Here is a 68681-nt window from a genome sequence, read left to right on the forward strand (position 1 = left end):
GTTTAGGGCTCTCTGTGGCAATTCTGTTTTCTCTCCTTCAGGGAAGAGAAAGTGTTGAGGTAGGGGAGACTGAGGCTGGCTGTCAGAACTTTCCAGCTGTGGATAAAACCCTGGCACAGAAAATCCTAAGTGCTTGTGAGAAAACTGAGGCTCCCAGAGGTTGTGGCTTATCTAAGGTCACAGGTTAGTTAAGTGCTGAACCCTGGACTCAGACCTCAGCTTTGAGCCTTCCAACCGGCAAACTGTATTCAGAGGCCAGCAGCCCACAGGGTCAGGTAGGATGGAAGCCAATAGGAGATTCCAAGTTTGTTTAGCATTCCTAATCCCCAGGAAAGCTTTCCAGAGATGTGCTGGAAAGAGCATGAGTTAATGCAATGAATATACCCCCATTAAGACAAGAAAGCTAACGCTGGGTGCTGTGGTTCACGCCTGTAATCCCAGCACTCTGGGTGGCTGAGGTGGGCAGATCACTTGAGGTCAGGAGTTCAAGGCTAGTCTGGCCAACATGGCAAAACCCCATCTCTACTAAAAATACAAAAATTAGCCAGGCGTGGTAGCACACACCTGTAGTCCCAGCTACTTGGGACCCTGAAACACAAGAATTGCTCGAACCTGGAAGGTGGAGGTTGCAGTGAGCTGAGATCGTGCCACTGCACTCCAGCCTGGGCAACAGAGTGAGTGAGACTCCATCTCAAAAATAAAAGAAAAGAAAAGAAAAAAAGAAAAAAGACATAAGAAAGCACAGTGAGGGCCGGGCGTGGTGGCTCACGCCTGTAATCCCAGCACTTTGGGAGGCCAAGGTGGGTGGATCACGAGGTCAGGAATTCGAGACCAGCCTGGCCAACTTGGTGAAACCCCATTTCTACTAAAGATACAAAAAATTAGCCGAGCGTGGTGGCGTGAGCCTGTAATCCCAGCTACTCGGGAGGCCAAGGCAGGAGAATAGCTTGAACCCAGGAGACGGAGGTTGCAGTGAGCCGAGATTGCACCATTGCACTCCAGCCTGGGCAACAGGGTGAGACTCTGTCTCAAAAAAAAAAGCACAGTGTGAGGTTGAGTGATTTACTCAAAGTCATACAAAGTCATATAAGTAGTAACTGGCAGGGCCAGGATTTAAACCCAGGCATTGTGGCCCGAGCCTGCATTCTCCACCTGTGCTGCCTCTGCAAGTGTTGTAGTCAGGTTTTGAATCTGATCTGGCTGACTCCGGAGCCAGAATGCATCATGATGTTTGGTACCACCTCTTCCACCCTCAGAGGACCAAGCATTGAATGACACGATGCAGGCAGAGCATTTAGCACACGGGAAGTACATCAACACGGTTGTCTTCCTGATGTCTGGCTGGCCCCAGTTCTGCCTTTCCATTCTTTGTTTTGTGCCTGGGTTTATATCCTTGGCCTTCAGCAGCCTGGAAGCAAGGCCCCATCTCAGTATCTGGCTTCAGTTGATTGCTTGGCCATCTCTGTCCCACCCACTGGCCCAGCGCTGGGTTTCTGGAGCACATCCTCTGGTGCTTCTTGGAAAACTGGGTTGATAGAGCTGGAGGGGCTCTTGGGGAGTGGCTCCGACCTCACGCTGTGTAGAGGAGAATGCCGAGGCCCAAAGAGAGCAAGAGTCTTGACTAGGCCCATTCCCACAGTCTACTAATAATACTGAGTACCTGCTGTTCCCAGGCACTGTTCTAGGTATGATACCAAAGTGAGAAGGTCACTGCACCTACAGAGTCCACCTTATCATAGTGAGGGAGAAAGACGATCAACAAAAAAATAGGTCAACAAAAGACATAAACTAGAAAAATATCAGAGTGATAAAGGCCATACTGAGAACATGAAAGAGAAGGATCAGGTGGCTACTTCAGGCTAGGTGACTTCTCTGGACAGGAGACACTTAACCTGAGATGTAAAGGATGAAAAGGTGCCAATGCGGGCAGTCAGGGGGAAGGGCATTGTTGGTAGAGGGAACAGCCAGTGAAAAGGCCCTGAGTATAAGCTTGGTGTGTGAGCACAGTGGATGGTGAAATCAATGTAGTGAGTCCTGACAAGCATTCAAAAAATGAAGTAGCCAGGCACAGTGGCTCACACCTGTAATCCCAGCACTTTGGGAGGCCGAGGCGGGCAGATCACAAGGTCAGGAGATCGAGACCATCCTAGCCAACATGGTGAAACCCCGTCTCTACTAAAAATAAAAAATTTAGCTGGGCGTGGTGGCGCACTCCTATAGTCCCAGCTACTTGGGAGGCTGAGGCAGGAGAATCACTTGAACCCGGGAGGCGGAGGTTGCAGTGAGCCACTGCACTCCAGCCTGGTGACAGAATGAGACTCCGTCTTAAAAAAAAAAAAAAAGAAAAAGAAAAAGAAGTAGAAAAGAAAATATCAGAATGCATTGTAAAGGTAAATGTTTGAGGAAACTTTAGGAGACATATACATATATGCATGCAGAGATATATATAGTGTGATATATATTGATATATCTATATCTCTAAATATAGCATGAGTGTATGTTTTGGACTGTGATATAACATGTATTTCTGACTGTGACTTGTGAACAGAAAAGTTTTAAAGCCATTATTGGAGGAATTTTAAAAAGTTCAATATGGCTGGAGAGAGGAGAACTGCAGGAGATGAGGTCAGCCAGGGGGCAAGCATAAGTCATGTATGGCTCTAGGAACCAGGATAAGAAGTTGGATTTTATTCAAAATGGACTTGATGGCTGGGCTCGGTGGCTCACGCTTGTAATCCCAGCACTTTTGGTGGCTGAGGTGGGCAGATTGCTTGAGCCCAGGAGTTCAAGATCAGTCTGGGCAACATAGGGAGACCCCTGTCTCTACAAAAAATACATTAAAAAATTAGCCAGTCATGGTGGCTCATGCCTTTAGTCCCAGCTACTCAGAAGGCTGAGATAGGCAGATTGATTGAACCCAGGAGGTTGAGGCTTCAGTGAGCCATGATCGTACCACTGCACTCAAGCCTGGATGGCAGAGTGAGACCCTGACTCAATTGAAAAAAAAAAAAAAAAAGCCAGGCAAAGTGGTTTAGGCCTGTAATCCCAGCACTTTGGGAGGCCAAGGTGGGAGATCCCTTGAGCCCAGGAGTTTGAGACTAGCCTAGGAAACATAGCAAAACCCCATCTGTACAAAAAATACAAAAATTAGCCAGGTGTGCTGGTGCATGCCTGTGGTCCCAGCTGCTTGGGAAGCTGAGGTGGGAGGATTGTTTGAGCTCGGGAGGTGGAGGCTGCACCTCCCGAGGTGCAGGTGGAGGTGAGCCGTAATCAAGCCACTGCACTCCAGCCTAGGTGACAGAGTGAGACTGTCTCAAAAAAAAAGTGGACTTGATGCCACAGGAAGACTTTAAGCAGAGGATGAACATCTATGTAGTTTCTTGTGCTTTGTTTGTTTGTTTGTTTGAGACAGAGTCTTGCGCTGACGCCCCAGGTACAAGTGATTCTCCTGCCTCAGCCTCCGGAGTAGCTGGGATAACAGGCACGTGCCACCATGCCCAGCTAATTTTTTATTTTTAGTAGGGGTTTAGCTGGGATTACAGGCATGAGCCACCGCGCCCAGCCTCTTGTGTTTGTTTTTAACCTAGCCATTTAGAAATAGAGAAACTAAATCTCCTTATAGCCATTTTCCTACCATAGCTGGTTTACCTCGCTTTTGCAGGCGAGAAATCCAGGGATGGGCAGGGGAGGGTTAGACTTATGTCCACCTTTGCCAGATCAAGAAAGACCTCCCAGAGGGGCCCAGGAGAGTAGATGCAAGAGCATCCCCAGGGAGGCTGTCACAGGGAGTGAGAAGGAGGAGGATCAAAAGAGGGTAAAACAGGCCGAGCACCGTGGCTCACGCTTGTAATCCCAGCACTTTGGGAGGCCAAGGCAGGCAGATCACCTGAGGTCAGGAGTTCAAAACCAGTCTGGCCAACGTGGTGAAAACCCATCTCTACTAAAAATACAAAAATTAGCTGGGTGTGGTGGCACCTGCCTGTAATCCCAGCTACTGGGGAGGCTGAGACAGGAGAATCGCTTGAACCCAGGAGGTGGAGGTTGCAGTGAGCCAAGATTGTGCCATTGCACTCCAGCCTGGGCGACACAACGAGACTGTCTGAAGGAAAAAAAAAAAAAAAAGAGGGTAAAACAGGCTGAGGGAATTGCTGCTACCTGGGAGGATGAGGAGGTGGGAACTGAAGAGGAAGTAGGCCTGGCTCAGGGTCCACATCATTTCCCAACTCACTCCTGTGCTCCTGAGGTCCTTTCCTGCCTCGGAATTACTCTCTCCCACTCACCCAGCAAGTGTTCACCTTAGTCTTGGCCAAGCCCTGGGGTAGTGGCAAGAGAAGGCAGGAAGGCCTGCATGTGTGGTCTCCAGTCTCCTGACTCCAAGTGTGGCTACTCTGAGCTCCCTTCAGCTGCCCTCTGCTCCTCTCTGTGCTTCCATTCCCTACCCCCAACTCAGCCAGAACCAGATGGAACACAGGCTTCTTCACCACCACTATCTTCACTGCCTTCTTCTGTTTTTGTTTTTGTTGTTGTTGTTGTTGTTGTTGTTTAATTTAATTTTATTTTTTGAGACAGGGTCTTGCTCTGTCACCCAGGTTGGAGTGCAGTGGCTCCATCACAGCTCACTGCAGCCTTGACCTCCTGGGCCCAAGTGATCCTCCCACCTCAGCCTCCTGAGTAGCTGGGACTACAGGTGCGTGCACCACTGTGCCCGGCTAGTTTTTCATTTTTTAATTTTGTAGAGATGGGTCTTACCAGGTTGATCAGGCTGGTTTCCAACTCCTGGGCTCAAGCAATCCTCCTGCCTTGGCCTCCAAAAGTGTTGGGATTACAGGCGTGAGACACTGTACCTGGCCCCTTCCTCTATTTTCACTCTGGCCCCATCCTCGGCCACCTCCATACCTTCCTCCTAATTTTTTTTTAGTTTGAGAAGGCTCCAGTCTTCCCTCCTCATTCTTCTTCTTTTCTTCTTCTTTTCTTCTTCTTCTTCTTCTTCTTTTTTTTTTTTGGGACAGAGTCTCACTCTGTCGCCCAGTCTGGAGTGCAGTGGTGCAATCTCAGCTCACTGCAAACTCTGCCTCCTGGATTCAAGGGATTCTCCTGCCTCAGCCTCCCGAGCAGCTGGGATTACAGGCACACACACCATGCCCGGCTAATTTTTGTATTTTTAGTAGAGACAGGGTTTTTCCATGTTGGCCAGGCTGGTCTTAAACTCCTGACCTCAGGTGATCCGCCCACCTCAGCCTCGCAAAGTGCTGGGAATACAGGCGTGAGCCACCACGCCCAGCCTCCCTCCTCATTCTTAGTCCAGCTCAGGTGGCTTGTTTTGTTTTGTTTTTTCTCCTCCTATTCACACATGCATACACACACATGCACTGGTCCTCTTCCATGGGCCTCCTTCTCCTGCTTCCAAGCCATCCCATTCTCCTAGAACATTCCCTCTGGCCCACCTCTCAGCATCCTATTCTTGCTTTGCCTCATAGCTCGGTGCTACTTTTTCCAGAAAGTTTTACTGGAAAATTCTCCTTCTTTTTGTTTTTCCTTTAGCTCTCTCACCACTTATGTAACAATGCTCAGCTCCCAGGAAGAGGAGCAGAAGAGGAGCTGAGAAGGAGAAAGCAGCTCCCAGCAGCCAGGAACTTGCCTGGCAGTCAGCAATGCTTTGGTTTTCTCGTAAGCATTTCACAGAATACCAACATTAGGCAAGGCAATGCTGTGACCGACCTCGAGAGATCCAGACAGAAACAAGATCTCTCAGTAATCATATCTGAACAAAGACAGAAACAACATTGTCCAAACCACAAGAATAACCAACCATCCATGCATCCAAGCTAACATGAGCCAATGCTGCTTCTTTACCAATCACACTTAGCCTTGCTTCATTCCTCCCACCTTGCACAGGACAGAAGATTTATTGATACTCCACTTTCTTTTTCTTTTCTTTTCTTTTCTTTCTTTTTTTTTTTTTTTTTTTGAGATGGAGTCTCGCTCTGTTACCCAGGCTACAGTGCAGTGGCACGATCTCAGCTTATTGCAGCCTCTGCCTCCTGGATACCTCACTTTCTGACCAGCATCCAATCCTGAGAAAAGCCTCACTTCCTTGACCTCTTCCCCAAATCACCAAATGTAAGCTCAGATCCTAAGTCCTTTCTAACACTCATTTATTGGATGTGCCACAGTTCCACCATGGCATGTGTTCTTTTTGAAATTAGTCTGCCAGGCACAATGGCTCCCACCTCTAATCACAGCACTTTGGGAGGCTGAGGCGGGAGGATCACTTGAGCCCCAGGGTTCAAGGCTGTAGTAAGCTATGATCTCGCCACTGCATCACTCTAGGCTGGGCGACGAATTGAGACCCAGTTTTTGTTTTGTTTTTTGTTTTTTTTAAGATGGAGTCTCGCTCTGTCACCCAGGCTAGAGTGCAATGGCATGATTTTGGCTCACTGCAACCTCTGCCTCCCAGGTTCAAGTGATTCTCCTGCCTCAGCCTCCCGAGTAGCTGGGATTACAGGCAATTGTCACCACGCCTGGCTAATTTTTTGTTTTTAGTGGAGACGGGGTTTCACCATGTTGATCAGGCTGGTCTCCAACTCCCGACCTCAGGTGATCTGCCTGCCTCGGCCTCCCAAAGTGCTGGGATTACAGATGTGAGCCACCGCGCCCAGGCTTTGAAGTGCTTTTACAGATATTTTAGCCGGTCATGGTGGCTCATGCCTGTAATCCCAGTACTTTGGGAGGCCAAGGCGGGCGGATCACCTGAGGTCGGGAGTTTGAGACCAGCCTGACCAACAAGGAGAAACCCCGTCTCTACTAAAAATACAAAATTAGCTGGGTGTGGTGGCACATGCCTGTAATCCCAGCTACTCAGGAGGCTGAGGCAGGAGAATCACTTGAACCCGGGAGGCGAAGGTTGCAGTGAGCTAAGATCATGCCATTGCACTCCAGCCTGGGCAACAAAAGTGAAACTCCGTCTCAAAAAAAAAAATTAGCAGATTTTTCTTTCTTTCTTTTTTCTTTTTTTTTTTTGAGAGGGAGTCTCACTCTATTGCCCAGGCTGGAGTGCAGTGGCATTATCTTGGCTCACTGCAACCTCTGCCTCTTGGCTTCAAGTGATTCTCCTGCTTCAGCCTTCCAGTAGCTGAGACTACAGGCATGCGCCACCACGCCCGGCTAATTTTTGTATTTTAGTAGAGACAGGGGTTTCACCATGTTGGCCAGGCTGGTCTTGAACTCCTAACCTCAAGTGATCCACCTGCCTCTGCCTCCCAAAGTGCTGGGATTATAGGCGTGAGCCACTGCTCCTGGCCGGCTTCTTTCTTATCTCCCTGCTTAGCTGTAAACTCCCCCAAGGCAGGACTGTGTCTTAGAGTGCTCAGTCAAAAGATCAGCAGTCAAAAGGTCAGGTGTTCCCAGGTGCCAGGGACCAGAGACCCCTGAGATCCCAAGTTATTGCTTAGGACTGAGGAGTGGAGCACCTGTGTCATATGAAGGGAAGGGGATAATGGGCCTTGTTCTGGGAGATGCAGGTGGCAGCGTGCCTGGGGGTTCTTTGCAAAGAATCCCTAGGGCAGAGAAAATATGGGGCTTGTGTACTGTCTAGTACAAGTCAGCATGAATTTTAATTTGTTACAACCCTGAACATCTTTGTATATTATGCCACTGTCCCAGATAGGGAACTTATCAGAGTAATCAGAACCAAAAAAGATAGGGCAGCCCTGAACTTTGAGCATGTGGTATACACACACATATTTGTGCTAGAGGGTATTATCCAGACCAGTAGTTTTATTTTATTTTATTTTATTTTACTTTTAAAATTTTATTTTGAGACAGGGTCTCACTCAGTTGCCCAGGCTGGAGTGAGGTGACATGATCACAGCTCACTGCAGCCTCAACCTCCCCAGGCTCAAGCAATCCTCCCTCCTTAGCCTTCGGAGTAGCTGGGACCACCGGCACAGGCCAACACGCCCAGCTAATTTTTGTATTTTTTGTAGATACAGAGTTTCACCATGTTTCCCAGGCTGGTCTTGAACTTCTGAGCTCCAGCGATCTGCCTGCCTTGGCCTCCCAAAGTGTTGGATTACAGGCATGAACCACTGTGCCTACCCTAAATTCACCAGTTTGAACTATACAATTCGATGGTTTTCAGTCACTCCCCATTTCCTCCTCAACCCCACAGACCCAGGCAACTATTAGCCTACTTTCTGTCTTTTCGGATTTGCCTATTCTGGACATTTCATATAAATGGACATAGTCTATATGGTCTTTTGTGGTTGGCTTCTTCCACCTTGGCATAATGTTTTCAACTATAACCTTGTTTTAAATTTTTCTGATCTTGATAGGGAAGAGCCACCTTTCCTTTTTTCGTTTGTTTGCTTGTTTGTTTGTTTTTTTTTTTGAGACAGCATCTCCCTCGGTCGCCCAGGCTGGAGTGCAGTGGCGCAATTTTAGCTCACTGCAACCTCTGCCTCCCGAGGTTCAAGCTATTTTCCTGCCTCACCCTCCTGAGTAGCTGGGATTACAGGCACCCACCACCAGCCTGGCTAATTTTTGTATTTTTAGTAGAGATGAGGTTTCACCATGTTGGCCAGGCTGGTCTCGAACTCCTGACCTCAAATGATCCACCCACCTTGGCCTCCCAAAGTGCTGGGATTACAGGTGTGAGCCACTGCGCCTGGCCCGGAAGAGCCACTTTAATGTATTAATCTGGCTACAGACTTTTATTTGATTTTAAAATTTTTTTTGTAGAGATGGGGTCTCACTCTATTGCCCAAGCTGGTTTTGAACTCCTGGGCTCAAGTGATCCTCCCACCTCAGCCTCCCCAAATCCTGGGATTATAGGCGTGAGCCACAACACCTGGTCTTGGCTATGGAGTTTGAAATAAAGTTATTTAAAAGAGGTTTAAACAAATTTGGAGGAGAGACTCTAAGTGCTAAAATAATAATAATAATAATAACATCTAGGCCAACCGCGCTGGCTCATGCCTGTTATCCCAGCATTTTGGGAGGCCAAGGTGGGTGGATCACCTGAGGTCACGAGTTCCAGACCAGCCTGACCAACATGGAGGAACCCCGTCTCTACTACAAATACAAAAATTAGCTGGGTGTGATGGCGCATGCCTGTAATCCCAGCTACTCGGGAGGCTGAGACAGGAGAATCACTTGAACCCGGGAGGGCGAGGTTGCGGTGAGCCAAGATCGTGCCATTGCACTCCAGCCTGGGCAACAAAAGCAAAACTCTATCTCAAATAAATAAATAAATAAACTAAATAACATCTAAAAACTTCTTCTCTAGTTAAATCCCTCACATTGCATTTAAGGAAATAGGCACCCAGAGAGGGAAGTAACTTACCCAAAGGCACACAGCTTGTTAAAGGCAGAGCGAGGTCCAAGGCCTAGACCTGCTGAACTTCAGTTCCATCCTTTTCCTGTTACCTCCCTGCCCACTGATCTAACACACACGCTTTCACACACATAACACCCTTTCCACCAAAACTCATAAACATATGACCCACAAAATATCTTTGGAGACACATCTTGGGCCTCAGCCATGGTGGAGGCTGCTCTGTATAATGGCTCGGGCCTTTTGCTACTTGACCCTGAAATGCAGCCACCCAGGGAAGAATCAGTGTTGGCACCAGCTCTCAGAATTTCTGTCTTGGAGGAGCTCAGGAATGGCAATCTTAGAAGCCAGAAGAAGCTGTTTGCTTAGCAGGAACAATTTTTACTTATTCTGAAAGTTTATTTGGAGTGGTGGATGAATGGTGTGTGTAGGGGGAGGCTGGTAGAGAACATGGAGAGAAGGCTAACACCTGTGGGGTTGTGATTGGAGGGAACTCAGTTAAGGGTTAGGAGGATGTATGGGGGACTGGGTACGGTGGCTCATGCCTGTAATCCCAGCACTTTGGGAGGCCGAGGCAGGCAGATCACAAGGTCAAGAATTTGAGACCAGCCTGGCCAACATGGGGAAACGCCGTCTCTGCTAAGAATACAAAAATTAGCTGGGCGTTGTGGCACGTGCCTGTAATCCCAGCTACTCGGGAGGCTGAGGCAGGAGAATCGCTTGAACCCAGGAGATGGAGGTTGCAGTCAGCGGAGATTGTGCCACTGCACTCCAGCCTGAGCAACAGAGCAAGACTCTGTCTCGGAAAAAAAAAAAAAAAAAAAGGAGGATGCATAGGAACTCTACTGATGCTTCCAGAACTAAGCCCAGATGAGACTGAAGGTAGGGGACAGGAGGATACAAAAGGAGAAGGTCAGGCTGAGGGAAAGGACTCCAGATTGAGGCAGTCTATGATCTTACAGCTGTTCCTGGAACTCTCCCAAACCCCACTTATAGACAGCTCACAGAGGCTGTCAGGCTGCTGCAAAAGGGCAAGAAGAGGACAAATTCTATCCACAGAACATTATTTGAGGGTGGAGGATGAGGGGAGATAAAGGGCAGAAACCTTCAGAAAGCCTGGGAGAGATGGCAGCCAGCTAATGGTAACACCTGGCCTTTCCACCCTGAAGTTTCCCTCAGGCCATTCCCCATCCCTGGAAGTGAATGGAGCTTAGGACATGGGTGGAGAGCAGGTATAGGCCTTGGCCCCAGAGCCACGAGGTTTGACTGGAGGAACACTGGTTAGGCTGTATTCTCAAAACAACATCCACTCTCCTACTGCCTGTGGTGGGCACTAGAAATCTCACTCTTAGAGATCTGTCCCTTTGGGTCTGTGAAAGGCTTTCAAGCATCCTTTATCACAGGGAAACTATCCCTGGGTGGGGCAGCAACAACTGTGAATTAAGAGTAAAGCTCAGGTTGGGGCACAGTGGCTCACGCCTGTAACCCCAGCACTTTGGGAGGCCGAGGCAGGTGGATCACCTAAGGTTAGGAGTTTACGACCAGCCTGGCCAACATGGCGAAACCCCATCTCTACTCAAAATACAAAAATTAGCTGGGAGTGGTGGCAGGCACCTGTAATCCCAGCTACTCGGGAGGCTGAGGTAGGAGAATCGATTGAATCCGGGGGGGCAGAGTTTGCAGTGAGCTGAGATTGCGCCACTGCATTCCAGCCTGGGTGAAAGAGCAAGACTCTGTATATATAAAAAAAAAAAAGTAAAGCTCAGATGAAACAAGGCCCAGGAGACACTGGGCTTGACAAGGGAAAGGGACTACTCTCAATTTTGCCCAAAGTTGGTCTTCCTTCAATCACAAATCTCCAGGAGCCCTTATTTGTACGGTCTTGATTCCTGGACAATCAGTGGTTTATTTAAGCTGTGGACAGCCCATAGTTCTGTCTAGCAGAGGCTCCCCAAAATACAGGGGCCCCATCAGTCAGGGCTGTTAAGAAGTTATGAAGCTCGGCTGGGCGCGGTGGCTCACGCCTGTAATCCCAGCACTTTGGGAGGCCGATGTGGGTGGATCACTTAAGGTCAGGAGTTCGAGACCAGCCTGACCAATATGGTGAAACCCTGTCTCTACTGAAAATACAAAAATTAGCCAGGCATGGTGACGTGCGCCTGTAGTCTCAGCTACTCGGGAGGCTGAGACAGGAGAATTGCTTGAACCCGGGAGGCAGAGGTTGCAGTGAACTGAGATCAAGCCACTGCACTCCAGCCCGGGTAACAGAGTGAGACTCCATCTCAAAAAAAAAAAAAAATTTATGTAGTTCATCTCAACCTTAGATTGTCCTCCAGCTTCTAATCCCAAAATCCTGGGCCCAGTCTGGACTTTAACCAGGTGACACACGTTAGTGCGTCAGTTTCAGTGGGCGTTAACATGGAACTGGACCTGTGCCTGATTCATCCAGGAAGCTGAGCCTAGGCCGCAGAACAAACACCCCTAAGCAGCTTCTGCTAGGCATGGGTGAGAGGCTGTCTGGCCAAACAGTGACTGTGTTTGCTTTGTCTTCTTCCTCTCTCCCACCCCCACTTGCCAGAGTCCCTCATTTCTCTCTGCCCATCACTGGGTCAGGTGCTGTGTGTTTTTTTTATGGATGACTCTAGAAAGTTTTCTCTTTCTCTCTTTCTCTCTCTCTGTCTTTGGTGGTGAAGGTGATTCTTGAAGAAGAGAAGGCTTTAAAAGGGGCACAGGCCGGGCATGGTGGCTGACGCCTATAATCCCAGCACTTTGGGAGGCCAAGGCGGGCGGATCGCCTGAGGTCGGGAGTTCGAGACCAGCCTGACCAACATGGAGAAACCCCGTCTCTACTACAAATACAACATTAGCTGGGCATGGTGGTGCATGCCTGTAATCCCAGCTACTCGGGAGGCTGAGGCAGGAGAATCGCTTGAATCCGGGAGATGGAGGTTGCAGTGAGCTGAGATCATGCCATTGCACTCCAGCCTGGGCAACAAGAGCGAAACTCTGTCTCAAAATAAATAAATAAATAAATAAATAAATAAATAAATAAATAAATAAATAAATGAGTTACAGCAGGAGCTGATATTGGGAGGGGAAATAAAGGGAAGTAAGAACTGGTTTGGATGGGAATTAGAAAAAACAAAAAAGTCAGACATCAGGCCAGGCGCTGTGGCTCATGTCTGTAGTCCCAGCACTTTGGGAGGCTGAGACAGGCGGATTGCTTGAGCCCAGAAGTTCAAGACCAGCCTGGATAACATGGTGAGACCCCTGTCTCTATTTAAAACAAAAGATGTAAGGAAAAAAAAAGAAAAAAAATGTCAGAGAAGTTCTGGGCCACCTCCCCCATCCCCTACTCCTCCAAAACACACACACACACACACACACACACCTGTCTATAGTCTAAGCAGGTCCTGCTCTTGTAACCCACCCAGGACAGTCCCTGCAACTCCAGCCTGACCTCACTTCCTGCTTCCATAGCTAGTTTGTTTTTCTGACACTTATTGGTAGACACTCCAGATCATTTCATTTTGCTTCCAGTACCCTTTCCACTTCCTAATACAAATGCAAAACAACCTGGGAATCCCCTTTCAGGGGGAAACAACGGTGCAGCTTTAAGAGAAAGAGAAGGGAGGAAGGGGGCGCTGACTCAGATCCTCAGATCCATTGGCTGCTGGAGGGAATCCCACCTCAGGGATTGGGCGTAACAGAGTCCGCCTCCTCTTGTGATTGGCTCAGCCAGAAAAATAAAAGGCGGCTGTGCCGGCCTCCTCCTCAGTTGGAGGGAGGCAGGGAATCTGGCTGGATTGGTGTGCTGAGACGCACCTGGCGCAACCCTCCCTTCTGAATCGAAGTTCAAGTCCCGCGGACACTGCAACCATGAAGGAGAGACGGGCCCCCCAGCCAGTCGTGGCCAGATGTAAGCTCGTTCTGGTCGGGGACGTGCAGTGTGGGAAGACCGCGATGTTGCAAGTGTTAGCGAAGGATTGCTATCCGGAGGTGAGCTGCCCGCCCGCCCGCTGGCCGGCTTTTCTCCCTGCCTGCCCGCCTTGGGGTAGATTTCCACCTGCCCAGGAGACGTGGCTCCCCCAGCCCCAGCCCATCCTCAGCCGCTTTCTGAGGCTTTACCATCCTAAGCTGCTTTTTGGCTGGAGGACTGCCCTGCCTTAGCTTCCCCTGAGACCTGTTCCACTTCTGCCGCCCCGCTGGCTCCTCCTCACCTCTTCACCCAGAGGCCCCATCAGATCCCCTCCACCTTCCTGCGTCCCTGGAGTCTGCTCTCAGGTGAGGGCACTGGAGGCATTTGAGAGTCTGGGGTTTCTTCTTGACGTAATCCCTGCCTATCCGCTCACCTGCTCCTCAAAGGCTCTATGCCTGTGCCTCCAGGCAGGCTTCTGCAGCCCCTCTGTTCACCTGGCCGGGAGGGGTTTGAGAGGAGATGAGCTAGGATTGGCTTTGGCCTGTGGCTCTCTCAAATTGGGAAACACAAATCTGGGGATGGGAGGAATCTGTGTGTGTGTGTGTGTGTGTCCCTGATCGCCTAGGATATGGGGGGCTTACCCCTGGTGTGGGGGTGTGGGGGGGTGTCATTCACATTTCTCACTGCTGCAGAGCAAAGTGCCTGGTCCTCCACAGTCCCTTCCCTCCTGCCCCAGGCATCTCCTCTGGTTTCTTGTCTCCTGTGACTTTACTGTCTCTCTGGTGAGTGCGTGTGTAGCCAGCACTAACCAGGGGATCTGAGGGTAGGGGTGCCTGGGGTGAATGTTTCCTCTCTTTTCACAGACCTATGTGCCCACCGTGTTCGAAAATTACACAGCCTGTTTGGAGACAGAGGAACAGAGGGTGGAGCTTAGTCTCTGGGATACCTCAGGTAAGAATTAGGCTCCAAATACCCCTTTCCCACCCCCACTGGTCTGCTGTGTAGCTGCTGTCTTTTAGAAATTGTTTTCCCCTTTGGTGGGGAGAAGTGAAAAAAGAGGATCTGAAGACTCATTAGTTGTGGGGAGGGCTGACAGTTGGTGGACTCAGTTGCATGGTCCAAGGGTGCAGAGTGGGTGAACCCCAGGAGCCACTCTCTTCCCTGGGTCTGGTTCCACCCTTTAGAGGGCTGGGATGGTGAGGTGAAGGGACCCATGAATAGTCCTGGGGGTGGGCAGTAAAACAGGACTTCTCCATTTCCATTCCCTACCACCCAACATGCGCGCATACACACATGCACACACACGCGCGCGCACACACACACACACACCTTTTACTTCCCCAGAGCAAAGCCAAATAAGAGGCAAGAGGCAGTGCTGCTGGAGGCAGCGTGGTTGGGGCGGGGAGACAAGTCTGCTTTGGGGAAAGGTTGCTCAGACTCAGTTTTGTCTCCTGCATTCCATCTTGGGCCACTGCTGTCCTCCTGCCGCAGCTCAGCCCCGCTCGTCACACCGCTGCAGCTCGGGGATGAAGCAATGCATCATCGATGTTTTGGAAGTTGGGGGAGATGGCTTAATATAGGGCATAGTCAGTTGTGAATAGTGGCCGGCAGGGCAGAGGGGAGGTTGGCTCTGACTGTTTTCCCTCTACTGGGGTGAGGTAGAATATGCCCTGTCTCTCTAGAATGTAGAAACAATGTTTTTCCAGCCTCTCAGCCCCAAGCCCTTAGTGCTAGGCTATCCTTTGCCTTGATTCTGACCCCTTCCCATTATCTCTTTACCCCAGACCTTTTTCAATAGACTGGCTCAGAGTCATAATTAAGGAGTAAAAGCCGGGAATAAGAGAAAGAAAATAAAATCCACCCCTCCCCAAAAATGCATATTCAGGCTGAGTTTAAAAAGGGACCGTAAATCACTAGGTGTTTCCTGCTACATATAATAAATATGCTGTCCTGCTCCTTCAACAGCCGTTGTTCCCATGCTCTAATTCTGAGGTCTGAAAAGATTGGGGCTAGGGAATGGTTAGACAGACAATGAGCCTTTCCTCCCCAAACAAAAATTCCCCAATCTGGTATGCTTTTCCCTGTTGCAGTTTCAGGGCTTGGGAGGCAGGGTTCTGGTTCTCCTGGGCTGTGCTATGCTGGCAAGATTGGGCTAGAATGCAGCTTGATGGCATGATGTATAATTTTTGGTTTTTCATCTGCTGTACCCTCCCACCTTCCAATCTTCCCAGAATCTTATTGCAGCTCATCTTTTTTCACTACCACCGCCCAAACGCCCTCCCCCCACCTCCTCCCTCCTTTGACAGTCAGAATGCAGCCCTCAAATCCCAAACCAGATCATGGAAAATCAGCAAGTGTGGTCTCTGTTCCCTGTGTCACACCCCCACCCCCAATTTCCGAAAGGATAAAGGCTGTCAGTTATTCTCAAACTCCCTCTTTCAGATTAGGTTCCCATAAGGAAGGAGGAAGTGGCCATGCTGTGTGGGATAGGGTTTCCCAATGTTGGGGTCAGGGTTGACCCTGTTCCCATTATTTACTTGCTAGTCTTAGGGGAGGGGGATTGCTTGGAGCCAAAATGGAGGCCTCCTCCCCTCCCCCTTCCCCAGTGCTGCAGTGCTTCCGCTCCTCAGTGCTGCAGTGGTAAGACCCCACCTCAGAAAGGGATGGAGGAGGCTTGCTAAAGGAGCAGGCAGCTATCCCAACTCCCCTGTATTCCTTTTTTTAATGACCAACATCCCCCCACCAGCTTGGATTCCCCCCAGTTTCCATGGCGATTGCGGTGCAGGGAGAGGGGCTGCTTGCTATTCTGAGCACGGATTGTCTGGGTTCCAAATCCGCTACTGCTCCTTCCCCAGGGTGGAGGGGGCAGGCTCAGCTCCTAGCATTCTCCCATATGGGACCACCTGGGTCTGCATTGCCTATTTCCCTCCCAACGAAGGACTCTTGCTCTAGCCTCTAAATCCCCAGCCATCGGTGCTGCTGTCTTTGAGACTGCCTTCCTGAGATGTGGGGGGATCAGGAGGTACAGCTTTCCTTTTGCCCTTTTCAGTGTAAGCCAATCTGGGTGGGTGGAGAAGTGGGGCACTGAACCCTTGATTCTCTCCCTCCCCTGCTAGCCTCCTAAAGTTCTGACCCCATGGAAAAGCAGCAGGCAGGTTATGTAACAAGGAGGTTTTTCTCTTCACTGGGGAGACCCTGGAGCAGAAGGGAGTGAAGTTGGGCAGCAGGCAGGCTCTAGAAGAGAGAAGCCCTGAAATAAGTGCTGTCTCTCTGCAGGGCTGGAAGCATCTTCTGGGACTCAGAAAACTAGTAGATCTCCAATTAAGCCTGCTGTAGGAGACCCAAACAGGGCCATATTATACTCCACCCACTTTATTTTGTCTTCTTTCCCTTTTTCTGGACTAAGGGGGATGATATTCTTTCATGACCTTCTGGCAGACAGTCAGGTCCCAAGCTTCCTGCCGCAGTACATTCCCCCTGGGAGATGGGTGGATCCTCAGGGATCGAGGATGGTATTCCCAGGGCTTTAGGGCTTAGGCCTACTGGGGAAGGAAAACACCATGGCTCACCATCAGCTCTTTCTGGCCTACACCAGGATCTCCCTACTATGATAATGTCCGTCCACTCTGCTACAGCGACTCGGATGCAGTATTACTATGTTTTGACATCAGCCGTCCAGAGACAGTGGACAGCGCACTCAAGAAGGTAAGACTAGATCAACTCTCTAATCTCTAACTCAGCATGAGGACCAAGAAGGAATCGGGACCTTGTCATGAATGCCCTCTCGTATAACATCAAGAAACGGAAGCCAGGGAAGGAAGAGATTTGCCCAAGGCCACACCATTAGCTACAGCTCTGGGACTGGAACTTGGGTCTCCTTACCCCGCTGCCTCCCGCCCTTTTTGTTATCCCATGTTGCCTTGCCAGAGGCCCCGCAAGGGAGGGTGGTATTGAAGACTCAGGAAGCAGAGGACGGAGAGTCAGAGAACCTTTAGGTGATACGGTATGAGGGTCAGGCATGGGACCTTTTGGAGGCAGCTTCTATAGACCCTGATCCCAGTCCCACTGAGAATGGGCAAGCCAGGCAGGTCTGAGCTGAGCTGCTGGTATGAAATGCTTAGGTCTGGGCAGATCCACCAATGCTGAGGAGTCCTAGGAAACCTTGTGTATCTAGCATAGTATAGAAGATGCTGGGATCATGTTCTTCCCTTGAGAAGAGACTGGTTGGCTTCCCCCTGGCATTCTGGACTTGTGAGGCCCTTTGGGGTGAGGGGGCAGATCCATGCCTGTATGGTTGGCAGAGAGTGGGAGGAGAATTGCCCTTGTGCCCTCTCTGGTGACTGAGCCATAGACTGGGGGAACAGGCTCCTGGGTCAGCACTCTGGGGGCCCCAAAGGCCTCATGGGCAGGAAAATGATGTAATTAGTGCAACGGTGATGCTGTGACTCAGAGGGAGGACTGGGCTGGTGATGAGTGAGGTGATGTGTGTGACGTTGCCAGCCAAGCTTCTCCTGGTATCTGTCTGCCACTAACTCTCCTTCCTTCCTCCTTCTCCTACCCTTCTTCCTGCTCCACCCCTCAGTGGAGGACAGAAATCCTAGATTATTGTCCCAGCACCCGCGTTTTGCTCATTGGCTGCAAGACAGACCTGCGAACAGACCTGAGTACTCTGATGGAGCTGTCCCACCAGAAGCAGGCGCCCATCTCCTATGAGCAGGTGTGTGCGCGTGCAAGTGCATGTCGTGGGGTGGAGTGAGGAAGGCTAGAGGCAGACAGCTTGAAATATGGCCCTGGCTCAAATTCTTCCACTATGGCAAGAGAGAATTGCTGTTATAATTAGCAAATGAGTCACCTGGAGAGAGGTGGTGGGCACCTGCTTACCCAGATGTATGCTGTCAGTTAGCAGGTGAGTTATTCCTGTGTGTGCCCACATTTCTAAGATTGTATTCTGACCACCTGCGTTAGAATCATTAGAGGTGTTTGTTAGAATTTCACACACACAAAAAAAGAGGCCAGGTGCAAGGTGGCTCATGCCTGTAATTCCAGAACTTTGGGAGGCTGAGGTAGGAGGATAGCTTGAGCCCAGGAGTTTGAGATAAGCCTGGGCAACAAACCAAGACTGTCTCTACCAAAAAAAAATAGCTGGGTGTGGTGGTGAGTGCCTGTAGTCATAGCTACTCAGGATGCTGAGGTGGGAGGACCGCTTGAGCCCAGGAGGTTGAGGCTGCAAGGAGCTGTGATCATGCCACTGCACTCCAGCCTGAGTGACAGAGTGAGACCCTGTCTCAAAAAAAAAGAAAAGGAGGAGGGGCACTGGGTACGGTGGCTCACGCCTGTAATCCCAGCACTTGAGAGGCCAAGGCCGATGGATCACTTGAGCTCAGGAATTCAGGACTAGCCTGGCCAACATGGCAAAACTCTGTCTCTACTAAAAATATCAAAAGTAGCTGGGTGTGGTGGCATGCACCCGTAATCCCAGCTACTCAGGAGGCTGAGGCAGGAGAATCGCTTGAACCTGGGAGATGGAGGTTGCAGTTAGCTGAGATCGTGCCACTGCACTCCCACTTGGGCGACAGAGTGAGAGACTCTATCTCAAGAAAAAAAAAAAAAAAAAAAAAAAAGGCCAGGTGTGGTGGCTCATGCCTGTAATCCCAGCACTTTGGGAGACGGAGGCAGGTGGATCACTTCAGGTCAGGAGTTCAAGACCAGCCTGGCCAACGTGATGAAACCTCGTCTCTACAAAAAATTAGCCAGGTATGGGGGTGCACACCTGTAATCCCTGGGCAACAGAGTGAGACTCTATTTCAAGAAAAAAAAGTGTGATCTGCCTAGGTTGGAGTGCAGTGGCACAATAGTTGTTTATGCAGCCTTGACCTCCCGGACTCAAGTGATCCTCCCTCCTGTCTCCCTAGTAGCTGGGACTATAGGTATGGGCCCCACGCCTAGCTAATCTTTTAACAGTTTTTGTAGAGACAAGGTCTCAGTATGTTTCCCAGGTTGTTCTTGAACTCCTGACATCAAGTGATTCTCCTACCTTGGCCTCCCAAAGTGCTGGGATTACAGTTGTGAGTCACCACACCTGGCCTGGAATCTGCATTTTTTATAAGACCCCTGGATAATTTCTTATGTGCATGAGAGCATAGGGTTGGGGGACTGAGTTTCGCTCTTGTCACCCAGGCTGGAGTGCAGTGGTGCGATCTCAGCTCACTGCAACCTCTGCCTCCCGGGTTCAAGAGATTCTCCTGCCTCAGCCTCCTGAGTAGCTGGGATTACAGGTGCCCGCCAACACGCCCAGCTAATTTTTGTTATTTTTAGTAGAGATGGGGTTTCACCATGTTGGCCAGGCTGGTCTTGAACTCCTGACCTCAGGTGATCCACCTGCCTTGGCCTCCACTGCACCTGACCTGGGGAGCTCTTAAGAATACTAATACCGGCCAGGCGCGGTGGCTCACGCCTGTAATCCCAGCACTTTGGGAGGCTGAGGCGGGCGGATCACAAGGTCAGGAGATCAAGACCATCCTGGCTAACATGGTGAAACACCATCTCTACTAAAAATACAAAAAATTAGCCAGGTGTGTTGGCGGGTGCCTGTAGTCCCAGCTACTCGGGAGGCTGAGGCAGGAGAATGGTGTGAACCCGGGAGGCGGAGCTTGCAGTGAGCTGAGATCGTGCCACTGCACTCCAGCCTGGGCAACAGAGCGAGACTGTTTCAAAAAAAAAAAAAAAAAGAAAGAAAAAGAAGAATACTAATGCCTTGGCTCTATACCCAGAATTTTTTTTTCCTTTTCCTTTTTTTTTTTTTTTTTTTCCCAGAGACAGGGTCTTACTCTGTCACCCAGAATGAAGTGCAGTGGTGTGATCCTAGCTCACTACAGTGCAGAACTCCTGGGCTCAAGGGATCCTCTCTAGTATTTGAGACTATAGTTGTGTGCCCACTTCCAGTGAATTTTTAAACATTTTTTAAAAGTGTTTATTATTATTTTATTATCTTTATTTTTGAGATTTATTTTTGTAATTCCAAAGTGCTGGGATTATGGGTGTAAGCCACCGCGCCCGGCCACTTAGGCTGGTCTTGAACTCCTGGCCTCCTCAAGTGATCCTCCCATCACAGCCTCCTGAGTAGCTGGGATTAGAGGCACTAGCTACTGCCCCAGCTATCCCCAGAAATTCTAATTTAGTTTGGCATCAATATAGTTTTAAGAGTATTCCAGATGATTTATAATGTGCAGTCAGGCATCGTCTTAAGAAAAAGAGGCATCATCAGACAGGGTGTATGCCAAAAAAAAAAAAAAAAAAAAAGAAAAGATAATCGAATAATCTGCAGAGGGTGGTGTTTGGAGACTGGCAGCTGGGTCCCCTCTGGAGTGGCCCTGGGGAGTGACGCACAGAGGCAGCGTCCCAGAGCCATTTTGGCCCACTGCATTAATGCCCTCACCCCCTCCTGCAGGGTTGTGCAATAGCAAAGCAGCTGGGTGCAGAAATCTACCTGGAAGGCTCAGCTTTCACCTCAGAAAAGAGCATCCACAGCATCTTTCGGACGGCATCCATGCTGTGTCTGAACAAGCCTAGCCCACTGCCCCAGAAGAGCCCTGTCCGAAGCCTCTCCAAACGACTGCTCCACCTCCCCAGTCGCTCTGAACTCATCTCTTCTACCTTCAAGAAGGAAAAGGCCAAAAGCTGTTCCATTATGTGAAGTGGAAATTGGAGGGGGGAGACAACCCCCTACTTCCTCCCTTGGGGTGCAGAGGCACGGGGAGAGGGAGGATGAGACAATTTAGGACACTGGACATGAGTTTTTCAGATGGCCACGGTGAGGGCTTGGAAGGAGACAGGAATGGGGCGAGGAAGGAGCCAGGCCCGGCATGAGGACCTGACGCTGAGAGAGAACCATCATACCCCAAGCCAGGCACTAGATTGTGGAGGGGGCGACTACCCCAGTGCCCCCCCCCCCCCGCTCCAGAGGAAGGAAAGCTGTGGGGGACGGGGGGCATGCTGGCCTCATGGGCTTGGGGGCCTACAGCAGCCTCACCTTCAGCTTCATGCCTCTTCCACACAGCGTTTCCATGCAGGTCAGGGGATGGGAGGGGTCCCTGAGCCCTTCCCTTCCCCTCTAAGGAGGCAGCAACGGAGAGTGGGGAAGCGGAGCGGCAGCTCCCTTGGGGGCTTAGCCCAGGTGCTTCGTAACTGCAATCAGAAGTGCAGGAGCTGGTCAGAGCCAATGAGAAGGAAACCTCATCTTTGCATAGCCCATGCTTCATGGAGAGGTGACATCATACATTCACATGCTTCTCACCTAAGTCCCCAGGGTCCAAGGGAGAAGCCCCAGACCCCCTTCTCTTGCAGAGTGTGGGGGTGGTGGTGCTGCAGGGGCAGGGCTGGGTGGGGGTCACCAGACTTTTTCTGCCCTTAGGGTAGTACAGCTGGCATTTGTTTTATAGACTCTTGTCTTTGGAATTGGGGGGAGGGGGGGAGTGTTTCAATCTGTTATATGTTCTGTGTTTAATGAAGAAAACCTATTTATTAATGAAAAATATAATACATATAAAGAATTTGGCTCCGTATTTTTTTCTGTTTTCTTTAGTTGTTACAATTGGTATTTTTTTTTTTTTTTTTTTGGTCTTTTTTTTTTTTCCTTTTTGTGGAGAACAGGGTCTCGCTATATTGCTCAGGCAGGTCTCAAACTCCTGGGCTCAAGCTATCCTCACATCTCTGCCTCCCTAAGAGCTGGGATTACAGGCATGAGCCACCGTGCTTGAGCCCTTTGGTTGATGATAATGAGAGAAAAGCTGTCCTGGGACCCTTTCTGTGGGTTGCAGAGGGGCTGCCTCCACCATTCCCCAGCTCCTCCAAGAAGGAGCTTCTCTCTTCCCCCATCCCCCTGCCCTAGCCCCACCCAAGACCTACTAAACCAATGAAGGGCTCCTTAGCCCGAGAGCAGGGGTGCAGGGGTTCTCAACCCTGGAACTATTGACATTTTGGACTGGATAATGCTTTGTTGTGAGGGACTGTCCTATGCAGCCCAAGATGTTTAGCAGTGTCCCTGATCTGGTGGATGCTAGAAGACAGCACCCCACTCTCCAGCTATCACACCCAAAAATGTCTCCAGACGTTGCTAAATGGCCCCTGTGGAAAAATTCTGGTTGAGAACCACTGCCCTGGAGAGTCTAGAGGAGAGAAAAAGGTTGGATGAAATCATCAGTAGAGGATCCAAGCTGCTGAGATTCCACCCCACATAGAAGGTGGACAGACTAAGCCAAAGCTGGGGGAGGCTCCTGGGATTCTGGTCTCCTCTGAGTTCAAGGAGAGGTGACATTTGCCTTCATGACCTTCCAATTCCGATGCCTACTGATGGCAGCTCAGGGGCCTTAACTCTTAACTTCCTTTCTCAGTGACTTATAGCTCTTGTTTTCCAAGTGCCATAGTGTAGTGCTAGTGCCAGAAATAAAGTTAGCATGTACTAGGCCAGGCGCGGTGGCTCAAGCCTGTAATCCCAGAACTTTGGGAGGCTGAGGCAGGTGGATCACAAGGTCGGGAGATCGAGACCATCCTGGCTAACACGGTGAAACCCCATCTCTACCAAAATACAAAAATTAGCCGGGCATGGTGGCACGTGCCTGTAATCCCAACTACTCGGGAGGCTGAGGCAGGAGAATCGCTTAAACCCGGGAGGCAGAGGTTGCAGTGAGCCAAGATTGCGCCACTGCACTCCAACCTGGGCAAAAGAGGGAGACTCCATCTCTAAATAAATAAATAAATAAATAAGTAAATAAAGTTAGCATGTACTTAATGAGTGTTCAGCACTGTGCACTGTGTTGAGGGCTTTACATGATCACATTTAGCCTCATAAAGGATAAGAGCTAACATTTGTTAAATGTTTACTATGGGTCAGGGGCACTTACGAGATTTTTTTTTTTTTTTTTTTTTTGAGACAGGGTCTCACTCTGTCGCCCACGCTGGAGTACAGTGGCATGACCACTGCTCACTGCAACCTCACCCTCCTGGTTCACCGTCCTGATCACCCTCCTGACCCTCCTACCTCAGCCTCCTGGGTAGCTAGGACTACAGGAGTACCACAGTAGTAGTCTATTTTTTGTGGAGATGGGGTTTCACCATGTTGCCCAGGCTGGTCTTGAACTTCAGGGCTCAAGTGATCCTCCTGCCTCGGCCTTCCAAAGTGCTGGGATTACAGGCATAAACCATGGTGCCCGGCCCCACTTACGAGTTCTTTCTATGTTATTTATTCCTGTGATAACCCTATGAGCCTATGAGGTGCTATTTTTTTTTTTTAGACAGAGTTTCACTCTGGCTGGAGTGCAATGGCATGATCTTGGCTCACCGCAACCTCTGCCTCCTGGGTTCAAGTGATTCTCCTGCCTCAGCCTCCCAAGGGACTACAGGCATGTGCTACCATGCCCGGCTAATTCTGTTTTTGTTTGTTTGTTTGTTTGTTTTAGTAGAGACGAGGTTTCTCCATGTTGGTCAGGCTGGTTTCAAACTCCCGACCTCAGGTGATCCACCCACCTTGGCCTCCCAAAGTGCTGGGATTACAGGTGTCAGCCACGGCACCCCGCCGCTATCTACTTCATTTTACAGAAAAGAAGACCGAGGTTCAGAGAGATTAGGTAACGTGCACAAGGTCACACAGCTAGGAAGTGGTTGAACATGGATACAAATCCAGGCAATCTGGCTTCACATCATGCACTCTAACCTGCTCTGCTGTCCTGTCCTGTGAGGGAAGTGGTATTATTATCTCTGTTTTGTAATGAGGAAAGAGAAAAGCCAGAGATGCCATATAATTTGCACAAGATCACAGTACTAGTAAGCAATTGAGCCAAGATTCAAACCAGATCTCACTGTTCACCAAAATCCCATGGACCCCTTACTGGTAGGCATGTTGTACCTAAATAGGTATCTCCAGTTATGGTTCTTACTAGAACACCATCCCTGTCTCTATCTCCAAAGATGATGGTTTAGGTGTGGTGACTGGAACTACAGGTTCCAGCACTTTGGGAAGACGAGCCGGGCGGATTGCTTGAGGCCAGGAGTTTGAGACCAAACTGGACAACATTGCAAGACCCTGTCTCTACAGAAAGTAAAACGATTAGCCAGGCGTGATGGGGTGCACCTGTGGTCCCAGCTACTTGGGAGGCTGAGGCAGGAGGATCACTTGAGCCCAGGTCAGGGCTGCAGTGAGCTGTTTGTGTCACTCCACTTCAACCTGGGCAACAAAGTGAAACCCAGTCTCAAAAATAAATAATAAGCCAGGTGTGGAGTCTCACGCCTGTAATCCCAGCACTTTGGGAGGCTGAGGCAGGTGGATCACGAGGTCAGGAGATCGAGACCATCCTGGCCAACATGATGAAACCCCGTTCCTACTGAAAATACAAAAATTAGCTGGGTGTGGTGGCATGTGCCTGTAATGCCAGCTACTTGGGAGGTTGAAGCAGGAGAATCGCTTGAACCAGGGAGGTGGAGATTGCAGTGAGCCGAGATTGCAACACTGCACTCCAGCCTGGCGACAGAGCGAGACTCCATCTCAAAAATAAATAAATAAAATAAAATAAAATAAAAATACAAACAAATAAGAAAACAAAGATGCATGTTTGTGAGAGAACTAGTGGGGCAAGACAAATAACAAGTATCCTTGAAGCCCAATGTCTTACATGTGTCATGAGATGTGCGCACAAGTACTAGAGGAACTCTGCCACTATGAACTGGGACAAGCTTTATCACCCTACAGGAGCTCAATTTAAAGAGAGTTGAGATGGCAGCCTGAAAATGGGGAAAGGTAATGGACTCTGAAGTTAAATGAACCTGAATTTTGGCTCCATTCTTTTCTTTTCTTTTTTCTTTCTTTCTTTCTTTTTTTTTTTTCCAGTCAGGGTTTTGCTCTGTCACCCAGGCTGTAGTGCAGTGGCACGAGCATGGCTCACTGCGACCTCGACCTCCTGGGCTCAAGCAGTCCTCCTGTCTTGGCCTCCCAAAGTGCTGAGATACAAGCATGAGCCACCTCACCTGGCCCATTCTTTTTTTTTTTTCTCTTTCTTTCTTTCTTTCTTTCTTTTTATTGATCATTCTTGGGTGTTTCTCGCAGAGGGGGATTTGGCAGGGTCATAGGACAATAGTGGAGGGAAGGTCAGCAGATAAACAAGTGAACAAAGGTCTCTGGTTTTCCTAGGCAGTGTTTGTGTCCCTGGGTACTTGAGATTAGGGAGTGGTGATGACTCTTAACGAGCAAGCTGCCTTCAAGCATCTGTTTAACAAAGCACATCTTGCACCGCCCTTAATCCATTTAACCCTGAGTGGACACAGCACATGTTTCAGAGAGCACAGGGTTGGGGGTAAGGTCATAGATCAACAGGATCCCAAGGCAGAAGAATTTTTCTTAGTACAGAACAAAATGAAAAGTCTCCCATGTCTACTTCTTTCTACACAGACACAGCAACCATCCGATTTCTCAATCTTTTCCCCACCTTTCCCCCTTTTCTATTCCACAAAACCGCCATTGTCATCATGGCCCGTTCTCAATGAGCTGTTGGGTACACCTCCCAGACGGGGTGGTGGCCAGGCAGAGGGGCTCCTCACTTCCCAGTAGGGGCGGCCGGGCAGAGGCGCCCCTCACCTCCCGGACGGGGCGGCTGGCCGGGCGGGGGGCTGACCCCCCCCCACCTCCCTCCCGGACGGGGCGGCTAGCTGGGCGGGGGGCTGGCCCCCCCACCTCCCTCCCGGACGGGGCGGCTGGCCGGGCAGAGGGGCTCCTCACTTCCCAGTAGGGGCGGCCAGGCAGAGGCGCCCCTCAACCTGGCCCATTCTTTTAACTATGTGGCCTTCGAAGGCATAATTACTCTTTCTGGGCCACAATCTCCTTACCAGTAAAATGGAGATAGCACTCATCTCATACTGCTATGAGAACTAAGTAAAACAAATAAGGTAGGTTAAGTGTCCAGCCCAGAGCTGAGCACTTAGAAGATTCTCAATAAAAAGTGGCTGCAGTTTTTGAAGATTCTGGCCTACCATGGTTGGTCTGATTCTTAGTTTAATCTGTGAATCTGTGAGTCGAGCGCCCTCTCGTGCTTTTGTGGTGAATTACACCTAACAGATCTCAGAGCTCTCTTCTTTCCCTTCCGTTCTCTCTGGAGTAGAAGCTGGGAGGTGAAAGGCTGCAGGTTCTAAGAGAAGTGTGTGTCTCCGAGGGTTACTTTGGGCCATTGTACGTGATGCTCAGGGCTTTAGGATTACTTGGGTCTATCCTGAGGCTCTGCTTGAGAGCTTGGGCATATTCAGAGAGAAAAGGCAGACCTACAGCCATGTGGAATTGAAGCAACAAACCTGCTGCTGGCAAAATGGGAAGGGAGGTCCGAGATACTTCTGGTTATCTAAACCGTTTCCGCAACTGCAATGTTTTGTTTTGTTTTGAGGGAAAGAGTTATGAACCCATAAGACCAAAGAGAAACACAAAGTGAACTTACGATTTGAGGTTAAAACAACAACAAACAACAACAACAACAACAACAGCAACAACAAAACTCAGTGGAAGACTGAAGTAGGGGAATCTGGGGGAAGAAAGAAGCAAAAATACCAAGATAGCTCAACAATTGGTCACATTCCAAAGGGCAAGAAATTGAGGAAACCAGGGTTCCATCTGGAATGTTGAGAAAACAGGTGCTAGAGCCCAGGAGATACCATCCTTCCGGGAGGACTTTAGAGCCCATTGTGTGGGCTCATTTGGAGCTGTAACAATAACTGGGGGTTGTTATGGCATTCACCCGGCTGCAGGGGCCAAGGTTGCTAAAACGTCCTCCTAAGCCTGGGATAGTTCCACACACAATGGAGAACTGCATCACCCTCCTTGTGAAGCTACTCCGGTAACCTAATCTTTAATTTGTCCAACTGTAAAATGGGGCTAGCCCCATTCTCACAGAATTGTTATAAAAACCGCTTTTCCACGAATGGTATTTATTGTTGTTACTGCGGTTGTTAGCTATAATTACGTACTATAGATATCTCAGGAAGCCCTTAAATTCCTCCACTGTAAGCCACGGGCAACGACAGTCATAGACTGTAGTTTCTAGGAAGACCAGCCGATTCCAAGAAGGGTGCTCGGCGGGAGAACCTAATGCCGAAAGCCTATTGGCGAAAAACTCTTCCTTCCCGGACGCTAACGTCTGGCAAACCACATTGCCCGGCAGACCCCGCAGCCTGGGGCCGGCGCTCAAGTCATGCATTCTGGGATTGGTAGTTTCCAGGCCTCAGTGTCGGCCTGTGTCGCCCAGCTCCAGGAACTCGCCTTCCCAGCTTGCCTCGCGGCCTGGGCGGGGGGGGGTGGGTGTTCATCTCCGCGACCAGGAAACGGGAAAGATGGCGACGGCTCCGCGACGTTGAGGCCGCGTTGGGCGGTTCAGACTCAGGGTGGTGAGTTCCGGGCGGTGGAGGCGGTTCCCACGAGCTTACAGAAAGGGCTAGAGTCAGGGCACGGCGGTGGCCCCTGCCTCCTGGACGAGGCGGGAAAGAACGCCTCAGAGAAGGGGCATGAACCCGGGAAGCTCGGGCGGGCTGGAGTGAAGGGGCGCGGGCCCCAGGGGTAGTGTTGGCTCCTCCGGGCACAGGCCACGTCCCTGCACGATATTTTCCTCCCAGGACTCTGCCTATGGGCACAGCGCCTCTGATACCCCCAGTCTGATCTTATTCTTTCATGCTTAAAGTAGCCTTTGGTGCAGCCAAACTGGAACTCTGGCTTTTCTCTCGCAGTCAGTCCATGTTTTCCCGCCTCTGCGCCGCCCGTATTATTTCTTTTGCCGGGAATGACTTCTTTTCCGCGTCCTTAATTACATATCTTAAAATTCTACTTAAAGGCTCAAGCGTCACTTCCTCTTCCAAGCCTTCCACATCACCTTTTACAAGTGAAAGGAAACGCCTTTGAACACCTGTATTACTACATCTGAGCCTTGATACTCTTCTTGGTATGTGTCTCATACCCCCTATTGTTCTTTTTTTTCTTTTGGTTTTTTTTTTTTTTTTTTTTTTTGAGACGGAGTCTCGCTCTGTCGCCTAGGCTGGAGTGCAATGGCACGATCTCGGCTCTCTGCAACCTCCGCCTCCCGGGTTCAAGCGATTCTCCTGTCTCAGCCTCCCGAGTAGCTGTGATTACAGGCGCACGCCGCCACGCCCGGCTAATTTTTTGTATTTTTAGTAGAGACGGGGTTTCACCGTGTTCCCCAGGCTGGTCTCGAACTCCTGAGCTCAGGCAACCCACCTGCCTCGGCCTCTTAAAGTGTTAGGATTACATGCGTGAGCCACCGCGTCCGACCTCATAACCCTGTTGTTCTAAACACTTCCTGTGAACAGAATTTATTTTTGTAACTCATATAGCACCTAGCACTGTGCCTTGCGTACAGTAGATGCTTGTTAAATACGTCATTGAATGAAAAAAAAGAATGTGCCCCTGCCCTGCAAGAACTGAGGACCTGAAGATCTGGAGGTTTGAGAGGAAGGCCGCTGGGAAGCATGGCCAGAGTCAGCCTGGTTATTTTGCCCTTGTGATAATAGAACCTGTAATAAAAGTTGCCTGTATTTACTGTCTTCTCTCATTTTTCATTCTCTTCCAAACTCATTCCACTCAGGCTTCCATTCCGGCAATGCCACTGAAACAGCTCTTGTCAAGGTCACCAATAATCTCCATTTTTTCAAATTCAGTGGTTACTTACCTGTCCCTTATTCCCTCTCCACTTCGGTGGTACTTGACACAGTTGACCCCTCCCTCCTTGAAACATATTTTTGGCTTCTTCGTTGCTATGCTTTTCTTTGTCTTTTCTCACTGGCTGCTAGTTCTTTTCAGTCTTTTTCTCTGATTCATCCCGTGGCTAACTCCTGTTAAAGTGTTCCAGAGCTCAATTCTGGAGCTTCTTCTCTATTTTTTTCTTTCACTATGCTGCCTACTTAGGTAATATCATTTAGTGTCCCATGGCTTTAAAAGCTATCTGTGTATTGGTGACTCAAGTTTTTGTCTACAGACCCTCTCCCCTAAGTTCAGATTTGCATTTCTCTTTGCCTTCTGGGAATCTCCACAGATATTCTCACACTCAACCTGGCCAAAATGAAACGTTTGATTTCCTCTTAAATCTGTTCGTTCCCTAGCCTTCTCCAGTTTGTTTGCTATGGCACCACAAACTATTAGGTTGCTGAAACTATAAATTTAGGAGCTATCTTTGTGTCTGCTCTTTCTGCTTCTTCCTTAGTAAGTCCTGTTAGCTTTGCCTCCAAAATATACTCTGACGCTGCCTACTTCTTTCCATCTCCATCGCCACGTTCCTAGAACAAGCCACTGCCATCTCTTGCCTAGAGTACCATAATAGCACTCTCAGTGGTTGTGTTTTCACTCTGTCTCTCTGCTATATATTTTCTTGCAAGTCACCAAAGTATTAGATTGCTTCCTGTTTAAAGCTCTTCTAAGATCCCCATTGCAGTTAAAATCCAAGTTAACTCTACTCTGACCTGTAACACATTTTCATTATCTGACTCCTGCCCAGCTCACTGAACTCATCTTGAATCAGTATTCCTCCTGCATCAGTGCTTCCCAGGGTCAAGAAGTCTTTCCACCTCAGCCTGGGCTCAGGTGATCCTCCCCAGGCAGGAGCGAAGGGGCATGGGCCCCATAGGTAGTATTGGCTCCTGGGGGCACAAGCCGTTTTCCTGGACGATATTTTCCTCCCAGGCCTCTGCCTATGAGCTCTTGAGCACTTTTGAGCTCAGGCATTCCACCCACCCTCAGCCTCCCAAAGTGCTAGGATTACAAGTGTGAACCACCACGCCTGGCTGATTTTTTTTTCTCTCGAGACAGAGGGAGTCTTGCTGTGTCACCCAGGCTGGAGTGCAGTGGCACTATCTCGGCTCACAACAACCCGCACCTCCTGGGTTCAAGCAGTTCTGCCTCAGCCTTCCGAGTATCTGGGATTACAGATGCCCGACACCACGCCTGGCTAATTTTTGTATTTTTAGTAGAGACAGGGTTTCACCCTGTTGGCCAGGCTGGTCTCGAACTGCTGACCTCATGATCTGCCTACCTCAGCCTCCCAAAGTGCTGGGATTACAGGCGTGAGCCACTGCTCCTGGCCTCTGGCTGATTTTTAACTGTTTATAAATGTAAAATTTTATTGTTCAAAATAGACGGGAAGTCTTGATATATTACCCTGGCTGGTCTCAAACTCCTGGGCTTAAGTGATCCTCCCGCCTTGGCCTCCCAAGGTGCTGGTACTACAGGCATGAGCCACCAGGCCTGGCCAAACAAATATGTTTTTAACTGACAAACGTGCAGTTGGGCTCACACCTGTAATACCAGCACTTTGGGAGGCCGAGGCAGAAGGATCCCTTGAGCCCAGGAGTTCAAGACTAGCCTGGGCAACAAATTGAGACCTTGTCTCTAATAAAAATTTTAAGAATTAGTTGGGGCCGGGCATGGTGGCTCATGCTTGTTATCCCAGCACTTTGGGCACTCAGGGCGGATCACCTGAGGTCAGGAGTTTGAGACCAGCCTGGCCAACATGGTGAAACCCCGCCTCTACTAAAAATACAAAAATTAGCCAGGCGTGGTGGCACGTGCCTGTAATCCCAACTACTCGGGAGGCTGAGGCAGGAGAATCACTTGAACCTGGGAGGTGGAGGTTGTAGTGAGCCAAGATCATGCCATTGCACTCCAGCCTGGGCGACAGAGCAAGACTCCATCTCAAAAAAAAAAAAAAAAAATTAGTCAGGTGTGGTGGCATGCGCCTATAGTCCCAGCTACTTGGGAGGCCGAGGCAGGAGGATCGCTTGAGCTTGGGAAGTCAAGGCTGCAGTGTGCCGTGATTGTGCCACTGCCCTCCATCTTGCGTGAGAGGGTGAGACCCTGTCTCAACAACAACAACAACAACAACAAAACAAACCTGGCAAACATGCTAAGCTAGTTCACATTTCTTGTATCTAACAAGGGTTTTTTACCCTGATCTTTTCATGGCCCTCTTTCCCATCATTCAAGTCTCAGCTTAAATGTCAACTAAAACTTCTTCCCTGAGCCATCTATCTCTTGTTATACCCCTACCCATCATATCACTGTTTTATTTTCTTCATTAGAATTCATTACTATTTAAAATCCTTTCCGCTACACTAGAATTTAAGCTTTATGAAGTAGGAGACTTTGTTTTCTTTTTTTTTTGTTTTTTGTTTTGTTTTGTTTTTGAGACGGAGTCTCACTCTGTCACCCAGGCTGGAGTGCAGTGGCACGATCTCGGCTCACTGCAAGCTCTGCCTCCCGGGTTCACGCCATTCTCCTGCCTCAGCCTCCCGAGTAGGTGGGACTACAGGCGCCCGCCACCACGCCCGGCTAATTTTTTTGTATTTTTAGTGGAGACGGGGTTTCACCCTGTTAGCCAGGATGGTCTTGATCTCCTGACCTCTTGATCTGCCCGCCTCGGCCTCCCAAAGTGCTGGGATTATAGGCGTGAGCCACCGCGCCCAGCATGAGACTTTGTTTTCTTTACTGCTTTGTCTCCGTTTACCTACAACAATTTCGGGCACCTTGTAGGTGCTCGGTGAATATTTGTTGAAAGAATGAATGAAATCCAGGATGCTGTACAGAGAAAATAGCCTTCCTTTGGGATTGTTTTCTTAGGGCTGTAAGTGTTTTTTTTATTTTTTATTTTTTATTTTTTGGTGTGTGACAAGGTTTTGCCCTGTCACCCAGACTGGGGTGCAGTGGCACAATCTCGGCTTACTGCAGCCTCTGCCTCCCGGGCTCAAGCAGTCCTTCCATCTCAGCCTCCTGGGTAGCGTGTACCACCATGCATGGCTAATTTTTTATATTTTTAGTAGAGATGGGTTTTTGCCATATTGCCCAGGTTGGTCTCGAACTCCTGGACAAGCGATCCACCCACCTCAGCCTCCCAAAGTGCTGAGATTACAGGCATGAGCCACCACACCCAGTCAAGACATAGGTATTTCTTTCTTTCTTTTTTTTTTTTTTTTTGAAACGGATCACGCTCTGCTGCCAGGCTGGAGTGCAGTGGTATGATCTTGGCTCACTGCAACCTCCGCCTCCTGGGTTCAAGTGATTCTCCTGCGTCAGCCTCCTGAGTAGCTGGGACTACAGGCACGTGCCACCATGCCCGGCTAATTTTTGTATTTTTAGTAGAGATGGGGTTTCACCGTGTTGGCCAGGATGGTCTCAATCTCCTGACCTCATGATCTGCCCGCTTTGGCCTCCAAAAGTGCTAGGATTACACGGTGAGCCACCGTGCCCAGCCCAAGACATAGGTATTTCTGTGTGATAGCCATGATGTACTGATACAGAACAATCAGTCATTTCTCAGGTGATTGTGAGATAAAATGGGTTGTCCTCACCTTTTGAAAGTGCTTCTTGTTCATTTTTCTTTTCTCATCTTTATACAATCTTTCTTAAGGATATATGGCAGGGAATGGCATGAGAAAGGGGCTTGTAAGCTAAAGCTTAAGGAACCATTCGAGCTGAACCATTTGGGGATAAAATAAGTTGCGAGAAATGTATCCCAAGTCTTTGGGATGATGATGAGGTGGTTGCAGATTCAGGCTTGCTGCAGTTTTAGCTCCTGGCTGAACTAGATTTCATAGTCCAAAGAATAGTTGACAGTGTGGGAGTGGTGTTCGGTGTCTCCCAGGTAGGAGGGAGACAGAAAAAATTCCTGCTGAAACCTTTCACAAAACTGGGTTATGCAGATGACCAAGGTTGTGAAAATCTGAATAGGGAATGTCAATCAGGACTTCTGCAACCTCTAGTTTTGGGTATTTAAAATATATATCTTTGAAATAATTATAGTTTCACAGGAAGTTAAAAAATGTGTATAGACGTCCTGTGTACCCTTCACCAAGTTCTTCCCATTGCATAATTAGAGGTACATTTCTTTTAATCTGAGTAAAAGTGTGTTTCTCCACTTAAATTCAGGTTTTCCTTGTGGTGCTAATTATAACATAATCCAGATCTCAAAGTTAAACTTTTTTCTCCATTGAGCTTTCTTTATGAGCTCAAGAAAATTTCTCTCTCTCAGATGTATGAGTGCTAACTGATCCTAGTGGGTTGGCAGACCTAATAAACTTCAAAGTAAGCAATATAGGATGTTTCTAGAAATAGTTGGTACACTGTTCATACACTAACACTTCTTTTAATACTCTTTTGTAGTCTAATTACAAAAACATGGTATATTCACTGTACATATTTAGAAATGAATATATAAAAAGGAATCGACTAGGCACTGTGGCTCACGTCTGTAATCTCAGCCTTTTAGAGGCTGAGGCAGGAGGATTGCTTGAGGTCAGGAATTTAAGACCAGCCTGGGCAACATAGTGAGACCCTGTCTATAAAAAAAATAAATTAGCTAGGCAAGGCAGGAGGATGGCTTGAGCCCAGGAAGTTGAAGCTGCAGTGACCTATGATTGCACCACTGCACTCCAGCCTGGGTGACAGAGTGAGACTCTGAAAGGAATTACAGGGAGACAATATAGTGAGTAACGATGGCCTGTGGAGCCAGACTGCCTGCAACTCTGCCACTACCTGTCTGCCCTCAGACAAGTTCCTTTATGTACCTGAGCTTCAGCGTTCTCATCTGTACGGTAGACATACTAATATATCCACCTCATAGGGTTGTTTTGAGGGTAAGTGAATTATATATAAGCAGTTTAGAGCAGTGCCTAGTACATTGTAAGTACTCTTCCTACTCATTACAGATGGCAGGAGAGCTGGCTGACAAAAAGGACCGTGATGCATCACCTTCCAAGGAGGAAAGGAAGCGATCGCGGACTCCTGACAGAGAGCGGGATAGAGACCGGGACCGGAAGTCTTCCCCATCTAAAGATAGAAAGCGGCATCGTTCAAGGGATAGACGTCGAGGAGGCAGCCGTTCTCGCTCTCGTTCCCGTTCCAAATCTGCAGAAAGGTAAAGTAACTTTGTATGTTATTACATGGGAAGGGAGAGTATGTTTCAGATTTCTTCCTTCTTGGTTCTTCTGATGCCTCCAGTATTAGGCATCTACTTTTTATTTTTATTTTTTGAGACAGAGTCTCGCTCTGTTACCCAGACTGGAGTGCAGTGGTGCGATCTCAGCTCACTGCAAGCTCCGCCTCGCAGGTTCACGCCATTCTCCTGCCTCTGCCTCCCGAGTGCGTAGCTGGGACTACAGGCGCCCGCCACCATACCCGGCTAATGTTTTTGTATTTTTAGTGGAGATGAGGTTTCACCGTGTTAACCAGGATGGTCTCGATCTCCTGACGTCGTGATCTGCCTGCTTCAGCCTCCCCAAGTGCTGAGATTACAGGTGTGAGCTACCGCGCCCGGCCTTTTTTTTTTTTTTTTTTTAAAGATGGAGTTTCACTCTTGTTGCCCAGGCTGGAGTGCAATGGCACAATCTCGGCTCACTGCAACCTCTGCCTCCCAGGTTCAAGCAATTCTCCTGCCTCAGCCTCCCGAATAGCTGGGATTACAGGCATGTGCCACCACACCTGGCTAATTTTGTATTTTTAGTAGAGACGGGGTTTCTCCACGTTGGTCAGGCTGATCTCGATCTTCCGACCTCAGGTGATCCACCCACCTCAGCTTCCCAAAGTGCTGGGATTACGGGCGTGAGCCACCACGCCCGGCTAGGCATCTACTTTTTGTACATTAATCTACTCCTAGCCCAGTTGGACCTGCAGGTGTTTTCAGTTTTCCTCAGTGACCCAACTCTTAAAAGTTGAGAGGGGGCCGGGCGCGGTGGTTCACGCCTGTAATCCCAGCACTTTGGGAGGCCGAGGCAGGTGGATCATGAGGTCAGGAGATCGAGACCATCCTGGCTAACACAGTGATACCTGATCTCTACTAAAAATACAAAAAAAAAAAAAAGGTTGAGAGGGAACTAGTAAGGTGAAGGTCCGGGTTATCAAGGAAGGTTCATCTGTGGCCGGGCGCGGTGGCTCATACCTATAATCCCAGCACTTTGGGAGGCCGAGGTAGGTGGATTACTTGAGGTGAGGAGTTTGAGACCAGCCTGGCCAACATGGCAAAACCCTGTCTCTACTAAAAATACAAAAATTAGCCAGGCATGGTGATGCACATCTGTAATCCCAGCTACTCGGGAGGCTGAGGCATGACAATTCCTTGAACCCGGGAGGCAGAGGCTACAGTGAGCCGAGATCACACCACTGCACTCCAGCCTGGGCGAGAGAATGAGACTCCATCTCAAAAAAATAAAAAAGGAAGGTTCATCTGTTCACATAGTCCGTGACCTGTCATTGCCGTTAATATTTAACAGTACATCTCTGATCTATAAAAGCTTCTTAGAATTCCCTCGTTATTTCCGTGAGAGATACATTCTCTAATTTGTAAAACATTACTTTGGGACGAGAGTATAGGAACTTTCTCAGGGCTGCAGTGAAGCAAGATACTTTGGAAATACCAAGTGAATTCTTAAATTTGCGGTCTTCCAGAGAACGACGGCACAAAGAACGAGAACGAGATAAGGAGCGGGATCGGAATAAGAAGGACCGAGATCGAGACAAGGATGGGCACAGACGGGACAAGGACCGTAAACGATCCAGGTACATGAAGGAATGAGAGGGGGCTTTAGGGGAATGCTCCCATTTCTTCTCTGCACCTGAGTTTGCTCAGCTTCTTATGAAAGTAGATTTCTCGCCAGGCGTGGTGGCTCACGCCTGTAATCCCAGCACTTTGGGAGGCTGAGGCTGGTGGATCACGAAGTCAGGAGATCGAGACCATCCTGGCTAACATGGTGAAACCCCGTCTCTACTAAATATACAAAAAATTAGCCAGGCGTGGTGGCGGGTGCCTGTAGTCCCAGCTACTCAGGAGGCTGAGGTAGGAGAATGGCGTGAACCCGGGAGGCAGAGCCTGCAGTGAGTCGAGATCACGCCACTGCACTCCAGCCTGGGCGACAGAGCAAGACTCTGTCTCAAAAAAAAAAAAGAAAGAAAGAAAGTAGATTTCTCTTAACAGATTCTGTTGGTAGTTATTACAGAGCTCTCTTTCTTATTTATTTTTATTTATTTTTTTGAGGCAGGGTCTCACTCTTTTGCCCAGCCTGGAGTGCAGTGGTGTGATCACAACTTACTGCAGCCTTGACTCCCCCAGGCTTAGGTGATCCACCCACCTCAGCCTCCTGAGTAGCTGGACTACGGGCATCTGCCACCAGATTTTGGTTTTTTTGGGGGTTTTTTTGAGATGGAGTTTTTGTCCTGTTGCCCAGGCTGGAGTGCAATGGCACGATCTCGGCTCACTGCAACCTCTGCCTCTTGGGTTCAGGCAATTTTCCTGCCTCAGCCTCCCAAGTAGCTGGGAATACAGGCATGCGCCACCATGCCTGGCTAATTTTTGTATTTTTAGTAGAGACAGGGTTTCTCCATGTTGGCCAGGCTGGTCTCAAACTCCTGACCTCAGGTGATCCACCCACCTCGGCCTCCCAAAGTGCTGGGATTACAGGCATGAGCCACCACGCCCGGCCGCTTTTTTTTTTTTTTTTTTTTTTTTTTTTTTTTGAGATGGAATCTCTTTTTGTCACCCAGGCTGAGTGCAGTGACATGATCTTATTGCAACCTCCCCCTCCTAGGTTCAAGCAATTCTGCTGCTTCAGCCCCCCAAGTAGCGGGGATTACAGGCGCAAGCCACCACACCTGGCTAATTTTTGTATTTTTAGTAGAGACAGCCGTTTTGCCTGTTGGCCAGGCTGGTCTCGAACTCTTGACCTTAGGTGATCCGGCCACCTCGGCCTCTCAAAGTGCTGGGATTACAGGTGTGAGCCATTGTGCCTGGCCTGTATACAGAGTTCTTATCAGGCCCTGAAAGTATAGATTAGAATTCAAGGCAGAGGACAGAATGCTCCTAACAGAAACTCAGTGGGGTTGTTTGAATTATCTTGTAGATTAAGCTTAGAGCAGGTATGGGGAAAGTATTGTTGGGATTGATAGGAATGAAAAATGATGAGGGAATATAGATAGCAGTATCTTCTTGGCTTGTCGTGGTGGCCATGTAGGCTAAATTCATTGTATATTAAAGAGTTAAGGAGGGCCAGGCGCTGTGGCTCACACCTGTAATCCTAGCACTTTGGGTGGCCGAGGTGGATGTATCACCTGAGGTCAAGAGTTCGAGACCAGCCTGGCCAACATGGTGAAACCTTGTCTCTACTAAAAATATAAAAATTAGTCAGTGGTGGCAGTACTCGCCTGTAGTCCCAGCTACTCAGGAGACTGAGGCAGGAAAATTGCTTGAACCCAGGAGGCGGAGGTTGCAGTGAGCTGAGATCACACCATTGCACTCCAGCCTGGGCGACAGAGCGAGACTCCGTCTCAAAAAAAAAAAAAAAAAAAAAAAAAAATTTTTTTTTTCTCTAAACAACCACGCCTGGCTAATTTTTGTGTTTTTACTAGAGACAGGCTTTTGCCATGTTGGCCAGGCTGGTCTTGAACTCCTGACCTCAGGTAACCCACCTGTCTTAGCCTCCCAAAGTGCTGGGATTATAGGCATGAGACACCGCGCCTGGCCTAGGGGAAATATTTTTGACATCAGTAGTAAAGTCCCACTTCCCAAAAGAGATTAGTCTCAAAAGGAGATTTGGGTAGAAAGGGGCCAAGACAGGGCCATAATTAGGTTTCAGAGCTGGCAGAATGACCATGCCTGCTAAGAGAGTTTCAAGACATGATAGATGACCATGGGCCAGTCTTGTTGAGTCATGGGGAAACTTCCATTCTCTTTTCGGGGCTCAACTTGAACCTCATCCAGGCACTGAAGTAAGAGTGATGTGGACCTTGTTCCTTTTCCTCAAAGCTTATCTCCTGGTCGAGGAAAAGACTTTAAATCTCGGAAGGACAGAGACTCTAAGAAGGATGAAGAGGATGAACATGGTGATAAGAAGCCTAAGGTAAAGGAGAGGAAGGATATTTTTCATCTTCAACTCGTGCGTTGCTTTGTTGATCTTTAAAGGGAGAGAACCTTTATAGACTAAAGTTCTGTTTTATCTTCAGGCCCAGCCATTATCCCTGGAGGAGCTTCTGGCCAAGAAAAAGGCTGAGGAAGAAGCTGAGGCTAAGGTAAGTACTTGAAGGTCTTCATTCATCGGCTCAGGCTGCCATAACACAATACCACAGACTGGGTGACTTCAACGACAGAAGTTAATTTTCTCACAGTTCTGGAGGCTGGAAGTCTGAGAGCGGAGTGTCAGCAGGGTTATTTCTTCTGAGGTCTCTCTCCTTGGCTTATAAGGCTGTCGTCTTCCTCAGCTCTTCACATGGTCCTCCCTCTGTACACATGTACCCCTTGTGTTGGATTAGGGCTTACCCTAAAAGGCCCTTTTTTTTTTTTTTTTTTTTTTTGAGACAGAGTCTCACTCTGTCGCCCAGGATGGAGTACAGTGGCATGATATCGGCTCACTTCAACCTCCACCTCCCAGGCTGAAGCAATCCTCCCACCTCAGCCTCCCAAGTATCTGGGACTACAGGTGCGTGCCACAACGTCCAGCTAATTTTTGTATTTTTTGTAGAGTCCAGATTTCACCACGTTGTCCAGGCTGGTCTCGAACCTCTGGGCTCAAGTGATCTGCCCTCCTTGGCCTCACAAAGTGCTGGGATTACAGGCATGAGCCACTGTGCCCAGCCTAATGGGCTCATTTTAACTTAATCACCTCTTTACATGTCCTGTCTCCACATATAGTCAAATTCTGAGGTACTAGGAGTTAGGGCTTCCACATAGGAATTTTGAGCTGGGTACAGTGGCTCACACCTGTAATCCCAATACTTTGGAAGGCCAAGATGGGAGGATCACTTGAGCCAGGGATTTTTAGACCAGCCTAGGCAACATGGTGAAAACCCATCTCTATAAAATTTTAAAAATTAGCCATCTGTGGTAGCATGCGCCTGTAGTCCCAGCTACTCAGGAGGCTGAGGCAAGGATATTGCTTGAGCCCAGGAGGTTGAAGCTGCAGTGAGCCATGATGACACCACTGTACTGCAGCTTGGGCAACAGAGCGAGAGTCTGTCTCAAAAAATATATATAACACATGCATTGTTTGTTTGTTTGTTTGAGATGGAGTCTTGCCCCGTTGCCCAGGCTGGAGTGCAGTGGCATGATCTCGGCTCACTGCAACCTCTGCCTCCCAGGTTCAAGCAATTCTCCTGCCTCAGCCTCCTGAGTAGCTGGGATTACAGGCACGTGCCACCATGCCTGGCTAATTTTTTGTATTTTTTTAGTAGAGATAGGGTTTCACTGTGCTGGCCAGGCTTGTCTTGAACTCCTGACCTCGTGATCTGCCCATCTCGGCCTCCCAAAGTGCTAGGATTACAGGCACAAGCCACCGCACTCGGCCACATTTTTTTTTTTTTAAGAGATAAGGTCTTGCTCGTTTGCCCAGGCTGAAGTACAGTGGTGCAATCACGGCTCACTGTAACCTCAAACTCCTGGGCTCATATGATTTTCCTGCCTCAGCCTCCTGAGTAGCTGGGACTATATGCACATGCCATGATGTCTGGCCGAGTTTTTTTATTTTTGTAGAAACAAGGTCTGCCATGTTGCCCAGGCTGGTCTTGAACTCATGGCCTCAAGCGGTCCTCCCATCTAGGTCTCGTAAAACACTGGGATTACAGGCATGTGCCACCACGTCCAGTCTGAAAAAACATATGAATTCTGTAGGGGACATAGTTCAGTCCATAACCGAGTCCAAGGCCTATTTGTGTTTTCCTCAACAGGCTTAATGCCTGAGCAAATACTTTTGGGTTCCCTGCCATCTCCCCATCAGTGATGTGATTGTACCCTGCTCCCAGATCCTTTGTTGACAGTTCCAATCTCTTTTGTAGCCCAAGTTCCTCTCTAAAGCAGAACGAGAGGCTGACGCTCTAAAGCGACGGCAGCAGGAGGTGGAAGAGCGGCAGAGGATGCTTGAAGAAGAGAGGAAGAAAAGGAAACAGTTCCAAGACTTGGGCAGGAAGATGTTGGGTTCGTTATTCTACCGTGTGTAGCCCCTAGATGGAAGAGGAAAGAGTGGGATGAGATACAGTGTCTCTTAGGAGAGATAGAAACCTGTTCACTCTGGAGTTTGGAAAGGGGAAGGATGGTGGGAGTTTATGAGAAAACATTTTTCTGTTAGATCTCCATTTACCCCATATCGTAAGTCTGCCCCTTTTTTTCTTCATTTGGTGTTCCTCGTCTGGATTCCCTCCATTCCCTCTCCTCTTTTCTTCCATGAGCTCTTCTGCAGCTTTGCTTTCTTTGGTCTGCAGAAGATCCTCAGGAACGGGAACGTCGGGAACGCAGGGAGAGGATGGAACGGGAGACCAATGGAAATGAGGATGAGGAAGGGCGGCAGAAGATCCGGGAAGAGAAGGATAAGAGCAAGGAACTGCATGCCATTAAGGTGCAGGCCTTGGCTCCATCTTCACTTCTCTCCCACACAAAAATGAGGTTTAGTTATTTGGCCATTGTGATCTCTGCATGTGAGAATTGGGCCTCAAAGCTCATGTGCTTTGTGTTCTGTCCCTGGGCAGGAGCGTTACCTGGGTGGCATCAAAAAGCGGCGCCGAACGAGACATCTCAATGACCGAAAATTTGTTTTTGAGTGGGATGCATCTGAGGACACATCCATTGACTACAACCCCCTGTGAGTGGCTTCAGGCCTGAATTCTAGGTCTTTTCCACTAGGCAGTCCTAGAGAGCTGATGACTACAGAGGTGGAGGAAGTAAGATAAGCTGGGATGGAAAATTGGTAGACTGGTAGTCAGCCAGCCCTCTGGTGGAAGAAAGACCCTGTCCAGGAAGAACTGTTTCATACTAGTAGTCTGCCCTTCCCTCCTACTGCCGTTAACAGCTCTTTCTTTTTTCTTTTCCTCTATCTCAATCCCAGGTACAAAGAGCGGCACCAGGTGCAGTTGTTAGGGCGAGGCTTCATTGCAGGCATTGACCTCAAGCAGCAGAAACGAGAGCAGTCACGTTTCTATGGAGACCTAATGGAGAAGAGGCGAACCCTGGAAGAAAAGGAGCAGGAGGAGTGAGTGATCAAGGCTAGGGTGGCTGGACAGAGCCCAGAGGCTCTACAGAAAGGAGTTGGAGGGCACTGATTCTACTTACTCCTCACACCCTGCTCCAGGGCAAGACTCCGCAAACTTCGTAAGAAGGAAGCCAAGCAGCGCTGGGATGATCGTCATTGGTCTCAGAAAAAGTTAGATGAGATGACGGACAGGGACTGGCGGATCTTCCGTGAGGACTACAGCATCACCACCAAAGGTGGCAAGATCCCCAATCCCATCCGATCCTGGAAAGACTCTTCTCTGCCCCCACACATCTTGGAGGTCATTGATAAGTGTGGCTACAAGGTAAGGAGGGATAGATTGGCCCAAGAGATCTGACATGTTCCTACACTAGTTTGGGAATAGAGAACTTTGTTCCTTGACTATTTGGAGCCATCGCTGCTAGTGGGCACCAATGTGACCTTTTCTGTCACTTTCTGGTAGAAGCGTTGGCTTTTAGTGATTAGGTTTCTTCTTGGGGTCCCTATTTCTGTGAACTGTACTTGGCATCCTTCCATTGTGCTAGCAGATGTGCTTACTACTATCAGTGGTTGCCCAGGTGGTATAACTCTCCCTGTACCTATTACTCTTTCTTGGGGTCACTGCAGGAACCAACACCTATCCAGCGTCAGGCAATTCCCATTGGGCTACAGAATCGTGACATCATTGGTGTGGCTGAGACTGGCAGTGGCAAGACAGCAGCCTTCCTCATCCCACTGCTGGTCTGGATCACCACACTTCCCAAAATTGACAGGTGAGGTCAGCTAGCACCAGCTGGAGTGGGTTTGTCTGGGTAGGAAAGGTGAAAGTGGCAAATGAATGTTTGATTTTTGTTTTACGTCTATAATCAGAAGCTTTCCTCTTTATTCTTTGTTGGATATTGGAATAATTGGATCATGATATCGAAGAAGTATATGTTGCTGGCAAAGACCTGGAGAACTTTGCTATCCTGGAGTCTCTGATTTATTTTATTTTATTTTATTTATTTTTTTGAGGCAGAGTCTCACTCTGTCACCCAGGCTGGAGTGCAGTGGCACGATCTCGGCTCACTACAACTTTTGCCTCCCAGGTTCAGGTGATTCTCCTGCTTCATCCTCCTGAGTAGCTGGGGATTACAGGCGTGTGCCACCACATCCAGCTAATTTTTGGTTTTTTGTTTTGTTTTGTTTTTTGAGACGGAGTTTCGCTCTTGTTGCCCAGGCTGGAATGCAATGGCGCAATGTCGGCTCACTGCAACCTCCTCCTCCCAGGTTCAAGTGATTCTCCTCCCTCAGCCTCCCAAGTAGCTGGGATTATAGGTGCCCGTCACCATGCCCGGCTAATTTTTTTGTATTTTTAGTAGAGACGGGGTCTCCATGTTGGTCAGGCTGGTCTCTAACTCCTGACCTCAAGTGATCTGCCTGCCTCAGCCTCCCAAAGTGTTGGAATTACAGGCGTGAGCCAGTGTGCCCGTCCTTAATTTTTACATTTTTAGTAGAGATGAGGTTTCACCATGTTGGCCAGGCTGGTCTCAAACTCCCGATCTCAACTGATCTGCCTGCCTTGGCCTCCCAAAGTGCTGGGATTACAGGCGCGAACCACTGCACCTGGCTGAATCTCTGATTTTTATTTATTTATTATTTATTTATTTATTTATTTTTTGAGATGGAGTCTCGCTCTGTTGCCTAGGCTGGAGTGCAGTGGTGTGATCTTGGCTTACAGCAACCGTTGCCTCCCAGGCTCAGATCCTCCTACCTCAGCCTCCCAAGTAGCTGGGATTACAGGTGTGTTCGAACATGCCCAGCTAATTTTTGTATTTTTTGTAGAAACAGGGTTTTACCATGTTGTCTAGACTGGTCTCAAACTCCTGGGCTCAAGCGATTCACCCACCTTAGCCTCCGAAAGTGCTAGGATTATAGGCTTGTGCCACCTTGCCTGGCCTCTGGACTTATTTTTTTTTATTTTTTATTTTTGGAGACAGAGTGTCTCTGTCACCCAGGCTGGAGTGCAGTGGCGTGATCTCAGCTCACTGCAACTTCCGTCTCCTGGGTTCAAGCGATTCTCCTGCCTCAGCCTCCCGAGTAGCTGGTATTACAGGCGCCGGCCACCACGCCTGGCTAATTTTTGTATTTTTATTAGAGGCAGGGTTTCACCATGTTGGCCAGGCTGGTCTCAAACTCCTGACCTCAGGTGATCCGCCTGCCTCAGCCTCCCAAAGTGCTGGGATTACAGACATGAGCCACCGCGCCCAGCCCCGGCCTCTGATTTTTAAGTGAGATCATTGCATTCTTTTCTCATCATCCTCCCCATTCCCATTGCTCCCCGTAAGAGTGACTTTGTCTTGCTCTGGCTTGTGGTTGGATAAGAACCAAAGCTCACGAAGCTGTGGGGCACCCCGTTTACCACAGGATCGAAGAGTCAGACCAAGGCCCTTATGCCATCATCCTGGCTCCCACCCGTGAGTTGGCTCAACAGATTGAGGAAGAGACCATCAAGTTTGGGAAACCGCTAGGTATCCGCACTGTGGCTGTCATTGGTGGCATCTCCAGAGAAGACCAGGGCTTCAGGCTGCGCATGGGTTGTGAGGTTTGTTTTTCTGTCTAGCAGCCAGCCTACTGTCTGGGAAGGCTATCTTGGGGCTTTGTTTCTAGTTTCTGGAATATATGTGCAGTAGTATGAAGAAAGGAGCTGGTTTATATATATGTGCTATTTATTGAGAACTTATGCACCAGGGTTTATATCACAAATAGTATATATCATATATATTAGCTCATTAATTCTCACAATAATGTATGAGAGTGGTATTTCCTTGTTATAGATCAAGCTGAGGTTCAGGTTAATAACTGCCTGAAGTCACAAACAGCTGGCAGTGGGCAGAGCTGAGATTCATATCCATAGCCTGTGCTTTTAGTTACTCTTTACTCTGCCAGACCAAATCTTTGACTTTGTGCATTGCCTTCATCTCAGGAAAGTGGAGGAGAGCTCTTTATGAGAAGTCTGCTGTAGAAATTTAGTCTTTTTACAATTTTTTAAAAAAATTTAGTCTTTATACAACCCCCTTCATAGTACCCCTTAGTCTCTCCCATCTAAGAAATTCCTTCTTCAGGATCTGAAATGATTTGCCAAAAAAAAAAAAAAGTTTCTACTGATTTTGCCTCCTCTGTCTAATCCTTGCACCTTACTCAGAGACCTCATTCATTCCTGAGAAAATCCAGGCAACAAGTGATTTCATGCCAGTTTGCAGGAGCCTTTACTGCTAAACATAACGAGAGGTTGGGGTCCAAGTTCCTCAGCATTGGAGGTCTGTCACCCAAGTGGGTGGATAGTTCACAGGAAAGAAAAGAAGGGGCACCTGCTGGGCTATAAATGATTGTACTGTACTCCTCAGATTGTGATTGCTACCCCTGGGCGTTTGATTGATGTGCTGGAGAACCGCTACCTGGTGCTGAGCCGCTGTACCTATGTGGTTCTGGATGAGGCAGATAGGATGATTGACATGGGCTTTGAGCCAGATGTCCAGAAGATCCTGGAGCACATGCCTGTCAGCAACCAGAAGCCAGACACGGATGAGGCTGAGGACCCTGAGAAGATGCTGGCCAACTTTGAGTCGGGAAAACATAAGTACCGCCAAGTAAGGCTGCTTCCCTGGGCTGGGAAAAGTTGGACAGGCCAAGGCGGGTGGATCACTTGAGCTCAGGAGTTTGAGACCAGCCTGGGCAACATGGCGAAACTCCATCTCTACAAAAATTACAAAAATTAGCTGGGCATTGGTGGTGCACACCTGTGGTGCCAGCCACTCAGGAGGCTGAGGTGGGAGGACCTCTTAAGCCTGGGAGGCAGTGGTTGCAGTGAGCTGAGGTCATGCCACTACTCCATTCCATCCTGGGCAACAGAGTGAGGCCCTGTCTCAAAAAAAAAGAAAAGTTGTACAAGGTTGCCAACCTCCTGTTGGGCCTTTCTTGCCTTAGGTGGGCTCAGAGTACATGTTTCTAGAATGAAGTGTGCCTAGGTACAGTCCTCTGACAGTCCTAAGGGTGGAGCCATTTAGCTTAGCCCTGGAGAAACGATTCCAAAGACTCATGCTGCTACCGGGACCACAGGTGCTAGCAAATGCTCTCAATCCTTCCTGTCATCATAAGATGGAAAGTGCCTTGATGAACAGGTACTCGGGAAGGATGGGAATTCAGAGGACACTATTTTCTAAGGTGGTGGCTATCAAAGCCTATACTGTGGCACATTTTAGATTCTTTAGTCTGGGCTGACCTGCCTTCGGTGACAGTGGGATATATGATTATTCCTGCCTGGGTGCAGGGCTGAGCCTCCTGTTTTCGTAGACAGTCATGTTCACGGCCACCATGCCCCCAGCGGTGGAGCGTCTGGCCAGGAGCTATCTTCGGCGACCTGCTGTGGTGTACATTGGCTCCGCAGGCAAGCCCCATGAGCGTGTGGAACAGAAGGTCTTCCTCATGTCAGAGTCAGAAAAGAGGTATGAGGGCAGCTGAGCCAGGGGAAACAGGGTGGAGAATAAAATGGCTCTGAGAACTTTTTTAGTGCAGGTGCAGGGCAGGGCAATTGCTCTGCTGTGTTGAAGAGCTGCTGTTTTCTTGGGCAGAATGTCATGGGCATTGAAGACCCTGAAAGTAGTGTTCATAGATGAGGGTTGGGCATTTCACTTGGAGTGGGAGGTATTATGCATCTTGTTTTTCTCCTCTTCCTTCCAGGAAAAAGCTGCTGGCAATCTTGGAGCAAGGCTTTGACCCACCCATCATCATTTTTGTCAACCAGAAGAAGGGCTGCGACGTGTTGGCCAAATCCCTGGAGAAGATGGGGGTGTGTCTGGCAGGGGAGAACAAAGTCTAGCCTCTGTGGCACTGCTTTCTGAATCTAGCAGGGCCCCCTAGGCTCTTCCTTTCGAGTCTCACCCTTTCTTTAACCTGTCCAGCAATCAACAAGTTAGGACCAGGGTGAAGGGTGGTTTGAGGGAATAAAGAGAATGGAGTCAATTGCTGGGACCCCCTGTCTGCTGCAGTAATGCCAGCCAAAGCTGCCTTGGGTCTTCATCCTGGTGAGGTGGAGCCAGGGAAAGGTTTGAGACCCATATCCTGGCAGTCTGAGGATGTAGAAAAGAGTAGGTGAAAACTGTGCTTAGGTACGTTGAGAGGAGGTGATATGGTCAGAAGGGAGCTGATAATCAGTGTCCTTTACTTCTGTCACTGGTGCTTTAGGGGAAGGGTGTGTCCCTGTCACTCAGCTCTTCAACTTCCTTAAACTTCTTGATCCCTGCTTTCTACCCTGATCTTGCCCCTAATTCTCTTTGAGGACTTCTCATCTGTCTGGCTCCACCGCTCTCCCAGCTGTTTTGCCTTTGACCTTACTCTGTGTGTCCCTGCCACACCACACCTTTTTCTCTCATCCCTCTCTTCAGCTCACTTGTTCTCTCCTTCTTTCACTGCAGTCATTCTCTTGTTTCCTTTCCTTTCTCGTACTCTGCTGCTCTCTCCAACCCTCCCTTCATGTGTGTCCCATTCCTCTGAACTCCTGTGTCTCTCCTTGATTGCATTGCTCACTCTTCACTTCACCATTCTTCCAACAGTACAATGCTTGCACACTGCACGGTGGAAAAGGCCAGGAGCAGCGAGAGTTTGCGTTGTCCAACCTCAAGGCTGGGGCCAAGGATATTTTGGTGGCTACAGATGTGGCTGGTCGTGGTATTGACATCCAAGATGTGTCTATGGTTGTCAACTATGATATGGCCAAAAATATTGAAGGTAAGTTCCAGGGAAAGCAGCTTCAATCCAGGGTGAAGTCAGATTCCTTATGGTGTCCCACTGGAAGTCAGGGTGCTGTCCATGGAAGGCTGTTACTGCCTCCCTCAGCTCCAAGTCTGGGATTGCTTGCTCCCATGAGAAGCACTCCTGTCCTTTATCTTACCTGGGTTTGTTGTCCCAGCAGCTGGGATGACACTTGTGTCCTCAGGAGTGTGAAGAATGAAGCTAGGCAGCTGTGGGTCTTAGTGTGGTAGGGACCACAGTCAGTAGGAGGACAGGGGAGATGGGCACCTGGAGAGGGCACTGTGGGCGCCTCAGGTTCAGGCAGCATGTGCTGTATTCCTGCCTTTGGAGATGGGGTGGGAAGGATGCCTCTAGAAGTGGAGGCATCAGACACGGCTCCCCAGGGCATCTGGGCTATGCTGAGTGACGTTCTTCCCATTCCCCAGATTACATCCACCGCATTGGCCGCACAGGACGAGCAGGCAAGAGTGGGGTGGCCATCACCTTCCTCACAAAAGAGGACTCTGCTGTGTTCTACGAGCTGAAGCAAGCCATCCTGGAAAGCCCAGTGTCTTCCTGTCCCCCCGAACTAGCCAACCACCCAGATGCCCAGCATAAGCCAGGCACCATCCTCACCAAGAAGCGCCGGGAAGAGACCATCTTTGCCTGACACAGCACTCTTCCTGTGGGCTGAGGGCATCTCCGAAGCTGCCTGATGCCTGTTTTTCAGAACCCTCACATCCCTCTTTCCAGGTCCTCACTCTTGGGATATGGGGGCTTAGGAAAACAATCCAACTCCCTAGCCCAGACCCTCAGGTCAGGAGGCCTGCGTGTGGGGCTGCAAAAGGAGAGGACGACGCTGTCGGAGGCAGGGAGAGCAAATTACCACAGCTTCTTGGCCCAGTTCTGCCCTTCTTTGCTTTGGGATTGCACTGGGCCATCAGCTCATGCCAGGCTATGGGGGCAGCCAGTTGGCATTGCTCCCCAGACTGAACAGAAACCTGGCCGCCGGATGGGACCTCCTTTGGCACAGACTTGACTGTGTAACTGCATAAACTGCAGTAGCATCATTGCCCTAGATGCCCCAGGAGACCTGGCACCATGAGGATTACAGACAGTGGAATCTTACTGTCATCTGGACAGCTGTTTTCCTGTTTGGATGGTAAAGGAAGTTGAGAGTCTTTAGACCTGTGCACAGCCCCGCACCAAGGGGTGCTGTATGCTCTAGGCATCCCCTCCCCCAGGGGATTTTCTAAGTAGATGGGGGGACACGGTGAACTGGCTGTGTCCATCTTTGTCACTGAGTGAAACCTCTGTTTTCTATTCTCTGAGAAGATAAGTTTGTATGTTCTGAGAATAAATACATGAATATTAAGACTGTTAGATCTAGTTCTAGTTAAACTTCCCAGCTTCTCCCTGGCAGGAGGGACACCACTGGGTGCGGGGTGGGTTGGCTTGGAAAATGAGAGACAGCCACATTAAGAGAAGAGTAGAGGGGTCTCTGCTGATAGTCTTGAGTCTGTAGGTGGACTTGAGGGGAGATGCAGAAGCCACGCAGGACTGTAATGCATCTTCCGCCCCTGCTCTAGCCTCGCATAATGTGTGGCCCTGGCCTGGACACCCTCTAGGGAGCTTTAGGCAAAGGTGAGAAAGGAAAGCAGTTGTGAAATTTTGGCAGGTGAGGCAGTTGGAACCACTCTGCCGCTGTGTGCCCAACGCCTGGTCTCGGGAGCTTTGCTTGTGGCTCCCTAGTTGGACCCATTGCTCCTGGGAGGGGATGGTGCAGAACGGGTGGACCCAGCTGTATCAGGCTGTGGTGAGAGGAACGCAGGGCTGCAGTCCTCCCCCCATACCCCTCTTGTTCACATGCTCTTCTTACCCCACAGAAAGAGTTGGCCTAGTACATAGAGTTCAAGTTGTAGCTGCTTCTAGGGCCTTTTTGGCCTGGCGCAAGGATACTGTAAAGCCGTGACCAAGCGTCTTCCCCACATCATCCCAGGACAAGCCCTTCCGTGCTGCTGGATGTCTCCCTCTTGACACCTGGGCATGAGGAGTGGGGATGCCTGGGAGTGGAGTGCCTCCCCAGCTCTGCCTTTGTCCCCTTCCCGCTGGACAGATCCTCTGAGAGAAGGGCGGCCCAAACAAACAAACACATCTTTCCCTCCACCAGACTTTGGGCCGCATCACAGACAGAACAAACAGAAGCCAGAGGGACTGTGCATGATGTTTATTAGTGATGACAGTGAGGTGAGGCAGGGGCTTGTGGAACATGCTCTGTAGGTCACACACTAGACCCATAAGGCAAGAGTAGCCGGGGAGACAGGTCCTCTGTGCCCTGTCTCTCCCCATCTAACCCTAACCTAACAAGCGGCAGCTATGAGTCAGGGAACAAAGTCTGGAGCCCGGTTCTCCAAGGATGTATGAGGGACAAGAACAGTAATGACAGGATGCAGGGCAAAAGAATGAGAAAGGCAAGGAGGCCCCCCTAAGTTCTCTGCTACACACGCCCTCCTTCCCCAAACCCCCATCCAGGTTGGCTCCCATCTGCCACTTGGCTTCACCATGCTCCTGGTCCCTGGTCCTGTCACATGTTAAGAAGCTTCCTGGCAGGGTGAGGAGAGCCCTTCCCTCCAAGAGCTTCAGCTGTGAGCTCTCTCTGGCCCGAGCGTGGCCAGCCTGCTGCTCCAGTCTTGGATGTGGCTGCCACACCCCAGCAAACGGATGGGTGTGCCACCCTGGGGGGGCTATGATTGTCTCATTTCTAATGTGTGGCAGTGAGGTGACTGGAGGCCCTGGATGCCAAAGCAGTCCCTTGACTGTCAGGACTTGTGCCTGCTCAGGGACCTTGTTTCTTCCTCATGCCATGGTGCCCACACCCCACCCTTTTGTCACTTTAATGGGGCATCCCTTCCCTGAGTCTGGTGGGAAGGACCCTGCTAAGGGGATCCTGGCCTGAGGGCACTGCCCAGTGGGGCAGCTTCCTGTGTGGGAGGAGAGGAAGGTGCCAGGGGTGCAGAACACACAGCTAGTACCTGGAATGGGAGCCTAGTAGGGGTCACTGCCCAGGAGGTGAGGGGGCCCCGTTTCTCCCAGAACCTTGGGACCACAGGCAGCCCTGAAGCTGGGGCTGGGCAGGGGGTTTTGGGGGCTGAGCCTAGTGCCAGCCTAATGCCAGTCTAACGCCACCCTGCCTGGAGTGGGCCCCCCAGCCAGCTGCGCCTGTGCCTGTCAGGGTAGGGCAGCAGGAGGCTGTCAGTAGCTATCCTTGGGCCAAGGCCGGTTGCGCTGCCAGTTCCGGTCATTGTGGTTGTGCTCTGAGTCCTGGGCTAGAAGCCGGTCTTGGGGGTCATGCCCGTTAGCACTAGGCAGCCCCGAGGTGTGTTGGCGGTGAGGCTGGTACAGGTCCTGGTAGGCATCTGCATAGTCCTCCTCCAGGTGGCGGGAGCTACGCTGTGAAGATCCTGTCCAGGCTTGGCGGGAGCTCTCGCTGGCCTCATCAGAGGGCATCAAGCTGTCCCGCTCAAGGGGGGAGTGCTCCTCGCCACGCTCCCCCAGCAGCTGCTGGTTCTGGGGGCCATACAACAGCTCTCAGTGAGGCAGTACAGACCTCACCTTATCTTCTGGTGAGGTGCGAGATTCTTCCCCCCTCAACTCTCAATTCCCCGGTACAGGAAATAGTGCAAGGAAAAAGCATGCTGGAGCATTTTTCCTCTTCCGAGAGAGAAAACTGGAGCTTCGACTCCCGCAAAATTCAGGCTCTGCCTTCAAGGCAGCCTGGGAGAAGGTTTGGAGATTGTGTTTCTCTTCACCCCTAGGAAACTAATCTCTGACGTATCCATCTCATTGATTGATTCCCTCTCTCCTCAGGAAGTTCCTTTGCCCGTCTGTGCTAGCTCTGTACAGCAGAGCTGAGAGTTCTACAATCCTTTGGCATGCTGAACTGGAGGCCAAGGACAGTCCTCTGGGCAGGGAGGGGCAGTGCCTTGGCTGGCTTAGCTTGAGCATCTCTGCCCACTGGAAATGGTTACCTGAAGTCCAGGGATGGCACTGGGAGGACCCAGAAGTCCGGGGCCAGGGGCTGGGTGGTGCGTGGCCCGCCAGTAAACCTCCAGGTACTCAGCCAGGTGCTCACAGGCATCCTCCAGCTGGTTCTCATCCAGAATCACATCAAATGACTCCTGGGGAGGGGGAGGAAGGCGCAACGTTGGTTTCCCCTCAGTAGCAGCTCCCCCACCCATCTCTATCACTGCCGCAGCCCTGGGGGAGTGGGCACAGGAGCAGCTGACCCAGGCACTCACCGGTGGGCACTGAACCAGCTTATCATATGCCATCATCTGTACGGTCAGGTGCTTCATCTGTGACTTCCCCCGGGAGCGAATGAGACGCTGGAGTACCTGAGCGGGGAGGGCAGAGCTAGGCCTGGAGTCTCTCAGGACTCTGGGCAGAGCTGAGCCCGGGCAGAGCTAGGCATTTCTTCCACTTGTGGCATCAGTAGCAGGTGAGGATGACTCAGAGTTGTGTTAAGGGCAGCAGGAAAAGGGAACTCAGGTGCCCCAGGCAGGGACCAAGTAGAGTCATGCCACATTCTAGTAGGATAGCCCTGTGGGCCTCCTCCATGAGCCCAGCTGACTTACCTTTGGTGAGGACACTTTGACAAAGACGATGATGGGGGCCAGCGAGGTCTTGGCCAGCTGTGCTGGGTGGTTGATGGTGTCAGCGTCCAACACTACTAGCTGCAGGGATTTGGCCAGCTCAAATATGCGCTCGATCTCACTCTGCACTTCCGCTATGGAGGGAGGCAGCAGCAGTGCTCACCAGGAGCTCTGCCCACTAGCTCACTCCAGCAGGCTTTGAGGGCTCCCGAATGGTGGACAGGAAGGAATTGGAGGAAAAGGGCATTCATCGAAGCCTGGACAGGCAGAGGAATGGGAATTGAGGAGGAGGGGTGTGTTCTTGCCAATCCTGGGGGCAGGTAGAGGAGTTGGGCAGAAAGACAAGGAGATAAGGAAGAGAAAAGGGAAGAGGGGCCAGGCATGGTGGCTCATGCCTGTAATCCCAGCATTTTGAGAGGCCAAGGTGGGCCGATCACTTGAGGTCAGGAGTTCGAGACCAGCCTGGCCAACATGGTGAAACCCCACGTCTGCTAAAAATGCAAAAATTAGCTGGGCGTGGTGATGGGCGCCTGTAGTCCCGGCTACTCAGGAGGCTGAGATGGGAAGATCGCTTGAACCCAGGAGGTGGAGGTTGCAGTGAGCCGAGATCTCACCACTGCACTCCAGCCTGGGTGACAGAGCGAGACTCCATCTCAAAAAAAAAAAAAAGAAAAGGGAGGAGGAAGGTTCTCACTGGCACTTGAGTGGGCACAGAAGCAGGTGGTGGGGACTTCTCACCAATGCTGGAGCGGGCAGAGGAGCGCTCAATGATGGTCCTCTTGCCAGGATTGTTGAGCACAGATCGCTTTGCCAGGGAGAGGTCGGCTGTGACTCGGGTGATGGAGATCCTGGGGTGGGAGTGGAGAATCACAGCTTGCTTCTAAACCTGTGCCTCAGCTTCTCCTTACTCAGCTCCCACTAACTCTTCCCTTAGAGAAGACTAGCTACAGGCATCTGGAAGTAGGCCATGAGCTTCTCCTTGGTTCTCAGGCCACCTCAGGCCAGGGCAGCTTACCTGCCATCAAATCTGTGTTTGAGGAAGTCGAAGAGAGCCTTCTGCATCATGTCTGTGACCTGGGGGAAGGCATGGCACTGATGAAGGGCCCCTTTGGAGAGAAGCAGCCTCCCCATGCATGGCCCCAGAGTCGATACCCTCCACATACACACCCTGGAGGGAGGAGACACACCCCTTCCACTTTCCCTAGGGACTTCCTGTGGCAGGCTTGGTAGAGGTGACTCTTTGGGATCAAGGACCTCCTCTCACCTCATAACCTTTCAGAGAGGGTCCCACCAGCACCACAGGCCGCATGGAGGGCACCACGTCATATGGGGGAACATGTTCCGCCTGCAGAATGGACATGAGGTCAGTAGAAACCATGGCCCTGGTGCCTGTCTCATGCCTGGTTGGCGTCAGGGCAGATCCAGAGGTTCTGGGCTCCCTCCCCTCTCTGTTCTGCCCTCCAACAATGACTGCCTAGAACACTGTCCCCAGAGCCATAAGCCATGATCCCCCCAGCCCAGGTCCCTTCCTTGACTCACCTGCTTTTGCTTCTGCTTGGCTTTTTGGAAAAGGAAATACAAGATTAAAGTTGGTGAAGGGGGAAAGGTCCCTGGGGGCATGGTATCCCCGTCCCCAGGGGAGATACTGGCTTCTCCCCACCCCTTCCGATCCCTCCACAAACCCTTCCCACACAGTTCACTTGGGCAGGATCCCCTCTTTCCCTGTGTCTTAGCTACCCACCTACCCAAAATGGGTGGGTTGGGGGGAGGCTACCTAGAGATGGCGGAGGGGAGCGTCGGTTGCCAATGTCACTCAGGCTGGAAGGGTTCCCAGATCTCCTGAGAAGAAAGGGAGGCGAAAGAGAGGGAGAGAAGAATGTGTCTCTGTGTATGTATGTTCTATGCATTATTTAATAATTGTACACAATTCCATATGCTTTATCTAGTGAGACAGGTGTACATGCAATATGTGTGTGTGTTTGTAGATTTGTTTAGTGTTGAGTGTGTAGAGCTGGGCATACGTGAATGTGTATTTCAGGGGGATATGCATGTGTATGGCATGCATGGTGACGTGTCCTGTGGGTACAGTGCAAGTGTTTGGGGTGTGTTTACTGACTCACGGCCCAACTCTCACCTGGCCTTCTGCTCCTGTTTGAGCCGGATGCTCTCCAGGCGCTGGGGGCTGGGGATGAAGGCGATGTCCCCGCCCTCTTTCACTAGCCGCCCGATCCACCAGTCATTGCTGTACTTCTGGGGGCAGGTGGAGCAGGAAGGGGTGGTGAGAGAAGCGCCCCGCCCCAGTCCTGGCTCTTCAATGTGAAGGAGCCAGCGAGGCAGTCACTGAGCTGGTCTGAGGAATGCAATGCAAGGGGCGGTGGGCAGAAGGGGCCAGGGGAAAGGACAGCCAAGTTCGGGCCACCCAGGATTTCTGAGTGAGGCATTGCAGCTGTCACAGGGGACCTCGGAGGCAGCTAATCTAACTGCTCACTTGACAGACATGGAGACTGATGCCCAAGCCAGGTCTCAGAAGGATGGAGACCCTGGGGATGAGATCTTAGATATGAGGGGTGGACAGGTGTGTGTTAAGGAGAAGAGCTGATTAGCTTGGGGAATTAGACTGAGGATTGAAGTCAGAAGCATTAGGATCTGGAGCAACAGCAAGAAAATGAAGTGTTAGAGGCTTCTGGAAGTAGGGGGGTCGATCACCTCTTTAATGTGCAGAAAATCTTTGGCCTCAAAGTTGACTCCAGAGCCCTGGACTGGGCACTCCTCATCCAGTACGCCACAGTAGCTGACATTGGTCCTCACCGCAAATGCCACAGGTTTGTGCTGGAGAATTTGGCCATTAGTGCAAGTGAGAGAAGGCTCGAAGCACCCCTTCCAGCTTCAGTGCCCCAACAGCAGAAGGCCGTGGCCTCTGCCCATCACACACACCGTCTCACACTCAAGGACATCCTGCCCAAGGACCCCTTGGGACTTAGGACCGAGTGCAGGTTTCCACCTAGCTTGGCCTCCTGTCTTGCCCCATGCCCAGAAAGTATACCTTGGCCCTTTCGAGCTGCTGCTGAGCCTGGCTCTCTACTTCACGCCGGGCACTCTCCCGGTCCTCCTCCAGGGAGACGTCTGAGTCCAGAGATGGGCGGCTGGTGTAGGAGTCGGCTGAACCCTGGGTTGGGAAAGAGGCTGTGACTCCCAGGCTCCGGCATGAAGGATGCCATGGAGGCACCCTCCTCACCTTACAGTGTTGCCTCTATTGCCCCCAGTTTCTCCATCTCCAAGGGGATAGCTGGGTCCCTATGGCCCCTCCTATCCCCTGAGAAGGGCCCCAGTGCCTCTGAGGCTACAGGAAAGCTGGCCCAATCCATAGGTGAAAAGATCTGGGCCCCTCCTCCCCCAAGTCTATTAATACTGCAGCTTTGAATAGAGCCTTCACTTCTCTTTCCTCCGTTTTCTCCCCTCTAACATGTCCTCTGAGCCGAGGGAAGGGAGGTGTGCTGAAGATGATGTATTAGAGATGATTCTGGATCCAGGAGACCCAGCCCCCTTGTTCACAGCAGCCTGCAAAGCAGCCTGGACATCATCCCTTTAAGATGCCTGTCAGGAGTCCAGCCAGCTGCAACAGTCAAGAGATGCTGGTTGGCACAGCACCAGTCCTCAATGTGGGGATCCAGCCATCTGCCCCCTAAGATTCCACTTTCCCTACTCCAACAAGGCTCTGAAGGCTCCCAAATGGTGAGCCCTTACCCTTCCAGGGTGAAGAGGAGGACACAAAGCTGCCAGCTCCTAGAAGTTACCTCCCCTTTGCTCTCCCCACCCCCTACTTTTCTTCCTTCCACACCTGCTGGGGCAACTAGCCAGGTGTGGGCAGCAAACAAGACACAGACCAAGAAGAACACAAAGCTGTCTCCCTGGGTGCAGGTGAGGCTGGGCCACGCCTACCACTTGGCCTACATCTCCCTAGTCCTTTCCCAGGCCCAGGGGACATCAGCCCTAGAAGAAGGCTATGCTAGTGCCAAGCAACCTAGCTACGGAGCAGGACCCCGGGGATGTGGGGAGGGGGTAACATGAGCAAGGAGAGTCTCTGAGTCCTGCCCATAGGAAAGGTCTTGGGCAATGAGGGTGCATTTGACGGTCACAGAGTTCAGCCTCAAGACCATGAGGGAGAGGCACAAATGAGTGAGGGACGCTGGACTTTGAGACAAGAGCCCAGAGGTTACAATGTCTGGGTTTCCTCCTCTGTCAGGGAAAGGGAATCTTTCATTTCCTGCCTCAGTTTTCCCTCTCTGTGGGGAGAAGCCTCAAGTGATACTTCCCACAATTCTGAGATGCCAGTGGCAGAGAGAAGGGATAAGCCTAGATAAGGGGTTCATGCAGGAGTGTGTGTGTGTATAGGGGAAAGGGCTTTAGAATGTCCTCGGGCAGAGGAACATTCTCTCAAGCTCACTGGGCATGACCACCTACGGAAGGCAGCAGAGGCCAGACTCTCAGAGAAGAAGGCAAAATCACATACCTGCTGTCCACCATGCCCTCTACCCCTACCCTGCCGTGGGCAAGAGGGCTGTTCAGCTAGGGGTCAGCCCAGGCTCTCGAGCCTTAGGCTAAAGACAGTGTCTATAGTAGACCAAAGGCCTGAAGATAGCACAAGGGGGAAAGATCTTTCATTTTACAGAAGAGTAGTCCGCCGACTGTTCCTCATCTCTCCTGAGAACAAAATGAGGCTGGATGGCAGCAGGATAAGTGGGGGATGAACCCCAGAAATAATCTTTGCACAGGGTGAGGGACCTCCTTCCCAGGGGTCTTAGGACACAAGAGAAACCTCTGTGGGATGTGGTGTCTGAAGCAACCAGATAGGGGCCAACAGGCTGGGAGGCAGGAGGCAAGGCAGATGACCACTCGCTTTGGTACAGATACATCGGGTACCTCCCAGAGGCCCAGAACTGTGCTAAAAGAGGAGTCTGACCTTTTCTGCCTGTGCTCCAGGCTCTCAGCTCTATTTAGTAATCTTTATTTTTATTATTTTATTTATTTACTTAGAGACAGGTCTTCTGTCACCCAGGCTGGAGTGTAGTGGCACAATCGTAGCTCACTGCAGCCTTGAACTCCTGGGCTCAAGCGATCCTCCTGTCTCCTGAGTAGCTACGACTACAGGCATGCGCTACCATGCCTACTAGTTTTTTGTAGAGACAGGATCTTGCTATGTTGCCTAGGCTGGTCTCAAACTCCTGGGCTTAAGCCATCTTCCTACCTTAGCCTCCCAAAGCGTTGGGATTATAGGCATGAGTCTCTATGCCTGGTTTAATTTAGTAATTTTTTTTTTTTTTTTTGAGATGCAGTTTCACTGTGATGCCCAGGCTGGAATGTAATGGCGCAATGTCGGCTCACTGCAACCTCTGCCTCCCGGGTTCAAACAATTCTACTGCCCCAGCCTCCTGAGTAGTTGGGACTACAGGCATGTGCCACCATGCCGGGCTAATTTTTATATTTTTAGTAGACACAGGGTTTCACCATATTGGCCAGGCTGGTCTCCAACTCCTGACCTCAAGTGATCTGCCTCGGCCACCCAAAGTGCTGGGATTACAAGCGTGAGGCACCGCTGGCGGCCTAATTTAGTAATCATAACGCCTGGGGCATCTGGCTTACCTGACCTCTCACCCTGGGATGGGAATCACAGGATCTCTCCCTAAATATTTAATGAGTTGTGCTCAGAATGGAACCCCCTCTCCATTACTCCCAAGTCCTCCAGGCTCACTCATCTCTAGTGCTCCAGTATTACTTAAGGAGGCCAGGGCTGCCCTGCCAAGCATGATCTAGGGTTTTACCTTTCCTGTACCCTGCTACGCCAAAATAGCCAGGTTTCAGTACTTTGGAGCTGCCAGGAGTTGGCACAGTGCCCTGGTGGTGCCCCCCTTGCCTAGTGAGTGTGTGGGCAGGCTGCAGCTCCTCTCTTGCCTGGCACGGGGGAAGGAGAGGAGGGAGATGAGCCGTTGGATTTATTTAGAGCCTGATCTCCCTCCTACTGCTTCAGAGGGGGCCTCAGGGAGAGCAAGGAGCCAGGCAAGAGAAAGGGAAGTGGGGGAGGGTGATCAGGAGCCAGAGAGAGATGGGAGGGAGCAATGGGTCAGCAGGCTGCCCTCCAACACCATCCACATGTCAGTCTGCTCCTTGCAATAGCCCTTGCCTTCTCACCAGGGATGGGAAGAACCTCCTAGGGCCATCCAGCCCCACAGAGAGGTTTGTTTTCAAGCTCACCTTGGCACCCTGGGCTATACCAGCTGTCCCTTCAACTGTCAGAAAGAGGTGTCCACCAGAGCCTTGAAAATGATCTGCTCTAGCGGCAATGTAATTAGCCCCAGAGGCCCCATGGAGAATTGGGCCCAGAAGGAGACCAGTCCCAGAAAAGGACAGTTGCCTATTCTGAACATCAGCATTCATCTATCCTGGGCCTGGCAGTAAGTGATGGGAAAAGACTTGAACATGAATTCCTCTTTCCGACCCAGGGGTGCTCCAACCTATTGGGGCCCCTTCCAAGCCATCTAGTGGTCCACTCCTAAGGAGGCCTTCTTACAGGACATTTGAGGGAAAGTTGTCAGCTCCAAGGGGCTGAGAAGCTCCTCCGCATTCTTGCCCCATCTTTCCAGGCACTCTCCCTGCTGTCTGAGCTCCGGGAATCACTGCTTAATGAGCTGATTTGTCTCAGTGGGTCAGGAGATAAAAGCAAAGAGGAGAATTAAATATTTATCGGTTGCCTGTTTCTCTGAGCAAAGCGCTTCCTCTCCATCCCCAGGCCCTCAGCTCCTCTGGCCTCACCTCCAGGCCTTCCATGCTGGGCAAGAGCTCAGGATGCCCGCTGCAGAGGAAGCCTCAGCAGGGGGCTGTGGAATAGATGGGGCTCAGTCACCTGGCCTACCCATGTGCTGGGCGCCCAGGTTTCAGCCTGGGAGAGAAACTGGGCTAGAGAAAGGGTGAGGAGATGAGGCAATGCGCAGAGATGGAGGGGGTGGAAGGGAATAATGGAGCTCCTCAAGTTTTAGGATCCGTCTGTCTGAAGAGGTTGGTCCCTGGCTCCCTGATGTCCTCTCAGCTCCCTGATGTGTCGTTTGCTTGAGGCACAAGAGGTCTAGAATGTCTGCCTCCCCAACCACCTCGGCGGCTCTCCTAGCTGTTGTGTTCAGACCCCAGAAATCCAGAATTTGGAACTCCAGACATGGCGTGTTCCCTCTCCAGAGCCTCTGTGCCCTCGGCCTCCAGCCCTGCCTTCTCCCACCCCTCTTTCCTGGGCCGTGGAGCCACCTGCTTGAGCCCTTCCCCTATACTGCCCCCTCTCTGCACACACCCAATGCCCCAGGGTCTGAGTCTGGGTCGCTGGGGAACGCTTGGCATGAAAATCCATCTCCCCACGTTCTTAGAGCGCCCCCCTACAAACCCTGCCCTGCCACTGAGGCGTTTTTCAAAGTCCTGAACCGGGGAAAGGGTTGAAGGGAGAGGAGGTGTCACCCCAACTTCCCCGCCCCCACCCTCACCGTGGGCACTCACCGCCTCCGAGTCCTCAAACCCGGGCACGTAGGAGTCGTCATACATGGGGGAGTCCGGGTGGGGGGAGCGAGCGGCGCCGGGGGCGGGAGCGGCCCGGAAGCAGGGGCAAGGACTGCGGGCCGCGCCCGGGAGATGCCACCGAGCCCCGCAGCCCTGCGGGCGGCGGCAGGGAGCGAGAGAGCGCGAAGGAGGGAGCGAGCCGCGAAGACCAGCTGCTCGGAGCTCAAATCACCGCTCCCCCCACCCCACCCTCCCAAACCCAGCCGGTCCCACCCCGAGCGCGGCTGAGGAATCTGGCGCCGGCTCCTACAACAATAGTGCCCGCCCACCTGACCCCCTCCCCGGGAGAAGGCGGGGGCGGCGGCCACCGGGGAGCCCGGGCCAGGCCGGGAGAGGGGAACGAACCCGTGCTGGGTGGAAGGTGGGTCCCCGAGCACCTACGGGGCCGTGGCGGCGGGGAGGAAGGGGAGGAGAGGCTGCGGGCAGGGCGGATCCAGGCAGGGAGGAGGCGGGGCGAGGAGAGATGCGGAGACAGAGACGCTCGGCAACCCAGGAACTACTCCGCCGGGAAACAAAGGGCTGCGGCGGGGGAGGGAGGGGGCGCTGAGACCGCGAGGGAGACGCGACCCGGGCGGAGACTGGAGAGGGCGCAGGTGTCGAGGAAACCGGAGAGAGAGAGGCAGAGGGAGGACGGAGAGGACAGGAAAATGGGGAGACCCTGGGAGACAGAAGAGGCGCGGGAACGAGCGGCAGACGGGGGAGGGGTCCCAGGCGACTGCAGGGCGGGTCTGGGCCCGTGCGTCCCGGAGGCTCCGAAAGCAAACCCCGCAGTGGTCCCGGGGAGGAATGGGCTTGGTGCCCCCAGGCTAATGACAGGACGGCAGCTCCTGCCCCAACAGGTGCCCGGCCCCCTCAGTACGGGGACGCTGCGGCAAAGGCGGTGTTGCCCAACCCTTGAGAAGGGGGGAACTTTCCGTGAGCTGGGTAGGCCTCCCCACACCTGTTGCACGGATAGATTTTGTCTTAGTCCTGCCAGGATGGGGGTTCCCTTCCCCACTTCCCTGCCAAGGATTGTGCCAGACAGTGCCAAGGCATCCGTGGGAACTGGGGCAGAAAGGGGCTGTTTTAGGTGAGCCTAAAGGGAAGGGGAAAGAAGCCAGAGGGTGGAGGTAGGGGGATAGTTGTGGGTGGGATCCTGGCTACACTCGGGTTGGGAGAGGAAAAGGCCAGTCTCCTCGGAGTCACTAGGGTAAGGCCAGATTCTCCCCTTAGCAGAAGGGCTTGTACCACTCTGCACCACTCAGTCTCCTTCACAGGAGCATTGAGATTTGGGGTAAGAGAGCCGCAGCCCTTATCTTGAGGAAACTTTCCCCAAAGATCCACCCATTTGAGCTCTCTCCTTTTTTCATCTCCTGAGCAAAATTCCTTCTTTGATTTTTGACTGCCTACCTTTGTGCCCCACGAGGAGGATGTGCGTAGACAGGGGTTACACTTGGAGGCCTCCTGGTGCCCATGCTCTTGGCCCTGAGCTCAGTCCTTTTCCTTTCCCAATTTCTCACACCCGGGAGTTCAGCAATCTGCTCATCCCTCCTAGGCTTGAGGAGAATCAGAAATCCAAAACTCTGACATGGCTTAGTAAGATCTATGGTAGAAAGCACTGTGCATGGGAGAGAGAAAGCCCACCCAAACCAAGTGGCTTCCCACCTGGGTCACTTATCGGTGTTATCTTGGCAAGACAAAGAAGAGCTGCATCTTCAGACTGACATCTTTAGTCTGTCTACTGTGGGTGGCCCAGAGCAGCCCTGCCCAGCACCTTCCTCATGCTGGGTTTGACAAACAACTTTGTTGCAGCCCCTGTGGCTGAAGGGACTGTCTCCTCTCCTGAGTCCAGCACCAACTGGGGTTTGGTCATATACTGGATTCTTCTGTATTGGAAGTTCCCAGACACTGCCCACTTTTGTGCCCTCACCCAGTTACGCAGTATTCCTTGTATCCCCCTCTTTCATCCTTTCTCTTCAATTCCTTCTTTCAGGGGCCTGGAGAGGTGTCAAAGAGTAAGACCCTCAAGGTGCTCTTCTCCTGGGAGATGGCTCTAGTGAAGAAAGCAGTGGTGGAGGCAGCTGTTTCTCTTCCTATCCCTGCATCCACTCTCCTGGCCTCTCCTTTTGGGACTCTCTCCACCCACACAAGGTCCTGGGGCTGTAGGTAACAGCGGATCTGCTATCGGCAGCACTCCTTCCTCACACTCCTTGTAATCTCCTGCGACAAGGTTGTCTAAGTCTGCTCCTGAGGCATGTGTTGCCATGCCAACCATCCCCAGGAGATGGGTTCAAGCTCCTCATACCTGGGCCCATCCCCTGGGTCCTGCAGTAGCTTCAGAGCTTCCCTCCTTCTTCTCATATCTCTGGGTTGCTACCCAATGTTCCTTTCATTTCTCACCCACACCTGCCTACTCTAGTTCTAATACCAACTTGGTGACTTCTTGTCCTGTGACAGGACATGTGCCTGTCAGTGTCCATGTAGCCCTAACCTCTTTTCTTTTTCATGGCTGGGCATAAAGGGAGAGAGCTGAGGGCAATAAAGGATCAGGGGAGAGGCTCCTCCTGCTGATTCTTTCTAGGAGAGAGTTGTTAGACTGGCAGCTGGCAGGTACCCAAGTCATAGAAGCAAGACATAAGAGGAAAAGCCTGAATAATCAGGTTTGGGAGCTGGAATATATTGAAACCTTCTTGGGAGGTTTCAGAATATATTCTAGCTTCTCCTCTAAGTGTACCAGGAAGCTGGGCAGATCCCAGTCCCTGGGCACTGAATGGGGAAACTGAGACAGAAGCTAGGCCTTCTGGGAAGGCTTAAAGACTCCTCCCCAGCAGTTTTTAAGATCTGGACCAGGTGGAGGCCCCTACCATTCTGGCTGCTAGGCTGCCAGGGAACTCAGGGACAGGCGCTAGGGGAGCTTGGCAGAGCCCTTCTTGTAATCTAGCCCCTTTTTTCTGGCTCCTCAGTCAGTCCTCTCCTCTCATCCAATCCCAGTACTAGGAAGCTGCCAGCTCTGGCCGCTCCCTCCTCTCTAACCCGGTGCCTCTTCCACCCCTGGCCTCACTTCCTCCGGTTTCCCTGCCTCCCCATCGGTGCAGTCTCCCCCAAACGCGTGCCCCCTTCCTAGCTTGGAGCGGAGCTCTCCTCCCACCCAGTGGGGAACCCCCTTCCCACGACCCCACCCCCCCCCCCCCCCCACGGTTACCTCGTTCAGCAGGAAGGTTGCACTGGAGTCAGAAAAAGACATAAACCAGGCTAGCGGCCTCTCCCCCTCCCCCGGGCCAGGGGCTCCGAGGCGGGAGCAAAACCCGGCCGCTGCTCTGCACGCTGCTCCTGCCTGCACGCCTGGCCTCGCCCCACGCCCGCCGGGCTCCGCCGCCTGCTCCCTTCCCTCTCCCCTGGTTCCCTCCCTCTTTCTCCTCCCTCCTCCCTCCCTCCCTCTCCCTTCCTTTCTCGCCCCCTCTGTCAGTCTCTGGCTCTCCCTGCCTTTCAGCCCAGCCTCTCTCCACTTCCGTCTCTCCTGTCTTAAGGTCTTCGTTCTGTTTTTCCGTGTGCCTCCCACTGTCCTTCCATCCCCACGTCGCACCCTCGCTCCTCGGCTTCCCCTGCCGCTCTGCTTCTTCCCTAAAGTCCTCCCGAGAAAGAGTAGGGACTCTGGAGTTTCCGCCGCCGCGGGCAGAAGGGCAGGAAGAGCTCCAGGGCTGCCCCAGCTCCAGGGCTGCCCCAGCTCCTGAGCTCTTGGCGGAAGCTTCTGCTCCCTCCCGGCCCTGCTCCGTGCGCCGGGCGCCCATCCTCCGGCGGCGGCTGCGACCCCGACCTCGGCGGGGGAAAGGACCGAAAAGCAAGAGTGCTGGTGCTCTGCTCGCCCGCCCAAGCGTCAAGGCGCCCATCCACTCGTCCCCGGCTCGGCTCTGTGTCTCCAGAGGGATCGGCATCCCTGTGGAGAGAGCCCAGCTGGGATCGCCCCGCGCCCGCGGAGTCTCTGCCGTCTCCCCCCACTCCTGGGTTCTGGTGCAGCGGGTCTCAGCTCCGCGAAGGGGAAGGGCGAGGCGAAGCGACGCGGCTCCTTCTCGACCCGCTGCAGCGCCCCCTGGGCTCGCTGGCCCGGCGGCTACACGCGCCCTCCAGGTGGCGGCACCGCCTGGTGTCCGGTCCCGGGGCCGCGGGGTCCGGCCCTGCCAGCAGGCGGCGCTGCCCAGGCCAGAGCAGGGGGGACGCACCCCGGATCCAGACACCGCCCAAGCCCAGGACGAACCCCTCTCCCCCTCCTTTCTCCAGGAACTGCAGTCCCAGCTCGAGACCCCCAGTAGGAGACCCCAGGCTGCGCTCTACTTATTCCCACCCCGTGGGGCTCCTTCGAGACACCCGCGCCCTTCCGGGACCCTAGCCCGTCCCTACCTCCATCCTGGTCTCGAGGGGCGCCCCAGCTAAGCCGGGCAGCGTCCTGGCCGGGACTGGGCAGCAGGGAGTACAGAGTCGCGGGACCGCTCCTCGGGTCAGTACCCCTCCCGCCCCTTTCTGCGGGTGCGTCAAACAGGACAAGCCCAAGTTCTGGCGGGGGAAGGGGGAGCGGGGGTGTAGTCCCAGTTGGCTCTCTCTCTGGACCCTTCTGAGCGGACAGACCGCTCATTGGTCCCTTCACACCCCCAACGACCCCAGGCTGGACCCTTCTCCAGACCAAAGACGGCGCCTGGGGCGGGGAGAGACGGACCCCCCTTCATGGAGACAGACACACGCTGACTCCGATTGACCCAGGTCCCCAACTTCCCCTCAGCATTAACTAGAACGCTCTCCCCTTTCCAGTGGAGGGCGTCCCACCCTTCTTCCCGGCCCTTCTTTTAACCCACTTCCCCTGGGAGTTTCCGGGACCCCTCCCCTCAATCCTCCCATCCCCGGGATCTGGGGAGACTGTTCCTCCCTCTCTGCTCAGCTGACCCTCCACTTGCCCCCATTTCTGAGGGAGGTAAGTTGGGGGAGAGTAAATTCTCTCTCCACTCCCTCCTCCCGAGGCTGGATTTAACCTGGAAAGTGCTTTGAGAAGGCACCTCCTCCCCCACTCCCTCTGTAGTCTAGTCTAGTGGATCACGGAGCCCCTACCACCCACCCACCTCCAAGTTGCTCAGCTTCGACCATTCAGAGGAAAGAAGTTATGTTATTTGTGTGTGTTAAAAATGCGTGTGGAGGTTTTTATGGTTTTGTTTTGTTTTTTGACTCTAGTAGAGGGAGCAAACGCTTTGCCTTTCATTTGGCAAGAAGACCTGGAGGGAGAGAGGGCCCTCCCCACCTACACTCCCCTGCTGACCACAGCTAATGGACTAGCTCCGCTGGGCCCTGCGGCAGCTTAAGTTTCCATAGGAGAAGGGAGGTGGGGAGAGAGGGGATGTTGGCCCAGGCAAGCAGTTGTCCCTGGCTTCCCGCAACCTTCTCTCCTTCCCTCCCTCCACATTCTCTGCCTGAAACTATAGCATAGAAACCATCTCTCCACCTTCCACTTTATTTTTATTTATTTATTTATTTATTTGTTTGTTTATTTTTGAGACGGAGTCTCACTCTGTCGCCTAGGTCGGAGTGCAGTGGCGATCTCGGCCCACAGCAACCTCCGCCTCCCGGGTTCAAGAGATTCTCCTCCTCCCAAGTAGCTGGGGCTACAGGCACGCCACCACACCAGGCTAATTTTTGTATTTTTAGTAAAGACGAGGTTTCACCATGTTGGCCAGGCTGGTCTCCAACTCCTGACCTCAAGCGATCTGCCCGCCTCGGCCTCCCAAAGTGTTGGGATTACAGGCGTGAGCTACCGTGTCCGGCCCACCTTCCACTTTAAAATAGAAATATCAGTTACTTCTCCCTGAGGTTGGCGCCGAGGCTCACGCCTATAATCCCAGCACTTTGGCAGGCCGAGGCGGGCAGATCACTTGAGGCTAGGAGTTCAAGACCAGCTTGGCCAACATGGTGAAATCCCATCTCTGCAAACAATATAAAAATTAGCCGGGCATGGCAGTGCACACCTGTGGTCCCAGCTACTTGGGAGGCTGAGGCAGAGAATTGCTTGAACTCAGGAGACAGGCTGAGATCGCCCTACTGCGCTCCAGACTCTGGGGGACAGAGTCTCTGTCTCAAAAAAAAAAAAAAAAATTACTCCTCCATGAGCCTATCACAGGAAATCTGAGGTGCACAGTGGCAGTTCCCCACCCCTTACTTTTCTCATTTCCACCCCAGCTGCTGGACCACAGGCCCCTTCTCCATCTTGCTCTGCAGAGAAGGTAGGAACTTCAGAGCTAGAGCCAGCAGCCCATCCTCCAGGTCCCCAGAACTGCCCTCTCCCAGGCCCTTTCTGTGATGTGACTGGCAGGATTATCCTTCTCCAGGGCCTGCCCAAGACGCATATCCTCTTCCTCCCCACTCAAGCTCCCTCAGGGCCTTCATCTCTGGCTCAAACCTCATAGTATCTGGGCAGGGCACCCTGCTGAGAGGGGCCTCTACCCTGGATCCATTCCTGGAAGCTATGCCCTCTAACTTGGCCCATATAGGCTCTGAGCTCTAGCAAACAGGCCCCCAGGGCTTCCCAGGCAGCCTTCATCCCTTCTCCCTGCTCACCTTGTCCTCAGACCCCAAGATTGTCAGGACTTGGGATATCTGGCAGGGCCCCTACAAGCCACTCTGGCTAGTCTGTACAGACACAGCTCTGCAGCAGGAGGTAACTGATCTAGAGCTGGATTTCAGTCTCCGTTTGCCTCCTCAGCAAGGCATAATCTGCACAACTGTGCTTAGTGGCCTTGATATTTGAAAGTCTGTATACTACAAAGATAGAGATCACCATGTCCATCCCTTTTTATCTTTTCTACCTAGACCAGAAAAAGGTACCTATCCCTTCTCTTCTGAGAAAATCCTGTGGAAGTAGCTTCCACAGGGAATCCCCATTGCCAGTTCCAGATATTACTCTGGGGGAAGTTTCTCCAATATCAAACCTCAATCCCTCCTGCTGCAGTGCCTTCTTTTTCTGGGCTCTGCCTCTGGACTCATGGTGTTATTTGATGCTTCGAGGCACTTTCAGATTCCATCCCCTGATGCAGCATTTGCTATAAATATTTCTGAAGGGTTTCTTGCTGACAATGCCCAGCAAGATCGCACCCTCCTTCCCAAATCAGGCCTCTGGACAGACTGGGGAGTCAGCTGTGGGTTCAAGACCTAACTCTTGCTCACTCTGGGACAGATAGTATGACTGTTGTGTGCATTTGGAGGTTCCTTCTGGTACCTGGGAAGGAGGGGAAGGTGAGAGGGCTGAGGTGATTGGCTTCATGCTCTTGCTGCCCAGAATCCGGCTCAGCCTAGCACATAGTAGGTGCTTGATAATATGTTTCTTTTAGTCTTAGATCCCAGTTTCCCCTCTGGGTCTGCTGATGCACATGATAGGTGATTCCAGTCTCACAGAACGGATTGCAGTGAGCAATGAGCCTGGAACATGAGTGGAACTCTAGGGCTGCCCCACATGGAGAACGGGTATTGATGGCAGGATCTCTAGGGTGGCCAGGGGAATGTGGGGGCTGGCCTAGAATTTACCACCTTCTCTCCCTCACTAGAAGCAAGGAACTGCTCTCGCTAAATTCCTAAAGCTTTAGGACTCTGAATCACAGCACAGCACAGCACAGCACAGCCCAAGGGGTCAGTTCAAGTCCTTCCTCCACCCCCACACGTTTACAAGCTTTGTAAACATCAGAGGTTAGTCAGGGAAGCTGGGCTGAAAAGAGATGGAGGTGGGGGTTAGGATCCTTGGAAAAGGTTCTGCGATGTTTGACTCAGATTACAGGCACATGTGGTGGGAGTTCTTTGGGAAAAGAGTTCCCCAAGTGGGGGCAGCTGAAACATGCCAGCTGGAGCAGAGAGGACTTGGGCCTTTAGGAGGGTGGGGCTGCTGACAAGAGGCTGAGGGTGGCCTTGAGAAGGTCAGAGCCATGAGGGAAGAGGCTGACCCTGGCATGTACAGCTGGAGGGAGTGGGAGTGAGGCAATGTGTTTGGATTCTTCTCTCTGCCCGTCCAGCTCATGGCAATTTGCGTGTTCCTTTATCTCACGGGATCCCTGCTCTGAGCCCACATCAGAGCCCCTCTCTAACAAAGAGGTGCCAGTGTCTGGCCTGCAGGCTGGGTACCTTTCTACTTGCTCCCACTGGCCTCTGCCCCACCCTTGACTCCCACCCTTCTCAGTTTAAGGATCTGAGCTGTGGTAGCCATCTCTAGCTCAGGGTGAGGGCATGGTGCCTGCAACCTCCCTGGGAATGAATTATTGAAGACAGCGTTGTGCTAGCTGTTCACAGCTGCTGCCCCTTGGGCCCACCATTGCCTCTTACTGTGCTTCTCACTGCTGTAAGGGGGTATGAGTCTTGGGGCCTGGGAAGAGGGTATTGGGGAGAGGCAGGGACTGAATAAGGTTGAGGAAGTGGGCCTTGGAGAGAAGCCTCCTGGGGTGGAGGGAGGTGGGCTGGCAAAGACTTGTGGCCCCTCATCATGGATCAGGAGGGTAGTCATAGGACAGAGGGAGCTGGCAACCACTTGGTTGCAACCAGGTTGGGAAGTGAGACTGGAAGACTTTTGACTGGAGTGGTTTCCCAGGATTGGAGGTCTGGACTCTCATATGCTTCTGGGGTAACACAGAGCCAGAAGGAGTCTGGGTTTTTCCTTGAATGACCTGAAGTCAGCACCGGTAAGGGTCATTCAGGGATGCTCTGTGCAGAGAGGCCTCTGTCCCTTCCCTGCAAATAAGGTCTTGCATGTGTGGTGTGAGGAGTGCAGTTAGTGTCACGGTCCTAGACAGGCCTCATCTGGTACCTTGGAAAGAATGCAGGATTTAGAGCCTGAAGACCAGAGGGCAAGTCCTAATTCTGCCATTTGCTGGTTGTGGGCAAGCCATTTATTATCTCAGAAACTCAGTTTCTTACTTTTATTTTTTACTTAAAAAATTTTTTTTAAGACTAGTTAATTGCAATAGTGAGAAGGGGGGAAGAGTAGAACAAGGAGTTTGATCTGACTCTGAACAATCAATTCAGATTGCTTGCTACCTTTGTACTAGCCTCAGTTTCTTTTCTTTTCTTTTCTTTTCTTTTTTTTTTGAGTTGGAGTCTCACTGTGTCTCCCAGGCCGGAGTGCAGTGGAGTGATTTTGGCTCACTACAACCTCCACCTCCTGGGTTCAAGGGATCCTCCTGCCTCAGCCTCCCGAGTAGCTGGGACTACAGGTGCGTGCCACCACACCGGGCTAATTTTGTATATTTTTAGTAGAGATGGGGTTTCATCATGTTGGCCAGGCTTGTCTCAAACTCCTGACCTCAGGTGATCTGCCTGCCTCGGCCTCCCAGAGTGTTGGGATTACAGGTGTGAGCCACCGTGCCTGGCCCCCACAACCTGTTGCTTATTATTTTTTTATTTA

At 51.2% G+C, this 68681-nt stretch overlaps 3 protein-coding genes across 5 annotated transcripts; 2 read left to right on the top strand and 1 right to left on the bottom strand.

Moving 5' to 3' along the window:
• The first annotated feature begins 13102 nt into the window (after window positions 1–13102).
• RND1 (Rho family GTPase 1) lies at window positions 13103–21802 on the top strand. The gene is made up of 5 exons (XM_016923514.4): window positions 13103–13333; window positions 14117–14204; window positions 16849–16958; window positions 17836–17970; window positions 20701–21802. The coding sequence occupies exons 1-5, from the start codon at window positions 13214–13216 to the stop codon at window positions 20944–20946; spliced, it is 699 nt and encodes a 232-aa protein (XP_016779003.2). The 5' UTR covers window positions 13103–13213; the 3' UTR covers window positions 20947–21802.
• Window positions 21803–27504: 5702 nt separating this feature from the next.
• On the top strand, window positions 27505–48425 carry DDX23 (DEAD-box helicase 23). Its single transcript, XM_509035.8, has 17 exons — window positions 27505–27665; window positions 33981–34189; window positions 35716–35826; window positions 38066–38159; window positions 38263–38328; window positions 40087–40225; window positions 40510–40643; window positions 40774–40886; window positions 41130–41273; window positions 41373–41598; window positions 41901–42046; window positions 43680–43857; window positions 44660–44902; window positions 45606–45757; window positions 45993–46101; window positions 46865–47039; window positions 47489–48425. The coding sequence occupies exons 2-17, from the start codon at window positions 33981–33983 to the stop codon at window positions 47710–47712; spliced, it is 2463 nt and encodes an 820-aa protein (XP_509035.2). The 5' UTR covers window positions 27505–27665; the 3' UTR covers window positions 47713–48425.
• Window positions 48426–49254: 829 nt separating this feature from the next.
• On the bottom strand, window positions 49255–64007 carry CACNB3 (calcium voltage-gated channel auxiliary subunit beta 3). Of its 3 annotated transcripts, none has more exons than XM_016923515.4 (13): window positions 63662–64007; window positions 54738–54860; window positions 54401–54523; window positions 53829–53944; window positions 53469–53533; window positions 53234–53253; window positions 52959–53039; window positions 52710–52768; window positions 52433–52542; window positions 51677–51828; window positions 51341–51436; window positions 51071–51220; window positions 49255–50609 (listed from the first exon to the last, which is right to left on the bottom strand). In XM_016923515.4, exons 1-13 carry the CDS (start codon window positions 63665–63667, stop codon window positions 50295–50297), a joined length of 1416 nt encoding a protein of 471 aa, XP_016779004.3. In that variant the 5' UTR covers window positions 63668–64007; the 3' UTR covers window positions 49255–50294. The 3 variants fall into 3 exon arrangements, with proteins under 3 accessions (XP_016779004.3, XP_003313780.4, XP_509034.6); XM_003313732.7 differs by lacking the exon at window positions 63662–64007 and adding an exon at window positions 62469–62601; XM_509034.9 differs by lacking the exon at window positions 63662–64007 and adding an exon at window positions 59228–60017.
• Window positions 64008–68681: the final 4674 nt, after the last annotated feature.

This window comes from Pan troglodytes, chromosome 10 (genome assembly GCF_028858775.2).
Source record: "Pan troglodytes isolate AG18354 chromosome 10, NHGRI_mPanTro3-v2.0_pri, whole genome shotgun sequence".
Classification (NCBI taxonomy): domain Eukaryota; kingdom Metazoa; phylum Chordata; class Mammalia; order Primates; family Hominidae; genus Pan; species Pan troglodytes.

What these genes read in the sequence shown, in the direction of transcription:
- RND1 (XM_016923514.4), top strand. Translation starts at nt 13,214, where the DNA reads ATGAAGGAGAGACGGGCCCCCCAGCCAGTCGTGGCCAGATGTAAGCTC. An exon ending in TAGTCTCTGGGATACCTCAG is followed by an intron (nt 14,205 to 16,848) that starts GTAAGAATTAGG and finishes GGCCTACACCAG; the next exon opens with GATCTCCCTACTATGATAAT. An exon ending in CGCCCATCTCCTATGAGCAG is followed by an intron (nt 17,971 to 20,700) that starts GTGTGTGCGCGT and finishes CCCCTCCTGCAG; the next exon opens with GGTTGTGCAATAGCAAAGCA.
- DDX23 (XM_509035.8), top strand. Translation starts at nt 33,981, where the DNA reads ATGGCAGGAGAGCTGGCTGACAAAAAGGACCGTGATGCATCACCTTCC. An exon ending in AGGAACTGCATGCCATTAAG is followed by an intron (nt 40,644 to 40,773) that starts GTGCAGGCCTTG and finishes GTCCCTGGGCAG; the next exon opens with GAGCGTTACCTGGGTGGCAT. An exon ending in ATGTCAGAGTCAGAAAAGAG is followed by an intron (nt 45,758 to 45,992) that starts GTATGAGGGCAG and finishes TCTTCCTTCCAG; the next exon opens with GAAAAAGCTGCTGGCAATCT.
- CACNB3 (XM_509034.9), bottom strand. Translation starts at nt 59,272, where the DNA reads ATGTATGACGACTCCTACGTGCCCGGGTTTGAGGACTCGGAGGCG. An exon ending in ATTTTCTGCACATTAAAGAG is followed by an intron (nt 53,945 to 54,400) that starts GTGATCGACCCC and finishes ACCTGCCCCCAG; the next exon opens with AAGTACAGCAATGACTGGTG. An exon ending in AAACACAGATTTGATGGCAG is followed by an intron (nt 52,543 to 52,709) that starts GTAAGCTGCCCT and finishes CTCCCACCCCAG; the next exon opens with GATCTCCATCACCCGAGTCA.